This window comes from Eucyclogobius newberryi, unplaced genomic scaffold (assembly GCF_026437365.1).
Source record: "Eucyclogobius newberryi isolate DKJ021-1_F unplaced genomic scaffold, fEucNew1.0.hap1 SCAF_1, whole genome shotgun sequence".
NCBI lineage: Eukaryota > Metazoa > Chordata > Actinopteri > Gobiiformes > Gobiidae > Eucyclogobius > Eucyclogobius newberryi.
The window spans coordinates 15,608,580-15,679,718 of NW_027315723.1; the positions used below are offsets into that span (position 1 = coordinate 15,608,580).

The 71,139-nt window shown below is 40.8% G+C and overlaps 6 protein-coding genes across 6 annotated transcripts in view; 4 read left to right on the plus strand and 2 right to left on the minus strand.

Moving 5' to 3' along the window:
- The window catches only part of LOC140348843 (solute carrier family 22 member 6), a 32,550-nt gene extending 21,539 nt beyond the window's left edge, over positions 1 to 11,011 (plus strand). The window contains 4 exon segments of the mRNA XM_072434993.1: positions 927 to 1,138; positions 5,915 to 6,023; positions 10,652 to 10,864; positions 10,866 to 11,011. Coding sequence (XP_072291094.1) covers positions 927 to 1,138; positions 5,915 to 6,023; positions 10,652 to 10,864; positions 10,866 to 10,920 — 589 coding nt within the window. The 3' untranslated portion in view covers positions 10,921 to 11,011.
- A 4,748-nt stretch (positions 11,012 to 15,759) lies between these two features.
- On the minus strand, positions 15,760 to 21,347 carry sh3yl1 (SH3 and SYLF domain containing 1). Its single transcript, XM_072435118.1, has 11 exons — positions 21,290 to 21,347; positions 20,589 to 20,699; positions 20,349 to 20,462; positions 20,016 to 20,080; positions 19,580 to 19,692; positions 18,787 to 18,915; positions 18,175 to 18,319; positions 17,629 to 17,749; positions 17,495 to 17,548; positions 17,389 to 17,409; positions 15,760 to 16,964 (listed from the first exon to the last, which is right to left on the minus strand). Coding segments are annotated over exons 1-11 (1,110 nt in total). The 5' UTR covers positions 21,291 to 21,347; the 3' UTR covers positions 15,760 to 16,728.
- Positions 21,348 to 33,625: 12,278 nt separating this feature from the next.
- Positions 33,626 to 51,089, plus strand: LOC140349005 (protein Shroom2-like). The gene is made up of 12 exons (XM_072435234.1): positions 33,626 to 33,734; positions 39,389 to 39,492; positions 39,995 to 40,012; positions 40,128 to 40,241; positions 40,805 to 42,716; positions 42,791 to 42,834; positions 44,978 to 45,298; positions 46,670 to 46,888; positions 47,113 to 47,382; positions 48,856 to 49,033; positions 49,527 to 49,799; positions 50,663 to 51,089. The coding sequence occupies exons 2-12, from the start codon at positions 39,398 to 39,400 to the stop codon at positions 50,933 to 50,935; spliced, it is 3,717 nt and encodes a 1,238-aa protein (XP_072291335.1). The 5' UTR covers positions 33,626 to 33,734; positions 39,389 to 39,397; the 3' UTR covers positions 50,936 to 51,089.
- An 894-nt stretch (positions 51,090 to 51,983) lies between these two features.
- On the plus strand, positions 51,984 to 53,586 carry LOC140364731 (claudin-34-like). Its single transcript, XM_072451044.1, has 2 exons — positions 51,984 to 52,070; positions 52,843 to 53,586. The coding sequence occupies exon 2, from the start codon at positions 52,843 to 52,845 to the stop codon at positions 53,509 to 53,511; it is 669 nt and encodes a 222-aa protein (XP_072307145.1). The 5' UTR covers positions 51,984 to 52,070; the 3' UTR covers positions 53,512 to 53,586.
- A 2,897-nt stretch (positions 53,587 to 56,483) lies between these two features.
- sumo1 (small ubiquitin like modifier 1) lies at positions 56,484 to 59,406 on the minus strand. The gene is made up of 5 exons (XM_072435354.1): positions 59,214 to 59,406; positions 58,732 to 58,809; positions 58,545 to 58,622; positions 57,939 to 58,010; positions 56,484 to 57,816 (listed from the first exon to the last, which is right to left on the minus strand). The coding sequence occupies exons 1-5, from the start codon at positions 59,223 to 59,225 to the stop codon at positions 57,748 to 57,750; spliced, it is 309 nt and encodes a 102-aa protein (XP_072291455.1). The 5' UTR covers positions 59,226 to 59,406; the 3' UTR covers positions 56,484 to 57,747.
- A 2,305-nt stretch (positions 59,407 to 61,711) lies between these two features.
- Positions 61,712 to 71,139, plus strand: part of map3k2 (mitogen-activated protein kinase kinase kinase 2) — a 19,959-nt gene continuing 10,531 nt past the window's right edge. The window contains exons 1-12 of the mRNA XM_072435476.1: positions 61,712 to 62,090; positions 63,051 to 63,119; positions 63,407 to 63,525; positions 64,279 to 64,319; positions 64,407 to 64,506; positions 64,768 to 64,881; positions 66,119 to 66,212; positions 66,821 to 66,948; positions 67,186 to 67,265; positions 67,352 to 67,416; positions 70,720 to 70,812; positions 71,093 to 71,139. The exon at positions 71,093 to 71,139 is cut by the window's right edge and continues 181 nt beyond it. Coding sequence (XP_072291577.1) covers positions 63,065 to 63,119; positions 63,407 to 63,525; positions 64,279 to 64,319; positions 64,407 to 64,506; positions 64,768 to 64,881; positions 66,119 to 66,212; positions 66,821 to 66,948; positions 67,186 to 67,265; positions 67,352 to 67,416; positions 70,720 to 70,812; positions 71,093 to 71,139 — 936 coding nt within the window. The 5' untranslated portion in view covers positions 61,712 to 62,090; positions 63,051 to 63,064. The remainder of the gene's footprint in view (positions 62,091 to 63,050; positions 63,120 to 63,406; positions 63,526 to 64,278; positions 64,320 to 64,406; positions 64,507 to 64,767; positions 64,882 to 66,118; positions 66,213 to 66,820; positions 66,949 to 67,185; positions 67,266 to 67,351; positions 67,417 to 70,719; positions 70,813 to 71,092) is intronic.

Consider the following 71,139-nt stretch of genomic DNA (forward strand, 5'->3'; position numbering starts at 1 on the left):
GTGTTGTTGCATGAGCTGTGGAGTTGTTGACGGTATGGCCTTTCATTGTGTAAAATGGCGGATATCGAGAGTGTTGTTTTCGCGTTTTTGGTTTGTTTCTGTCTCTGTATTCCACCGTGAATACATCGTACAGCTCCTTTCTCCCACAAACAGCCACAATCAATCGTTCGTCTGCCATTGTTGACGAGCAAGGAAAAAGTGGCGCTTCTTGGGGAATTCCACGGGGAATACCGGAAATGCGAGGGGCTGGAGCGTCAGCTCTGATTGGCTGCTGCGGCGGCTGCTACGCTTCAGCTGCCAGAGACCTCAACATATCTGCACGCGTCGCGTAAGCCGCTTTCGTCGCCTCGGCCGGCTCATACGCGCGCTCAAAGCAGGCGGTGTGGAACGGCCATAAGGCTTAATTTGCCAGCTGTGTGTCCTTTTTCCACAGTCAAGTGAGAAAACAAGCCAGTCATATGCTAATCGGGTGCTTAACAGGGTCAAAGGAGCTGCAGTTAGATACCAATAGGACAGTGATGACGCATATTGCAGGGCTGACAGGTCACGAAAGAAGGGTTAGTTTCAGGTTAAACCTACGCAGGGTAAACAAACTGATTAACAAAGGCAGGTGCGTTCCCTGAAGGTAAGGCTAAGTCAGTGCAGAGCAGGACCAGTGCCACAGACATTGGTGACATCGGCGTGTTTAGGAACAGGAATGATCGTGGCAGTAGTCAAAATAGATAAACTGTATCCACATTCAACTTGAGTATTACTTGGGGTTCCAGCTACAGAACACATAATAAACAAATATAAAAGAGTTAAATAAAACAGTGCCAACTTGGGCAATAACATACATACATACATTGGTGAGGAAACAACATGATATGATTCAAATCTCATTGAGCCAATTTAATTTTTTAAACTTTGTCCCTCCTCTCCCTCAGCGTGGCGTCAGCACTGACCTACTACGGCATCTGTCTGAACATCGGATCATTTGGCATCGGGGTGTACTCTGCCCAGTTCTTCTCCGGCCTATCAGAAGCACCCTGCCTCCTCGTCCCATTGGTCAGTCTGGGACGGCGACCAATCACAATCCTCGCTCTGTTCCTGAGTGGCACCGCCTGCTTCCTGTCCCTACTCATGTCGAAGTACAATTGTAAGGCCACACAGAAGGGTCAACAGTAGAAAATGGGTGATAGGGAAGAAATAAAATACATGTTGAGCTACTAATGCTGGGCAATATAGATAAATGTAAGGTTTAGTCCTGGTTTTGCCCTGATCTAGTCCAGGTTTAGTCCCAGTTTAGTTCCAAACTTGATAAGCAATTCTGAATGCAGCATTTAAAACATTAAATTGCTCTTCTTCTGTTAAATCTTTTGTCTGCTGAGAATTGACTCACACAGAGCATGGCAGAGGTTGACCGATGGGAGGAGTGGGTTGGTGTGTTTGTGCGCTGAATCACCATATAATAAATATCAAAAGATCAGTCCATGATTAGATTTTTTACCAGCAATGTAGTCTACTTGAAAAGCAGGTATACACTGTATACCCACTAGAGGTGCGGCTGGATTTGCTTATACTCACTACAAATTGATACATAACAGTCATTACACTCGAGGCACTTTTGTGCTTTTTCTCCATTTAGAGACTTTATATTGTTCCTTTTCCCGCAGTCACTTCTCCAATCGCTCCTTCAAGGTGTCAGCCCTCTTACTTTTTTCTCTCTTCGGGTGCAGAGAGCGAGCTGGAGCAGGAGCAGACTCGTTCTGCTGGTGTCAAGCTGCAAAATGTTATTTATTTGATAACAAGTCCACTACTTTTTGTGTATGTGGGACTTTTAGGGCACTGTCTCAGATTCACCTTATTCTGGAAGCCCGTTTGAGTGCCGCCATACGATATAATCCTTCGTCCAGTTGTATCAGTTTGCATAGGGCTGCCTTCCCTGCCACCATCTTACACCTTACAGTTACGTGCTGGATTTTCTCAGGGACCTTTTTGTACAGCCTACACCTTGGGTCTAGTTGATACAGTGGGTACAGTAAAATACCCCTTCAAATGTTTCACTCTTGGTTTCATTGCAGCCATTTTCTAAAATAAGAAACTTTATTAACATAACATTTATCTCTCATTAATGTACACTCAGCACCCCATTTGACAGAAAAAAAAATTGAATATAGAATTGTTTCCAAATTCATCAAAAAAAGGAAAACTGAAATATCACATGGTCATAATCAGAGCCTTTGCTGTGACTCTCATATTTACCTCACATGCTGTTATTTCTCCTGATCCTCTTGAGATGGTTCTACTCCTTCACAGCTGTGGAGGAAAGGCTCACACTTGTGTATATAAGACCTACAGCTCACAGTGTCAGAGCAAATGAGACTCATGAGGTCAAGGAACTGTCCAAGGAGCTCAGAGACAGAAATGTGGCAAGGCACAGATCTGGCCAAGGTTACAAAAGAATTTCTGAAGCACTCAAGGTTCCTAAGAGCACAGTGGCCTCCATAATCCATAAATGGAAGAATTTTGGGACGACCAGAACTCTTCCTAGACCTGGCTGTCCATCCAAACTGAGGAATTGTGGGAGAAAAGCCTTGGTGAGCGGTAAAGAGGAACCCAAAGGTCACTGTGGCTGAGCTCCAGAGATGCAGTGGGGAGAAAGTTTAGTCAACTATCACTGCCTCCACCAGTCAGGGCTTTATGGCAGAGTGGCCTGACGGAAGTCTCTTCTCAGTACAAGACCTATGGAAGCCTGCATAGAGTTTTCCAAAAAACACATGAAGGACTCCCAGACTATGAGAAATAAGATTCTCTGATCTGATGAGACCAAGATTGAACTTTTTGGCGTCTAAGCGGTCTGTGTGGAGAAAACAAGGCACTGCTCATCACCTGCTCAATACAATCCCAACAGTGAAACATGGTGGTGGCAGCATCATGCTATGGAGGTTTTTCAGCTGCAGGGACAAGACGACTTGTTGCAATTGAAAGAAAGATGAACGTGGCCAAGTATTACAGATATCCTGGAAGAAAACCTCTTCCAGACTGGGCCAAAGGTTCACCTTTCAACAAGACAATGACCCTAAGCACACAGCGAAAATTACAAAGGAGTGGATTCAGGAACAACTCTGTGACCATTCTTGACTGACCCAGCCAGAGCCCTGGCCTAAATCCAATTGAGCATCTCTGGAGAGACCTTAAAATGACTGTCCACCAACGTTCACGTTGGGGTTTTTTGTGTGATAAAACATTATATGTATACATGTAAGTTATTACTACCTCATCATACTAAAAAGGTCCACCTTGACACAAAAATAACCCCCCCATAGAAATCCTGGCTACGGCCCTGTGTTGATTCTAAAATGATATCAGCCAGATTGTGAAATATGTGTCATACGACCATATGCAGGAGCTGTGATCCAGAGGAAATGGTCTTCTATGTCCATGTTGAGAGAGGCGATGGATGTCCCAAGGGTTCCGCTCGGGGACAGCCACTCTAGAGCTCTGGCTCTGACAATGTCAGGCTGAAGAAGCACTGGATTAGGTCCTCTTGGCTTGGTTTTACTTGGCTCTGAGGCGTTCCAGTTAACAAAAAGGCCGTCACACTGATTCACTGATGGCTGATTTGGAGAGATTATCCTGGATCCAGGTTTTGTTGAGTAAGTTAGCTTCCATGGGCGTGTTTCTGGAATGTCTTTGTTTCATAGGTTAGCTTAGCATTGCTAGGCCAGAGATGAGCCATTTATCTCCTCAGGATACTTCCTCCTGGAAGACCTCTGATGGGTCTGAGTTTGGTCTTCTCTCTTTCACTCTGACTTACTCCCGGGGGGTTGATTTTTCGCCAGTGTTCAACCAATCAGCAGGCATGCCGTGTGTGAGTGTGTGTGTGTGTGTGTGTTTGTGTTCTGCATAGGTCTGAACCCCCTCAGCCAAATAATCAACAAGAGTGGCCTATGGATACCAACTCAGGAATGGGGCTACCATCAGTCACCTCCTCTACATGGATGACATCCAGCTGTATGCTAAGAGCGAGTGGGACATTGACTCCCTGATTCACACCACAGGATCTACAGCTCAGACATCGGAATGTCATTCGGACTAGAGAAGTGTGGGCGGATGGTGACTAAGAGAGGGAAGGTGGTCCACACAGAGGGGGTCTCACTCCCAGAAGGAGCAATAACAGACATTGAGGACAGTTACAAGTACCTGGAAATCCCACAGGCAAATGGCAACCTCGAAGAGGTCACAAGGAAAACGGCTACGGCCAAATACCTACAACAAGTGAGGCAAGTCCTCAGAAGCAGCTCAATGGCAAGAACAGGTCCCGGCAATAAACAGCTACGCCCTGCCAGTGATCCGATACCTTGCAGGAATAATCAGAGGGCCAACGGAGGAGTTACAGACCACAGATGTTGAGACACGAAAGCTCCTGACCATGACCATGCATGGAGGGTTCCATCCCAAATCCAGCACCCTGAGACTGTACACTAGCTGTAAGGAAGGAGGCCGGGGACTACTGAGTGTGAGAGCCACTATCCAGGACGAAACTCCCAAGATCCACAAGTACATCAAGGACAAGGCTCCTACAGATGACGTGCTCAGTGAATGTCTCAGACAATGGGGAACAGAGGATGAGGTGCTGGAGGGACCATCATGGGAGGACAGGTCCCCACATGGGATGTACCACCGGAACATAACTGAAGTGACTGATATCACAAAATCCTACCAATGGTTAGAAAGAGCCGGTCTGAAGGACAGAGGCCCTGATCATGGCAGCACAGGAGCAGGCCCTGAACACCAGATCAATAGAGGCCCAGATCTACCACACCAGACAAGACCCAAGGTGTAGGCTGTGCAAAGGGGGCCCTGAGACCATCAGGTCCCCGCACATAACTGCAGGGTGTAAGATGCTGCAGGGACAGCATACATGGAGCGCCATAACCAGGTGCTGGCATAGTGTACAGAAACATCTGTGCAGAGTACGGGCTGGAGACCCCAAGGACAAAGTGGGAAACACCTCCAAAGGTGGTGGAGAACGACCGAGCCAAGGTCCTCTGGGACTTCCAGATACAGACAGACTGAATGGTAATGGCGAACCAAGGGTCAGAGGAAAGCCGTGGTGGTGGACATTGCAGTACATGGAATGGTAACATCCGGAAAAAGGAACATGAGAAACTAGAGAAATACCAAGGCCTGAGAGGAGCTGAAGAAGGCCTGGAGCGTGAATGTTGGTGGTGCCCGTAGTGATCGGAGCACTTTGGGCAGTGACCCCCAAACTGGAGGAATGCCTTGAGCAGATCCCAGAAAAAACATCAGATATCTTGGTCCAGAAAAGTGCAGTGCTAGGAACAGCAAAAATACTGAGCAGAACCCTCAAGCTCCCAGGCCTCTAGTAGAGGACCCGAGCTTGAAGGGGGTTAAATAGAGACAGCCCGCGGAGGGTGAGAAAGAGTAAAAAAATATATATATATATACAATACAGACCAAAAGTTTGGACACACACCGCAGAGTGAAGGTAAAAGGGCCAAGAAGTGCTAAGCATCTCTGGGAACTCCTTCAAGACTGATGGAAGACCATTTCAGGTGACTACCTCTTGAAGCTCATCAAGAGAATGCCAAGAGTGTGCGAAGCAGTAATCCAAGCTAAAGGTGGCTACTTTGAAGAACCTAGAATATAAGACATATTTTCAGTTGTTTCATGCTTTTTTTTTAAGTACCGTATAATCCCACATGTGCTAATTCATAGTTTTGATGCCTTCAGTGTGAATCTACCATTTTCATGGTCATGAAAATAAAGAAAACTCTTTGAATGAGAAGGTGTGTCCAAACTTTTGGACTGTACTGTATGTATCCACTTGAAAAATTTAGAATACACTACTGTTGACTGACCCACCCATAATTATTGCAGCTCGTTGATCTCTGCTTCTCTTGTTCAGGTGAAGCTGTGCTGGTCATGTCTTCTGCTCTTCTGGGGAAGCTCTGTATCCTGATGGCCACTTTGATCTCCAGTTTGTTCAGCATAGAGCTCTTCCCCACCATCGTTAGGTAACTACACACATTCTGGGAAATCCTTACAGAAGAAATTAACAAATTAAAAAAAGCTTCATGCGCCATTTTTACTTCAAAATAATATTCAATTATAGTACAGAGTACAAAGAAACTACTAGAAATTGGAGTATTGATCTCGAAGTATCAGGAAATTGATACTGACTGTTGTAATGCTAATTTCAAAGTATAACATTTTGTACATGTTAGGGCTATTTCTTCATTGTTTTGTGTCCACCTTCACCAGCTGGTCATTGGACTGATCCATCTGTGTCAGGTGTTTGTCTTTTAGAAAGTCTTTCAAACCCCTTTTTATATGCTGGGGGCCCCACCCTGCATCCAGCCCTGGCCTGGGATTGGGGCTCATCTGCAATTGCCTGGTGACCGGATCTTTACCCATGTGATCCCAGACAGTTTCATCCCCAAAGGGGTGACATGGGTCCGACCGCCTGTGAGCGTACCACCCGCAGAGGTAACCATAGGAGTCAGGTGCAAAGAGGACTAGGCGGTGGTCGAGGGCAGAAGCTTTGACAACCCAGTCCATGGGCACGTTGTTACATCACCACAATTGGGGAAAGGAAACTAAGCTTGTGCGGGAGGTTAAGAGTTACAGGCAAGAGATAGCTATGCTCACCTCTACACACAGTTTAGGCTCAAGGACCTTACTCCTTCGGAGGGGGTGTATATTCCACTTCTCTGGCGTTATCGCGGGAAGAGGTGGTAGGCTGGTGTGGGATTGCTTATAGCCCCACAACCTAGCTGTCACGTTTGAGCTCACCCCAGTGAATAAGAGGCCAAGGACAGGTCTCTCACTGTTGTGTTGTCCTGCAAGCCAAACTGCAGTGCAGAGTACCCGGCCTTCTTGGTATCCGTTGATCTACAGGAGGACTTCAGTGCTCATGTGGGCAACGCCAGTGGCACCTGGAGAGGGGTGCTCGGGCGGAACGGACTGAACCAGGGCAGTTTTCTGTTATTGGACTTCTGTGCTTCTCAAATCCATAACAAATACCATGTTTGAGCACTAGGTTCCATCAGTCCACAGTGCCAGGAAGTGAAGAGAGGGCCAGAGCTGTTACCACCTGGTGTTGAATTAGATCCATTGCCAGGGGAGGAGGCTGGACAGACTTGGCAGGCCCAATTGTATCATGAGGGTCTTTTGAGAAACGTCTGGCGGAGCTTTCTGTCAGCAGGGTCTTTAACTCACACCTCCGGGGAGAGTGGAAAATGTTCTCAGCCTCCTGTGGTAATAAAAAATAAAAACAAATAACTTTGAAAAAAGAAAGATAAAAAACTCTTATAACTGTATTTCAACATTTGTGCTTGTGATTTTTAACACATATAAAGGGGGGTCTGGTTGTCCTCCACCAGGAAAATAAACAAAAAAAGAGTATTTTTAATTAATAAATGTGACACACAAAGGCCTGATATTTTTCAATATTCTAACTAATAACTCAGGTCTAAAACAGTATTGTCCAAGTGCCTACTGATGAAAGGTGCTGAAGCATAGTTAATGTGAGGTTAATTATAGCCTAATGTACAAGTCTCCATCAATTCTATCATTATAAGCAACATCAGCAAATCATTAATAGAATGCATCTACTAGAAGATTATAAAATCGATGGGCGTACTTTTGTGTATTCAATATTAATATGATTATCATTATTTTTATCTTTTGCTTTAAATTATTCATTCTTTCATTCATTTTCTACCCCTTGTTCCCTTTCGGGGTCGCGGGTGACTGGAGCCTATCCCAGTGACTTTGGCCCTGGACAGAGGCCAGCTCATCGCAGGGTTAACACAGAGACATAGACGTGCAATAATTTGCACGCTTTAAATTATTGACATCTAATAATTTTAATCAGTGGAATCCTGTAATTGCCTATAGGTAGAGATGACATCTGTATGTTGATCAATTTTTAATGTACTATTTTCCCAGACCACATTTTTTGCTTTTAATTTGAGTTTAATTTTTTTTTAATTCTAGTACCCCGACCTCCCTTAATCCTAATTGTATCACGTCTTTCACCCTCTTTCCTTCTGCTGTGGACTCCAGATACTTTTTAGACTAGGATAAAGCCGAGACTCTCATCCATTACCCAAGCTGAAGTCACAGAGGTTGTGGGCAAGCTCCTTGGTGGCAAGACTTTAGCGTGGATGAAGATGGATGGACGGATGGAGATCCGTCCTGAGGATCCAAAGTCTCTGGCTGTTGTGGGGCTGTCTTGGCTGACACGTCTCTACAAAACATGCATGGTGGTCTTGAACAGTACCTATGGATTAGCAGACTGTGGTGGTGGTGGTCCCTCAGTTTAAGAAGAGGGTGTTATCTTTGTACAGATGGATCACTCTCTTAAGCCTTCTCGGTAATGTCTATGTTACTGGAGAGGAGTATCTGACCGATAGTCAAACCTTGGATATAGGAGGAGCATCAGCAGTTATGAATGAAATGATCAAACGTCATAAATTTATATTTTTGAATAATGCGTCAGTAATGCCACTTCATACTTTTAAGTGTATTTTTATGCAATGACACTAAAGGCTTCAGGACAGATTTTGTGGCCTAAAATCATTGCATACATATATACTTGATGATACTTCAATTCGTTCACCTCCTCAATCTGGGCCTTAAGTTCATTAAGTTCACAAAAGTTTAAAGTTAAACAAGTGTCATTGAGCCACTGTGATATGTCGACTTAGGCCTGTTTAGGGGTGTCTGCCTCTACATAAACAATTGTGTTATCAGCATTGGATCTGGTCATTGTTTTTATAGACAGAATTTTGAGGCGCGGAGGTGTCAGGGGTCGGAGGGTGTCTGGTTTGGGGACTGCAGGATCTTATTCCTGCTGTTTGCAGATTATGTTCATCAAACAAGGACATGCAACATGAACTGAGATGGTTTGTAGTTGAGTGTGAAGCTGCCAAGGTGAAAATCAGCATCTCCAAATTCGAGGCCATGGTTTTTATTTTAGTTCTTTCACCGGACTGTCCTCTCTGGCTTTGTCCTCAGCAGCTTGTGATGCCATCTCAAGCTTTAGCATTAGCACTTTCAACTCATCTTTTCTTTTTGCTGAAGCTGGGGTTCACTGACATGCTGTAGTTTAAGGGGCTTCACAGTCAAGCCCAATTGCTGATTTATTGTGAGGGTTATTACTTCGTTGGTAAGATAAGGTATGCCTTTACTTGTCCACACATGGGGAAATGTGTAGATGCAGAAGAAAGGAACAGCTAACACTCTTAATAGAAAAAAACTCTTATAAACAAAACTCCTATGTACAGAACCTCTCATATTCTTAATAGGGAATAGAGAGAAGGCAATAAATAAAATACAAATAAAAAGATAAAAATAAGCTATCACAGGACAAAATAATACTAATCATAGTGGTAAAGTAAACACACTTATTTACAGCAGTTCTATGCACATGAATATGACATTATTGCGTCTTGAGTATTGCACATGAGTATGACATTATAACACTAATGTACCCTTGGTGCCACAAGCAACAGGCTATAAAATAGCAATAGCTCAAATCTTGTGTCAGCTTGTCTTCTGTCCAAATATGTAAGGCATTTTCAAACTGTGAAGTGCGTGGATACCCCCTTGAATAGGTTTTGCTGTGGACCATTCTGATATCCCCTTTATTTGGGTTTCAAGTCTACCTCACACACAAGTATATGATATTGAGCTTATGATTGGATATCATGTATTTATTTAATTTATTTTTTTGGTTTACATATTTCATGAGGAATAACTTTTGAGTTGTGTGCTGTTATCACTACGTGTTGAATACTTTTTGTATGTGAACGCAGATCAATTATTTAAGCAATAAATAAGCACGCAAACAATTTCACAATTGTGGCATGAAAAGCTCAAGTGAAACAGGAAAACCCAAGCTTTGTAATATATCAAATAAATGGACCAAGCATGAGATAAATAAGTCTTCATCCCATTTTCACAATTTCACGTATATATATATACATACATATATATATATATATATATATATTTATAATATAATATGTGTGTGTGTAAAAAAAAAATCCCTTCTCACCCTCTGTGGGTGGTCTCGATCCTTTTTCTAAGGTCGGGTCCTCTACCAGAGGCCTGGGAGCTTGAGGGTTCTGCGCAGTACCTTTACTGTTCCTGCACTGAACTTTTCTGGACTGAGATGTTTGATGTTTTTCCAGGGATCTGCTGTAGCCACTCCTCTAGTTTGGGGGTCACTACCCCGAGTGCTCCGATGACCATGGGCACCACTTTTGCCTTCATCTTCCACGCCTTCTCCAGCTCCTCTCTGAGCCCTTGGTATTTCTCCAGTTTCTCGTGTTCCTTTTTCCTTATTTTGCCATCACTTGGTATTGCCGAGTCAACCTCAACGGCTTTCTTCTGTTGTTTATCCCCCAACACATTTAGGGCTGCAACAATTTAATCGAGTAAATAGAGTAAGTCGATTACGAAAAAGCTTTGATTATTATTTTATGCGTATCTGTTGGTATGTTTTTTGTCCAGGCCGTGGACCATAGCAAAAAATATTTTGCGCATTTCATTATTTTCTAATTAATTGTTGCGATTTATTTTGTGGAAAAGAGAAACAATATTCTGAAAAAAAAACATTTATTTCTCGTTTCAGGCAGCGTTGTGTGTCTCTGGTGAATCTCTGTTTTCGACTCGGATGCCTCGCCAACACTTTGGTCCCGGCCACTTCAGACGGAGCAATCTCATTGGCTGCAATGTTGGTGTACAGCAGCGGCCCAATCGTGGGTTGCGGTTTATGCCTGTTGCTCCCGGAGACGAGCGGATTGCCACTTCCTGACTCTGTTTATGACTGTCAACAACAAGATAAAACAAACAAAAAACAAGATCAACAATTGTAACGGCGTCCTCTGCTGGAGGCGGTGAGGAAGATTATTTTAGACGTCTATTAGTCCATTAGATTTGGTAGACTGGGTTCAGTACTGGATTAGGATTGGTACAGTCCAAGCAAAGATGTTGCTTTTATAGACCTTGATTAGTCTTGCTTTTAATCTAGTTTAGTTCTGGGTTAGTCCTGGTTAAAACCTCTTAGGAATCCAAGTTTTTGTCACTAGTCTGTATTTAGCTGGAGTTTAGACTTAGTTTTGTCAGTTTTATCCTGGTTTAAAGTAGAATAGAGGATTTTTGGCGACCAATCGGAGTCTGATTTCCTCGTGGCGTGGACGGCTGATTAGTTCTCCCACATGTCAGTCATTCCTTGCGTGCTAGTGCACACCTGTAGGCTCGTTCTGGATCGTTCCCAGGATATCAGCACGTTCCCCTAGCTGCGCATGCGTGGTTGATATGCCGGTGTGTGTTGAGCGAAGCTAGCAGCGAGTTCCTTCAGTGTATCTCCACTTTTTGGACCGCGAAGTACGAAAATGCCTGAGGGACGACAGAGAAGGACTGCAATCCGGTCGCGCTAATAAACAAATGCACATGTAGCAGCGTCCCAGAGTCAGCAGTGATCCGACCTGCTCGTCCCAGAGTCCTGGAGACGTACAGGTCCTGCAGAGATGGAAGTCTTCAGCCGATAATCTTCTCAGCAGAGCGCACAATGCGCTTTAGATTCTGTTTGTCCCTGGCTGTGGCTCCAGCGTACCACACGGTGATGGAGGAGGTGAGGATGGACTCAATGATGGCCGTGTAAAACTGGCCCATCATCTGCGCTGGCAACTTGGCTTTCCTCAGCTGCCGCAGGATGTACATCCTCTGCTGGGGCTTCTTGATGAGGGAGTTGATGGTGTGCTCCCACTTGAGGTCCCGGGTGATGGTGGTGCAGAGGAAGCGGAAGGAGTCCACGGTGGTGATGGGGAGTGTGTCTCCACTGTCATCTCCACTGTCTTCTGGCCGTTGAACTCCAGTTTGTTAACTGCTGAACCAGGACACCAGCCGGTCCACCTCCCTCCAGGGCCGGCCCAAGCCTTCAGGGGGCCCTAAGCGAAAAAAAATTTGGGGGCCCCTCACCACGTTATCAGAATCAGTTTTATTGCCATTGTCAGTAAACAATTCACACATGGGAACTTTTTTCAACGCAAACAAAGCGCACCAAAACTCCAGGGCATCCAGTTAGTTTATTCTCAACACCTCACAAGCTCAAATATTGATAACTTAAATCCCACAATGTAACTTGGTATTCCGCTGACATCACCTCTACTCCCTGTACAAATAACACACGTCCCAGATATGTTTTTGGGCGTATTTGTGGGCGTTAAGGGTCTACAGCCATATTAGCACATTAGTTTAAATTAATGAACCTTTTTCGTGTATTCTGGTGCATTTTAATGTGGTCCAGCCGGCTAAAGTAAGAGTAAAATGTTGAGGTTGTAATGCTATAAAATGATGATGTGATGAAACTGTGCCAGGAGAAAATGATTAAAGCCAGTTATTAATACATTAGTGTACTTAATTACTCAATACAATATTGGCTATGAAAAATAATTATGATCAAATTGATTCATTTTAACTGAAAATGTAAAAGTATTAGTTATCCTTACTAATTTATCTTTTACAGCTCCCAACTGTTCCTTCTTGCCAAAGTGACAAAACAAGTTATATTAAATTAAACAAATGGCATAAGCATTGCTTGATTAACAATTAACACTGATAAAACAGTGCAAAAATGTTATTCCCAGAGAATGAACAGAACTAGAAGTGAAGGTCCAAACCTAGCTTTAGTGAAGAGACTGTTTCTGCAACTTTGCCACTTTTGTATAAAAATATATAGTATTATTCTATAACAGACGTAATCATAATATGTCTGGTTATTTTTCACTATCAGTTTATTATAATTTATAACAAATAGTCTAATGATGCTTTTTAAATAAATTGAAAAGTTTTATTGCTCTATCAAAAGTTAATTACAATATAAATGTTTGTTCTGATCAGAACATCACACACTGGACTCCTGCATGAAACAATGCTGCGATGTGATTGGCTGATGGACCTTACACGCATAAACCTTTACGTTCCTCTCATTCCACGTTAAGAAGTCAAACAGACATCACGAGTCACGATTGATCTCACACATGGTGATGTGAGAGAGGGGACGCAAACTCAAACCCGCTCATCTCTGACTGAGGCTGCACAGGGGCCCGGGACAGGGGCCCGGGACAGGGGCCGCACACTGTTCACTCCAAAGTCTCACGTCAGAGGTTCTGGACGAGACGGCGCTCGTCCGGACCGGATCTCCGCCTCTTAGTGACCCGGGCCATAGAGGCCCCTCACCGGCCTCACCTGCAGCTAACACTACCGGGCTGGTGTAAATGTTAAGTTTAATATCTTTCATTCAGACACATTATTATGCGCGGGGCAGAGCTCTCGTCGCCTTCAGCCTGAGCGAACTAATGTGACAGAATCGTGTTCTTTCAAACAGCAGCATTAAGCGTCTCTTTGTAAGAGAAGTTCAATACCTGGAGAGTGTTGTTGAGTTTGCAGTTTCTTTACATCGTCAAGAAGTTTCTTCTTTCGTTTTTCGGCACCAGGAGATATATTCCTCTGGACATGATGACCACGCAGGCACCACGTTCTGTTGTGTTTATGTTTTGCTCTCGAGCTCCTCGCGCACAATGAAGTTGCCCAATCAGCGCAGGTTTGGTGTCTCGGTTGCCAGATTGTCATTACAAATAAATGCGGTTTGTGCGTCATGTTACCGCTGTGTGCGCTGCCGCGCCAGCAGCGCTACTACACTAGTGGCGCACGCTGCGCTTGCACTTCTCATAAGACGGGTTGCCAGATTAGGGGCCCTATTAACGCCTCGGGGCCCTACGCGGCTGCTTAGTTCGCTTATAGGCTGGGCCGGCCCTGCCTCCCTCCTGTAGACAGACTCATCCCCGTCCGAGATCAGCCCAATGAGGGTGGTGTCGTCAGCGATCTTGATCAGTTTTACGGAGTCGTGGCTGGAGGTGCAGCAGTTTGTGTACAGTGAGAAGAGCAGAGGAGAAAGTACACAGCCCTGTGGAGTTCCTGTGCTCATAGTCCGAGTGTCTGAAACATTCTTCCCCAGCCGCACGCACTGCCTCCGATCCGTCAGGAAGTCAGCGATCCACTTGCAGGTGTAGTCAGGCATGTTGAGCTGGGAGAGCTTGTCCTGGAGCAGAGCGGGGAGGATGGTGTTGAATGGAAGGCTTAAGGATCCTGGCGTGGGTTCACGGGGAGTCCAAATGCTGCAAGATGAAGTGGAGTGGAGGTCTACAGACCTGTTGGCTCTGTAGGCGAACAGCAGGGGGAGGTGAAGGACTTGAGGTGGGGGAGGACCAGGCACTCAAATGACTTCATGACCACAGACGTTAGTGCCACTGGCTTGTAATCATTAAGTCCAGTGGTCCGGGGCTACTTGGACACAGGGACAATGATGGACAATTTGAAGCAGGCTGGGGCATGGCATGACTCCAGGGAGGTGTTAAAAATGTCTGTGAAGACGCGGGTCAGTTTTCCTCTACAGTGTCTTAGAGTGGCGGGGGAGACACCGTCTAGTTCAGCAGCTTTTCAGGAGTTGGATTCTCGAAATAGCCTGTTTACATCCTGGCTCTGAACTGAGAGAGTGGTGGAGGAGGAAGGGGGGGGTCCCGAGGTTAGGTTGGCTGAGGTGCCACAGTAGAGGAGGGGGGTGGTCTCGAACCTGGAGTAGAATGTGTTGAGTTCCTCGGCCAGGTTCCGGTCATCTGCAGCGTGGGGGGCTCTGGTCTTGTAGTTGGTGAGAAGCCGGAGCCCACTCCACACATAGGCGAGGTTGTTGTTTGAGAACTGCTGCTTCAGATGCGTATTGTACTGTGATCTAGCTCTTGACACCTCCCTGCTAAATCCATACTTTGCGTCTTTGTAGCGCTCTCTATCACCGGCCTTGTGCGCTACCTCCTTTTGCTGCCTTAACTGCCTGTTTTGGTGTGAACCAGGGTTCGTCATTATTGAAAATGACTCTGGTGTGTGTTGGTATAATGCTGGTATAAACACGCCACTAGTATAACATTTTGGGTTGCACAAAATATCCCCAACTCTGTTTCAATAACTGATATTGAAGACTTATATTTTTGAGAGAAATAACATACAAATAGCTTTACCAACATTGCTTTGCAAATTGCCAATACAATACATAACCAGAATTAAACTAGGACTAGACCAGAACCAACCAGATCTGACTTAGAATAAAACAGGTCTGAAGCAGAATTAAACAAGGACTAAACCAGACCAAACCAAGTCTAAATTAATGATAACCTTAAATTATACTAGAAAACACGATTTTGTTGTTATTTTTTAATACCTGGATGATAGGTCGTGGGCCTGATTAAATCGCTTGGAAGGCCTGATTTGGTCCCTGGGTTGAATAGCCCTGCCTTTGATGGATAAGGCAATTACACGTTGTTTAATGATAAATAATAGCACAGCCTTTCAGATAAACTACACAAGGGCTGAACTAAACTTGCACATCAGGGCCCTTACTTCCAATATCTTGTTATGAATGTGTGCGTTTTATATTTTTAAAAGGGATAAGCCAGCTTTTGTACAGTTTTCCTCAAAAATTGTGTATTCAACTGGAAATGGGAAAACTATTTTTGATATTTTAAAGTAATGTCGTTTAGTAAATAAAATAAATGTTTGTTGGACAATCATTGGCACAAAGTCTGGTATTTTGTACAATAGAAGTACTTTGATGGTATGGTAGTAATATGAAAATAAAATCAACATAAACAAAATTGTGTGTGTATATGTCATGAAAAGCAAAGCCAGTACAACTTAAAACTTTCTTTATTCATTTATACAATATTTTTCCATAGACTGAAGCAAATTGAGAAGTCGCTTTGCTAATTCATAACAATTAGTTATCCTCAAAATCATTAGTTTAAAATAACCTTTCATGCTTAGAAAAAGTGCAATGATTTTAAGAAGTTGTATAGAAAATATAAAACAAGATGGAGAAGAAAGTTTTTGTTTAAGTTTGGACATGTAAAAATCCCTAAAATGCACCAGATTTTTGACCTCTCAAGCTACCGCTGAGAAAAGCAGTTAGATATATTATAGTATACTTTTTTTTGTTTGTTTCCATTACAAAAGCTTCAAAGGGCACTATACTCTATCAAAGCAACATATTTTTTGATATGTTTGTAACTGTACAGTTTGTTCTTGTATCACCTGCTGGTTTAAGCTTGTATTGAATGAATGACCCATTTCTTTTGAAGTCAGCGATACTAATATTCAGATTTAAATTAACAGCAAATTACCCATTCTCAAGAATGCATATAGAGAGACTGACTTATATTCATGATCTATTTTAAACATTGTAATTCGTAATTCTGCCTATTTTCGCTGTAGTTCTTTTGACCCTCTGGGCTTTATAAGGCTAACTTGCTGATCTTCATCAGATTGATGATTTTTGAAAATCATGTAACATTATGATTATGTAACATTTAGACACTTGGTGGAACTAGTCTGCTCAGCCTGGATGACCAAAACGTCTTCCTCAGCAAGCCCAAGTGATCACATTGGGGTTTTTTTGCTTCAGAAACTCAATTCTACATAAGAGATAGCCTTCTGAAGTGTTAATCCTCATTATATTCCCGTTTACTCCTAAGGACATTTTCCAACTTTAAAGATTCCTGAAAATTCTATTCTTGCCGTATGTAGGTGAAGAGAACATCTTAGGTTTTGTTGGGCACTCTGCTGCGGTAATTAACAGAGGTGCACTGAAGTGTAGTTTCTTCAGTATAAAGCGACAAAGTTTGCTGGGAAGATGCCGGTCCTGCCATCGGCCGTCTGCCCCTCCCACCAGTCATACTGAGAGTCAGTTTTAGTGATGACGGTGATGCGGTCGCCGGGGGAAAAGCTCAAGTCACCGGGCTGTTGTCCAGTGAACGGATGTGTCGCTCTGACGACCAGAGTAGCTGAAGAACCACCGCCTCCCCACGCTGGTGCTCCTGAGGCTGGGGCACCACCTGCTGGAGATGCAAAATAACATTAGGCCTCCTCTAATATTATGATCATCTTATGACAGATCAATGACAGATAATGATTATGGTTAATCATCTAAAAATAAACAATGTTAGCATTTTCTTCTAAAGTCGTGGCACAAAAACTGAAATGCTCCACATTGCAATATGGCTTTGAATAAAATATGTTTAAATCTTAATTTTAGTGTCAGCATTTTGTTTATACAGCACCTATACTCGCCATTCATCTGACTTTCTCCAATACTGACCAATCACAATATCACAAAAACATACAATATGTTGCTCGAATAGGTAGCATTTCTAACCATTTTACACTTCTTATTTTTAGTCCCTTGAAATTATAATCAAATTAAGCTTAAACGGCATTAATTTCCCCAAATGCTTTCAGAGAAGTTAATTTTAATTCACTCACCATAATTTGGGGTGTGTCTTGCTGCAAAGAAGGGAGGAAAATGTATTAAATTAAAAAGTTGCAATAGTTGGTATTTTGTTGAATTAAATAATGTCTCTTAACCTACATGAAGTATCAGATTTATAAACGGAGATACTTGGATAGAGCGTGTTTTTACTGCCTGCAAAACAGCAAAATATACTGTAGTAAAAAACATATTTGAATGTGAATCATCTGTATTTTAGCAGTATTTTGAAGTACTGGTGGACTGGACAGGAGGAGGCTGGTTCTGCTGGTAAGTATTGGCAGGTTGAGGTGATGGTTGGTAGACGTTTGTGGGTCTCTTCACTGGAGGAGCAGGTCTGGATGGTGCTATGGCTGACTATAAAGAGCGGAAAACAAGAAAAATAAAGAGAGATTGATAGAAATGAATACCTTTTATACAATATTATGCATAATTTTATTTACCAAACTATAACTCCAATATTTCAATTCAATGTATTTTTGTAACGCCCAAAATCACATCAGCAGTTGACTCGAGGGGCGACAGTGAAAAAGCAGATTAAACAATGTTCATAGGGACTTTCCCAGCATCCTGTGTCCTGAGACAAATGTCCCAAGCTCCCCTGTCCTTAGACCCTCCTTCTCGGTCACAAAAAACTTACAAACCTCTTTGGGAAAAAGTGACCTGGAAACCTGGAGGAGTTCCACAGTGAAGGAGAGAGACACACAGAAATCTCATTTTCAGAGGAGTCCTAGCCCCAGAGGAGGTCTGTGAGTGAATCTTGAAACCTTAACTTTTCTTACCTTGACACTGGGATTCTTGCTGCTCCAGTCGGCCGTGTACGCTTCAGTGTAGGCGTCTAAAATGTGGTACAGGTCGTAGCATTCAGGAGGAGGGTCCACGTCTCCGTTCAAAATGGCAGACGCTCTGATGTCTCGAGCATAAAACCTGAACATCACAATACACATTTTTCACACATAGCAGTAGTAACAGTAGTAGTATGAAGCCATTTGGCTTTCTTAAGGAAAATGGTAGCAGTTGTTGTAGTATTATTAGTCATATCTGTTACAGGAATATGTATTGGGGGCAGTAGCAGGAAAAATAGTAGTGGCAGTCACATTTTGATGCATACTTCTGGTTGGTGTATTTAATAATGCAGTATAGCAATAGGAGTAAATAGTAATAGCCGTAGTAGTCATCGCAGCAATAATTTGTTGTGTAATTGGGCTTGGTATTTTGTGTTTAATAAAGTAAACATTGTACGAGTAGCAGTTATAGTAGTAGTGTTAGTAGAGCTACTATCAATTGTAGTAGTAATTTATAAAATAAGATTGGTCTCTTTTGGTTTAATAGGGTAGTAGTAGCAACATTAGTAGTAAGGGCAGTGGTTGTAGAAGCAGAACTTTGTTGCGTACTTGCGGTTGGTTTCTTTGCGCTCGATGAGGTACGACCCCTCCAATGAGATGCCAGCGAACAGCCCTCTGGATTTACAGTAAGTGAAAACAGCAGCCGGACTCCGCAATGCCACATCGGCCTCCACGTTTCTGATGTAAATTACAAAAACATAGGAATTATTATTTTTTACATTATTGTACTAATTATACATTTCTGGTTTAAAGGGGCACTATGGAACTTTTCAAGTGGAGGGCCAGCTACTCTCATGAAAATGTTATTGCATTGCTTTACAGAATGGTATGAACTGAAGTTTTAGGCCGTTCAGTGGACCATATGACATCACCATGAAGAATAGACGGTTTTGGACCCTCCACATAAAAACATTTAAAACCCTTAGACATAGCTCTATATATAATAATGTAATATAGTGGCAGATACAACCTATATTTTTTATTATTATAAATTCCGCCAAAACCAGAATTCTAGCTGATGTCTGTGGTTGTGTTTTTGAACTGTTGAACATTGTAAATATAGCTCAGATTACGTAACCAAAAATGTAATAGTACCAGCAAAATAATAGAACTACTTTCTCCCCCGAATACAACACAAATTTGCATCCAGTCAAGGGGCAGTATGTCAAGTGTTTTAAGTTGAAAATGACAGGAAATAACTCTGAGTTCTAAAAATGAAATATAATTATGTTAATTACATTTTAGTGAAATAAGTAATGTAACACCTCATAATTAAGCAATTTAAGCCATTACACCACAGCCGCTCCTTGGTATAAATCTTCCAGTAACAGTGAATTCTGACCTGCCCATGGGCCCCACAGCCACAGTACAGTTGCCTCCGAGTGTTAGATTCCCCCCTTTGGAGAAAGCCTCAATGGCGGCGCGTTGGTTCAGAATAATCACCAGATCCGACACCTGCAACAGCACCAATCAATCAATCAATCAATCAATTTACACTTCTACGGAAACATTAAAATAAAATTAAAATAGGGGGGAAACATGCTTCAGACATATTGTAAGCAGCATTCAACAACAATTTATTTTGTTGAATATGCTGCTGCCTCTTGGCCAGGAAAAGCTTTTATTGCATTGGGTGTTTAATAACAGTTACAGTTTTATGTAGTTTACTCTGGGCGCATAGGAGCTGGTGATTCAATTTACTGTTGTGAGACTTTGGATGTTGCGATGTCATTATTTTGGTCACACTCTATATAGAAAAAAAACCTGATAAGTCTCACCTCTACTCCAATCTCAAATCCTCCTCCTAAACCAGCGATCCCGATGGCAGAAGGAGCAGACCATCCTGAAATCACAGACACAAGCTTACTTAAAAAAACAGATCCTATTTTAGTCTCGCACTGAAAATTACATTTCTGAGGAGAGACGTTCAAAGGAGAACTGCAACATGCACCCATCTTACTAATGATGAGTCACGGTGTAGACAACCTTACTTGTCTCCACGGAGATGGACAAGCAAGTTTAATGCAAGGCAGTGGAATATTCCGAGGGAGTAACAATTTCTCCATGGAGACAAGCAGGTGGCAAACCCTCCACCGTAGAGAAATCCTCACGTCTGTCTGCGAGTCGAGCGATGACGATGCCACTTCCTCCTCGAGCCGTGATCATGAAGCCAGCCTTGATCACAGAGATAATGGCCAAACCCTCAGCCTTCGCGATCACATGAGCTACAACATACAACAGCAACTACTATTTGTATATGGAATAGCAGTAATAAAGTCAGAAGAAATATAGTAGTATGTGTAGTAGGTGTAGCAGCAGAAACAGCAAAAGTAGCAGTATTTAATACGTACCTGGGATAAGTTTGTCTGGTCCTGTTCTGTTGCTGAGCTCAGTGAATTCTCTGAGGATTTTTGCAGCTTTTTTAGCCTCTGATTTTAGATTGGAAGGTATGGGGTTGTTCACTGTAAAACAGGATGAAAATAATGTTGACGAATGAGGGATTACACCAACATGTAAAAACCTGCCCATCATTTTTTTTTAAATATATTTCTAAGGCTACTATTTTTTTTTTTCAATTGATTACTTCCATCACAAGATCGAAAAAATACTGTCAATACATTAATATGATCTATTCTCGAGAATCTAATCAATATTTTTCAGAATATGATATACATCTGAAACAGTACTTAAGTGATTTTGAGTTCTGCCGTTTGTTCATGGTGAAAATATTTGGAACCAGTTATTCAGGTTTGTGCAGTGTGGCCACATTTATTGAATTGACAAAATGTATGTTGGCCAACTAACGTATACGTTATATGGCAAGGCCTAAAATAATTTCAATTTCTAGAACATTGGAAGCAAAACATTCTACATCTGTAAGTATACTGATTTTATGGTAACAATTATGCTACAATATTTGTATCAGGTTTGAACTAACTAATGAATACTTTGAGCCCAAATCAGTGGCCTTCCTTGATTTTGGCCCCAATCGCCTCTCGTTAACACTTCTAATTACTATTTCTCTCTTTACAATACAGATAAATCCACTTACTCGTGTTTTCGGTCCCTCTGTCTCGCTGTTTACCTGCGCAAGGTGTTTCTCCTGTGGAGAGCTGCCCTGGAGCTGTCGTCACTTCCGGGTCACCCGGGAGCAGGCTTCCTCCTACGTCACGCCACCTTTTGTTTAGAAAATTGCAGCGAATTTTTTTACGGAAGCAAAATATAATTATAAATGAACATAATGCTAAGACATAAAAAAAAACATGCAACAATTACTTAAGATTAAAATACTAAATAGAAAGTAACGTAAGTAAAATATACGTGATACTTCTTTAAATTTTGAATCCTCTTTATAGATTATTTCAGATCGTTTATAATCTGCTTTTAATTTTCACGTGGCTTGACATCTTACGTGGACAGGCTTACGTCAGACGCACTAAACAGGTTGCCAACACGTTTTGACAGACTACTTGACAAAACCGTGAGGTGGAACAGAATGTGGGAGGGACTGGCTGGTCAGGTAACTAAACAGGCATTTGTTGTCATGTTGTCATGGCAACAAACAAGAAACACAAGCTAAAACATCTTTTAAAAAACAGTATTTATTTTATAATAAATTGAACGTGATCGTTATGTGCAAATGCGATAATTGTACTGTGAGATTAATAATGACAAGCAGCTGTGAATGTTTTAAACACTTTAAATAAATGTATACATAAAAGACACATACATTATTTTAATCCAAAAAGCAGACATTCTAACGAAAACATGATCTTTTTACCAGTATTTCTTTAAACTCATAAAGCTCAATAAGCGGTTACACAATTAGAGCCAACTGTATGGTGACTTCAAATTAAAAATGTGTATTTTCTAAACAATTAGCATATAAATATTTGAGTCAGAAAGGCCATAAAGACTGAGCATGTTAATGAAAACGTCAAGTTACACACAAGGCCATATGAGAAAGTTAAATAAGTAATCGGTCCTATAATAAAGGAGGGTTAGGCTGTATGTCGCACAAGTTGCATGATCATTGTGAAGGACCGTTCAAAGTTGACAGTTTCAGGCGATTACCTCTATCTAGGTGCGGTCAGTGATAGAGTTTTTCTTTCCAAAACACACAAGTCTAGCTTTCTCGGTCAAACAAAAGCTTTATCTGCTCCTGACACGGTCAAACGAAGTGTACAGACTTCCCAACAAGGACAATGTTATACTCTGCTCTTCTCAATACGCCAACAAGCTTGTCTCACATCCCCTTTTAATTCCAAATATAGTCCTGGGATATCATCCGGATTATTGACCCTTAAATGTTTATAACAATACATTCTATCATTCTAAATCCAGCAATGGAGGCAAAATCGAAGTGGAAAATAATGTGGTTTCAAATGAGAAACTGGGACTTAAACTCCAATTCAGAAGCATGCGAGTGGTATTTTACATTATTTATTTAATCACTATGATTGTCAAGACAATTGTTCATCCTTTTTAATGAACCCAATCAATTCAAAATCGTGCTTGCTATTTGTTAAACTTAAAACATTAGTATTTAGAATGAAGTGTGAGAAGGACAAATTCTTTGAAATGTCAACATTGACAGAAGAGTTGCCCTTGTTTCGACTACACGGGAGATGTGTGTTTTAAGTTGATTTGAACCTCAAATGCAAGTTATTTAAAAAAAAAAACTGCAATACTAAATTAATTCATTTCAGTAAATACATTCAAAGCTCGTTCAGGGTTTGTTGTGACAGTGTAGGTGATTTTTCAAATGTGTCAGTTTATAAAACACTTTTTCACACTGTTCACAGGGGATCATAACTTCTTTGGTGTGGCTCACACGATGACTCGCTAAACCTGACGCGGAGGTGTAGCTTTTATCACAATATTCACATTTATACATCTTGAATTTGTAGTGAACTCTTCTATGGTTGTTCAAACATGACGCCCTGAGGAACATCTTACCGCACTCGTCACAAGAATACCTTTTTTCTCCTTCATGAATTTTCTTGTGAATGTTCAACCCTGAACTGTGTCTAAACTTTTTAGGACAATATTCACACGTGTAAGGTTTTTCCCCCGTGTGAATCAGCATATGAGATTTTATATGAAACCTATTCGCAAAAGTCATTCCACATTCGACACAACTAAATGGCTTCTCTTGGGTGTGGATCCGCTTATGTCTGCTGAGATTCCCAGCGTCGGTAAATGTTTTTCCGCAGGATTGGCATTCAAATGGGCGCGCTCCGCTGTGGGATCGGGAATGCCGAGCGAGATCGCCGGAGGAGGTGAAGCCTTTGGGGCACTCGCAGCATTGGAAGGGGCGCTCTCCGGTGTGGATGCGGCGGTGAACCCTAAGGTTGCCGACTGAAGAGTAAAACTTTTTACAAATGTCACAAGGAACCGCCATCTTGTATGCGCTGACGTCTGCGGAATGAAAGCACATATCATTTTTAGAACAGGTTGTGTTTATGGGAGATTCATTTCAAAATATAGAGCAGAAGAAGAAGAATTATCAGGTCGAATCGGCAGCAGCAATAGTAGGACCGAGTTATGCTGTTTTTTTTTCTATCTTGGTTAATCTCTTATTTCAATTTAAGATATGTGCTGTAGTGTGACCGGTGTGTTTCTGCGTTGTGTAATTTAAGGTTGTGGTTCATCAGAGTTCATCTTTTGGAGGCACTCTCCGTTTATTCTGGTTAACGCAAAACACAGCTAAAGTGAACATGTGCCACTACACAAATCCAGCCCAACCTAAAAACGGAGATAACAACAATCAAATCAATATATAACACATAAAGCATGAGGGATGACTGACCTCTTCCCCACACAGAGTTATCAAAAGGGAAGAGGAAGTCACGACCCTCAAATTTATACCTGTGCGCCAAGGGGAACACACGAAGAAGAAGTAGGGACTGGAGGACCAAAACATCACAGCAACACAAATGCCAGGTATATTAAACACAATATTGAGCAAAAAAGAATACTGTTTTTGTGTAATTATAATACAATAACATATGGACTGGTTACAGTAGTACTGGTATGTATTAAATCAATAAGTCAACTAAAAGGTGGTGTAGCAAAAGTTGTTGAAACTATTAAGAGTCTCAATGATCTGACCACATATCTGACCCAAGACCACAAACTCACAGGAATGTATGCAAGAGTAACAAATTGTACAGAAAGTACAAGTAATTGAGGCGATACTGACTATTATAAAGACCACAATATTTTTTAGGGAGTATTGCAATAACAATAGTCTGACAATAATTATGTCAATCCAACAGAAATGGGTTTAAAAAAACAGGTCTTTAAACGTGTTACTAGTTGAGGTTTAATGCAGGCAAAATTGAAATTAATGAATAGTATTAGGATTATTTAGAAATATAATATAGAAAAAGTATTTAAAAGTGCAAATACTCAATACTAATGTGGAAAAAGTTTACAACAAAGATTTTATTTATTTATAGTTATTTTGCATTTATTCAAAACCTTTTTGATACAGCCCAATGCCTCTCTATTCTAATATTACCCTCTATTAAGACATTATTGACCGATTAATTGAGCAAAGACTACTAAGTAATTAAAGTAGAAACTGGGCCTATTCACAAGGTCTTCTCTGTCAGTATAAATTAACAAAAGTAAAATTATTTGCACACCAAACATTCAACAACAGATGTTTGATTTTCTTACATTTTAAAGGCAACTTTTAATAGAGGCAACAAACCACAGTACCACTGTTTCCCTGTAGAGGTCACTAAACTCAGGAGCAATAGTTAAAATGCTTGTCAAATGTTTTACTGCTGCCCTCACTTCCAAACGACGATAAAATCTCTAGAAAAGAGCTTCACAACATCAAGACAACTTATTACTCCACACATACATACTTACGTACCAAGAATGCATGCAAAATCTTCACACAAAACAGGGATTAGTTACCGTAAAATGAAGAAAAGTGGAGTTTTTCGACCAGTGGGTGCGTCCTTCGGAGGTCTGCTTCTGTGCGACGCGTCACCAGTGCGTTCAATGGGATTCAGAACAGAAGAGCGCCCCCCATCGTCCGGAGAACATACTACTACTACTACTGCTGCTGCTGCGCTGCTGCTGCGGGTGGAACTAAGTCATATAGTGAATTGGAAAGGAAGTGCTTCTTCTTCTTGTGTATTTCCGGCAGACTGCACGCCACACATCGCTTTGCTGCCTTTCACTGGCGAGAGTCCGTTACGACACTTCACTAGAGTACTGTGCAGTCCACTGTCGATAATAAACTCCTTCAACACACTTCCTGCTGATGCAAAGAGGGGCTAAGCAAAGGACACAGATTTAAACCCCAGATCAAAAAGTGTGCAAACTACAGGCTGGACTAGCTAATAACAGCAGTAGCGTTCACATCCTGCGAATAAAGAAAACCACAGGCAACATTTGGAGTTACTTATTTGAACCAGGAAAAGCGTAGGATATATACAGTTTCTTATAGTAACTATTTCCCTTATTATCTTACTTAAATTTGTATTTTGATGGATTTATAAATGTTTGAATCCTGCATCCTCCTACATTTGAAGTGTGAGTACTCTGATAAATGCTATTTTCACCCACCCCCCATCCCCACCCACTGCTCTTTACATAGTTATGATTAATTGAACTCAGAGTAATACACATAGGGTTAAATGTTCAGTTTCCCTCTTAAAAATACAACAAATAAAAATAACAAAACGACAACAAATTATAAAAGACATTGCTTGATGAGGTTAAATGTCACTATGAAGAGGTGGAGCTTCTAAGTTGAGCAGTTTTGAACCAAAAGTGAATAGCTTGTTTTCTATTTCTTATCTGTTTAAATCAATACTGCATTCTACAATGAACAAAGTGTCAAATTATCTATTTATGTTGTAGTTTAAGATTAAGTGCCGGATACAACGCATAAAATGTATATTTTTAGTTATAGTTTAAGTCAAGAAAATGTAAAATGTGTAATTATAGACATTGTTTTAGTCATTATGAATAAATAACAAATGGCAAAACAATTTTAGTCAACAAAACTAACATTGGCCGTTGACTACCACATCTGGTTAATTAAAATAGTTTCGATTACAACACAATACCACAATGAGATGAATGTAATTTATATATGTGTAATTCTGATTTAAAGGAGGGCCTGAAAATCTTGACTCCATGTCATGTGTCATGTCTAACACTGCGTGTTTAAAGGAATATCATCACTAAAATGGAAACATCTGACCATGAATGAAAGGCTTAGAACATCAGGTTATCATCTATGTCAGTGGTTCTCAAGCTGTGGTGGTACAGGGGCGGTGTGGTGGTACAGGGGCGGTGTGGTGGTACAGGGGCGGTACAGGGGCGGTACAGGGGCGGTGTGGTGGTACAGGGGCGGTACAGGGGCGGTGTGGTGGTACAGGGGCGGTGTGGTGGTACAGGGGCGGTACAGGGGCGGTGTGGTGGTACAGGGGCGGTGTGGTGGTACAGGGGCGGTACAGGGGCGGTGTGGTGGTACAGGGGCGGTGTGGTGGTACAGGGCGGTACAGGGGCGGTGTGGTGGTACAGGGGCGGTGTGGTGGTACAGGGGCGGTGTGGTGGTACAGGGGCGGTGTGGTGGTACAGGGGCGGTACAGGGGCGGTGTGGTGGTACAGGGGCGGTGTGGTGGTACAGGGGCGGTACAGGGGCGGTGTGGTGGTACAGGGGCGGTGTGGTGGTACAGGGCGGTACAGGGGCGGTGTGGTGGTACAGGGGCGGTGTGGTGGTACAGGGGCGGTGTGGTGGTACAGGGGCGGTGTGGTGGTACAGGGGCGGTGTGGTGGTACAGGGGCGGTGTGGTGGTACAGGGGCGGTGTGGTGGTACAGGGGCGGTACAGGGGCGGTGTGGTGGTACAGGGGCGGTGTGGTGGTACAGGGGCGGTACAGGGGCGGTGTGGTGGTACAGGGGCGGTGTGGTGGTACAGGGGCGGTACAGGGGCGGTGTGGTGGTACAGGGGCGGTGTGGTGGTACAGGGGCGGTGTGGTGGTACAGGGGCGGTGTGGTTGTACACGGGCGGTGTGGTGGTACAGGGGCGGTACAGGGGCGGTGTGGTGGTACAGTGGCGGTGTGGTGGTACAGGGGTGGTGTGGTGGTACAGGGGCGGTACAGGGGCGGTGTGGTGGTACAGTGGCGGTGTGGTGGTACAGGGGTGGTGTGGTGGTACAGTGGCGGTGTGGTGGTACAGGGGTGGTGTGGTGGTACAGGGGCGGTATAGGGGTGGTGTGGTGGTACAGTGGCGGTGTGGTGGTACAGGGGAGGTGTGGTGGAACAGGGGCGGTACAGTGGCGGTGTGGTGGTACAGGGGAGGTGTGGTGGAACAGGGGCGGTACAGGGGCGGTGTGGTGGTACAGTGGCGGTTTGGTGGTACAGGGGTGGTGTGGTGGTACAGGGGAGGTGTGGTGGAACAGGGGCGGTACAGGGGCGGTGTGGTGGTACAGGGTGGTGTGGTGGTACAGGGGTGGTGTGGTGGTACAGTGGCGGTGTGGTGGTACAGGGGAGGTGTGGTGGAACAGGGGCGGTACAGGGGCGGTGTGGTGGTACAGTGGCGGTGTGGTGGTACAGTGGCGGTGTGGTGGTACAGGGGAGGTGTGATGGAACAGGGGAGGTGTGGTGGAACAGGGGCGGTACAGGGGTGGTACTTTGCAGAGGCCAAACCAGCTGTGATTCATAATTGGCGCAGGAGCTGGACTAGCTTGATCCATATTGAACCATATTAATATATTTTGGGGATTGGATCCACAAATTGATTGATGGAACCAATTTCTGAAACTATTGTGGAAATGCAATTTCATATGAACAGGTCCAGTAATTACATTTATATCAACAATATTTTATTGTTGTTTATTGTTGGTAAACAAATCCGCAATTTGACAGTTAAAGGTGGTATGGACGATTTTTTTCAGCAATTTTTTTAATCATATTTCCTCGTGGCGTGGATAAATCATTAGTCCTGCCACGTATCAATCATAAAACGCACCTACCGCTCACCTGCAGCCGCGTCAGGCTCGTCCCCACGTTTCCGCGTGCCTAAGCGCATGGATCTATCATAATATAGTTCCCTCAGTGTACGGGACAAAATGAAGACGGAGAAAGACAGTTCGAGCTGACGCAGAAGTGGACAGAAATCTACGGGAGACGAGCCATGCGATCCGATCCGTTGCGCTAATAAACAAACGCACGTGTGTGTTGTATCAGTCCACACGGGGGAGGGCGCATGCGCACTTCCGCCTGCGTTCTCAAATCGCCGAAAAATCGTCCATACCGCCTTTAACCAGCAAATAAATTCTACCGTACAATTCTGATCATACTTCCTGCTTCTATTCAGGACCCGAGCAGAAATGTTCTGGATAACCTGCAGCTGTCGTTACAGTGGCCCATCCTTCTGGCCCTCCACATCCCACAGGTCAAGACTTGAACCATTTGAGGCCGTACCAGAGATGTCACTCAGACCTCAACTGTATCAAAGCACTCAAAACAGGATCAGCAGAGAAGAAGTAGTTTAGAGTAAAAGCAGTAATAGCACCGCGGCTTGAAAAACAGGTCATTATCCCACAAAAGCATCTGAAACCTCACCTATTTAAACATGAGATGGATTCAAAATAAATAAAAATGGAAACAACAACAAAAATAAAATATCTATATTAATCTCATAGTGAAGATTCTTTAGTTAGTATATATCTGTTTAATATTGTATTGTCTATTCCATTATTATTTGACAAAATATTCTTTAAAAATGAATAAATTCTTTCAGTCATATGCACAGCCACATAATTGTTTTTAGCCTAGATGTGAAAATTAGAATCAGAATCAGAAAAGGTGTATTGCCATTGTCAGTAAACAAAATTCACGGACTAGGAACTTGCTTTGGTGATTTGGTGATACAACAATGAACAATGTTAAAAGCAAGATAGATCAAATAAGGCACGCATTAATGAAAAACAAATGAAATGCACTAATAAGATTACAGGCCTGTCTCACATTTATTCACTTAGATATTTATGTATTTATTTACTTGGTTTGGTTTATTTATACCTACCTCTGAACTCATTTGCACCACTGAGTACCACCACTAGAGAGAGCCGTTGTATGTCGTGACTTGCGCTGGAAATGTATGAAATATTTATCATGTGCATTGGATTTCACCGTCTTTTGAGTACGTTAGGTAAGAAAGAACACGTTTCTGCACAATGAACGCAGGTACTAAAGCAAACAATACATTTAGACCACTTTGAAGCATGTTTGACCGGAGGGCATCAGCATCAACCTGAACCTGCCAAATGATGAGCCGCTTCTGGACTCAAGTTTGTCTGAAGCCTCAAGTTACGCCATTAATAAGAAGTAAGTAACGTTACTCTAGTTAATGCTTAAAACATTCCTTTATAGCTCTATCAAGGCAACTGATTTATTTTTTCCCCTGTGTAACATTGGAGAATTAACGCCATGTTGTGCTGCCTGATCCGTCACCAACGTGTGATAAAGTGTATTTAAAATGCGTTTCAGCTGTTTATTTGACCACATCACGTGCTGTTAATACGCCTTTTTTCTACAGGTAATTGTTCTCCTGTTTTTACATGTTCTGTCATTTTCTTCAATCTTCTATGGAAACACATTAGAATTTGCCTACAGGTTAAAGTGTCATTATATAATAAGCCTGTAGATAATATTTAATTCAAAAGTCAGTCTTTGATATATGAAACTGTACAATGACATATCTTTATTAAGGCAATACTTTACCATTTATTTTCATAGGCCTGTTATCTTTAAAATCGTGTCAACTGATAGATGGTAGGGCTGTAGTCGACAAATGATTCTTGTTCGATTAAAAACATGCCCTATCGATCAATTAGTCGACTAAATGAGGGTGTGGCTCTCAAAACGATGAAGGATCTCCGTGTATCTGACCCAAACTGCACTCAAAAGAGTACAACTCCAAAAGCAACTATTTATACACAGAAGAGTACTATTAAGCAGTGTATTTATATGTTAGAGATATAAAAATTAGATTAAACTCCTGATTCACTCCAAAAAAAATCTCTTTATCGAAATAAAATAAGTTGCATTTGGTTGAGTAAGACAGCATCTGCCGATTAAATAAATGACTAAAGGATTGCAGTGCTAATAGATGGAGGAGAATACAACTAGCTTTACAGTAAATCAAACATTTTTATTTGTGATCTTTAATGGACATTCTCGCACATTTAATAAGCATTATTTACTTACACATTTTGCTCTCTTTCCAGGTTGATTCGGTTGTGCGGTTACCGGGAATGTCAGAGCTGCGTGCAGTGGATGACAGCGCTCCAGGGGGCACGATGGCACAGAGCAGCCCAGGACAGAGCAGCCCAGTCGGGGGAGACCTGCTCGTGGAGGTCCTGCTCAAAGGCAAAGCTCCGTGGGGCTTCACTCTAAGAGGAGGGACGGAGCACAAAGAGCCACTGGTCGTCACCAAGGTCTGAAATGCCCATTAAAAACACCACATTCTTTTTTTCTAAATCTGAAAAATAAAATAAAAAACAACCTATAATTGAATAAATGCAAGATATATTAGTTGAATGTCATACTGTAGAACATTCCAGTCAAAGCAATAACGTCTCCCTGGTGACACGCCTTTAGAAAAGTTACACAGAGCTCATTTAAACTGTACTATAAGTTAATGTCGAATTATGCAGAATTATTTATCAATAATTTAATACAATCTTTATTCTGGATCCCCATTGGGTATTACCGCGACAATGTTTATTCTTCCTGGGGTTTCTTGAGGGTAAATTGTTCAAAATGGTGCAATAATAATTCTCCAACCGAGTAATACTACCTCAAGTATTCTGAGGTATTTACTTAGTTATCTATGTACCATCTTTAATGCAACGTTTAATGACCCAAAACTAGAATTTAATCAGGTCTAATCCAGGACTGTAAACCAGACTTAAACCAGGACTGCACAGAGACTAAGCTTGACGTACGCTGTTTTTTGTATTTGTGCCTGTGTCTTGTCTCAGGTGGAGGAAGGCAGTTGTGCCTCAGCGGTGCGTCTCCAGGTCGGGGATGAGCTCGTGGGGGTGAACTCAGTTATTCTATGTGGGTCCAGACAAGAGGCCATCTGTCTGGTCAAGAGTTCTCACAAGACGTTGTCCCTCGTCGTACGAAGGTAAAAAAAAACAACTAGTCTTTCCCAAAATGCATTTCAATTTTCAAATCATATGAAATTTGAAATATAGAAAAACAAAAGAAAGAACGCTCAGCTCAACCCTTTTAACCTCACCCTCAATTAACTATATTAAGTTGATGTCAAGTTTAAATAAATAATGAATGAAGCTGTAGATGTCACTGTAAATGATGTCGGCTGATGAGTGACAGTGAGTGCTGTGAGCGAAAGTGTTGCACTGGCGACAAAACAAAGGAGCGCTGTTGGCTGGAGTGGAGAAGAGACCTCTCTAGTGGCGGCGGGTCAGTCTTTTATCCACAGCTGGGAATCATGGCCAGGTACAGCCAACAAGATCCAAAACACGAATTAAACACACACACACACACACACACACACACACTGATGAAAATAGAGAATTATTCCATCTGTGGCGTGTTGTATGCCTAAATATTTGTTCCCTTGTTTACATGTTGTATTTTGACAAAACAGTATAGCAAACTATTAAAGTGAAGTTAATGAAGATCGCATTTTCCTCCTATTGTTCAGAACCAAAATAAAAGTAAATTCTGTGGTTTCAATATTATTACAGAGACAAAGGGGAAAACTCTGTCAAACATGTGAAATCTAATCACAGAGGCACAAAGCCTTGTGTTTGTAAAGTCTTATCTGAGTGCGGTTATCAGGCTGTTCAGTGGAGTCTTTCAGACCCACAGCGGGCCCCTCGCTCCCATCGCTCTCAGTCTGAACAAAAGCCGCCTTTGTGCAGGAGCCAAGTGTCAGTACAGCTCAGATAAACCAGACAGCTGCTGTGGACACACTCACAACGATCACTTATGCAGCAATGCTTGTGCTATTTACACTTTCATGTTTGTAAAAAGGTCTGATTTTAAATTTTGAATTATAGTAGTTGTAAGTCTGATGATGTCATGACCTCAGATGGAGACAAGAGCCTCTGCATTGGCACAAAAGATGAACCCGGTGATTAGTGACTAGCCCTAACGACTCACTGTATTACAAACCAACAACAACAGCAAATCTAAATTCAAAAGAGATTCCTTTTAGCTGCCCTCCATCTATATTGAATATTATTTACTGATGGAATGTTGTGATTCTGGATTTGGGGCAAGAACATACATTTTCTTTATTTAGCATTTTCATCATGAAAATAAACTGTAATAGACTTAAAGGTGCTCTGTGTAACCTACTTGTCTCCATGGAGATGTTATTGCTTTGTCCGGAATGTTCCTCCACTCTCTTGCATTTATTATATTCATGAGTTTCAACTTCCTGGTATATGCAACATTCTGAATATTTTATGATAAATTGTTAATTGCTATGACAACAGTCCTAATTCCTCATCATACTGAAACCCATTACTGCTAAAAATGACCTTGAAATCACACCTTACTGTGGGCAGGGTCATCTGCAGCTTGACCTATTTGCCTCCATGGAGATAGAAAGGTTTAATGCTATAATGTGGAACATTCCAAACAAAAACAATTTCATCTCCTTAGAAAAATCAGGTTCCATACCTGCTAAAAAGTTTCACAATGCACCCTAAAAAAAGAGCCTAAAACAGATTAAAGAATTTGGTTTCTAGGGCAGTATTTAAAAAAAATATTTAAGCAATTACATTTTCAATATTGTATCACTTGAATTTTAATCTTTGGCTGAATAAACCCAAATCTCAAAAACTCAAACAAATAGCAGAATGTCTTTCTTTATATTTACAAATGTTTACCCCTTTGAAAATTACATTTCAAACATCAAAACGTCATATTTAAGCGATCCTTTAGATGCTGCTTCCTCCATCTTTGTTTTAGTCCATAGCTCACTGCTCCTTTACTATACTGTAGTTACTATGATCTGAACCTTGCTGCACTTGTTCATCTGCAGCAAATGGCAACACGCTGACTTAAACTCTGAATCCAATTACAAGCTTCACAAGTGCGTGCTCAGCTTTAGCGCCCTCCTCCACTCCACACAGGGGAGCCACTCTCTTCAAACACTATTTCACACTTACTTACTCAAATCTGTAAACATTTGAGCTCACAATATCAACGCTCACACTTCTGCATTTGCCCCAAAATGAGACCAAACCATTTTGAAATGTGACTTTTGAGTTGTTTTGTTATTACAGCCGTGTTGCTCCCCTATATGAGGCCAAACTGGTACGTCCCATGTTGCCTAGGTGAGTTGACAGTGCTTAGTGGGATACCAGAAGGATCCATTGTTTCCTTAAGCTTTGAGTGGTCGCTCCGGGCTCTTTTGACATTCTGTCCCTGTTTTGGACATGTAAGGATCAACACAGAAATTTGTATTATCAGGTATGTTCTGCTTTTGATTTATGACTTTGAATAGATCACTGAATGGATGTATCTGAAGTTTAAGGTTTTTTGGAGTGGCAATAAATCTAAATAGACAATAATTTGAGGTGGGAACATATCATAAAGGACTTTTATAGGTTTTGTTGTGAAAGAAAAGCAGTTGTTTAATTTGTCGCAATAAGGTAACGTCATATGTTGTTTTATTATGTCTCAAATTGAAGTAAAATTGTCAGAAGATATTTTGTGGAGCATGACTAGGTTCATAGGTTCATAAAACGGTTTGCATTTCTACCATTAGTGATGTGTTACAATCAAACCAATGACTGATGGCATCACAATATATTAGTTACCTCTGATTTCAATGGAATAATAATTTAATTTATTTATTGAAAGAACTTAGAAGCAACATATTATAAAATAAATAAATAGACTGAAGTGAAGATGAGAAGATGTTTGTCATAAGTTGTTCTTACTTTATGGTATAAGTTTAAAAACACTTTTATCTTTAAATCTACAACTAGAAATATTTAGTTAAATGTTGTTGTTTTTTGCAGTTCATAGTTCAATATGTTTTTCCTGTGTTAAGAACTGTGATGTTTAATTAAACGTTGCAGTAGCCAAACTGTTTGACGGTATCTAGTATAAAGTGTTTTGCACATTTCGTACATGATACAAGTGCTGACCCCTGTCTCTTTTGGAGACGTGTTAAATGTGTTTACTCAGCAGGTCATTTCAGTTTGTTTTAATTCAATTATCCTCAAAGCTTTTCTTATTAGCATCTGTTGCTTCTGCCTGTGTTTGTCACGGGAGTTCGAAGCTGCAGGAGTGAGTGAGGGGCAGTGGTTTTTCAGAGAGGGAGTATGTTAAGCTCAGAGCTCTGATGACGATCGCACTTTCCTTTGTTTCCTCTGATTTGAGTGTCTGGACTCCAACACTGAGCAAATCATGATGAATCAGCAACAAAACACAGACAGGAATGAGGTGTCCGCGGGAGGGACAGGTGAAAGGGTGAAAGGGTCAACGGGGAAGCAGTTACACTCTAATAAAGAATGTAGACACCAAACAGTTTTAGTTGTTAATAATAACTGGAGCTGGAAGGCAACTATGACATTACTCAGTACTTAGTCATGCAATAAAAGTCAGGAAAATACAGAATGTCTAAACCAAGGTCTAAAAAGAAAAATAGGATGAAACCCATCAAATAACATTAAATTACTACTTTTAAACTAAAGGTATCCTTATTATTTTATTTAACTCTCTAAAAGGTGTATCCAGGTCGAGTGAAATCGCTCAGATTATTTCAAATGTGAGGAGATGCCATATTAACCCAGATACAGATTACACAGAATTTAGTTTAAAAAAATTCAATAAATTGCTAAAGTTCAGTGACTTTAGTGTAGGACCCTGGCCCCACACTCTGATTTGCAGACCCCGTTCCCAGTCTAAATCCCATTGTAATCCTGAGGAGCTACTACTGAGTCACACGTTTGGACCAGGACAATGAGTCCTGACCTTAGGGACAGTGGAGCACCTTCTTACAGGGAGATCCAGGACTGTCGCTGTAGCTCTGATAGAGAAGTGCATTTGAAGAAAAGTATATACAATTATTAACTTGATATGATCCTTTTTGTAGCACAGAGCTGTGGTTCTCGAGGTGTAGTGCAGGTACTTCTGGTGGTTTAGTGTTTGTTCTGGAGATCCAGCTTTAAAGAAATTGGTTCAATGTTATTTATGTTTTTTGGCCTCCTTTAAATCTGGTTCAGCCCTAGTTTGGCCAAAATATAAAACGATAAACAATAATATATCTAATTGTGATGATAGAAGTAGATGTTCATAGAACATTTTGTATAATTGTGAATAAACAAACAAAGCTACTTATCCACGATGTTCTCTTATATGGTTGTTTTCCACTTTTGACGTATAATTCTATAATTATTGTTTAAACACCATATTATTATTAAGAAGAAAGTACTCATATATTTATAACTTAATGTTTAAGCCGTCAGAATTTGTTTATAATTATCATGATATTATTGCTAATCACAATGGTGATATAGTGTCCCGTGCCTAGTTTGTGCCTGGTTCTTTTCTACAGTTTTGAGCTGTAATGGGCCTGATTTTGATGTTGTGGTACATGGCCATAATGTTGCTGAATTAACAGTTGCACCAATGACAAATAACCTTAAATGCAAAGCATAAATGGCAGTGGCGTGCAGTCAGGGCAATCAAGGCAGGCAGTGATGACCAATCAAATCTAAAATTACCGTGTGTCACAACTACATATGAATTGTTCTAAAATATATCCAAATAAGCCCGCACGCTACTGATAAATGGACACAGAAATATTTATTCAGCAGAATAATTGAGAATTCTCCATGTTCTCCTGTTGGCATCAGTCCCTAAGTTCACTGTGAGGTCCCTGTCAGAAAGCTGGGTCAAATGTGTTTAAATTTCTCCTGTTTGTGGTCTCATGAATCGCGCCTGGATTGTGTTTCTCCTGTGGATATCTATAACAGAGCTGCACAAAAGCTAACATTGCCATCTCCTTTGTCCACGTGCCACATCTCTAAAGAATCTTATCTCAAGGTACACACAGGATGACGTCATGGCAAAATACCTCAAGTGACAAGACCAAAAATACCTGAAAAATATTTATATTGATTGATTTAATTCAATAGCCACAATATCATAAGTTTTACTATATTATGGATGTTACTGTAGTTTATCATTTTGCAAGCGCCTTTACCTAGCCTCTCGTTTTAGCACAACCAACATAGAAATAACAGGTGAACAAACTACCGTATTTCCCGGACTATAAGTCACATCGGAGTATAAGTCGCACCAGCCAAAAAATGCATAATAGAGAAGAAAAAAACATATATAAGTTGCACTGGAGTATGAAATGCGGTTGCAAGTGTGAAAATAACAAATAATATCACATATAAGTCGCTCCGGAGTATAAGTATAAGTATAAGTAGTATATAAGTATAAATATAAGTATAAGTTGCACCCGGGTCAAAACTATGAAAAAATACAGCTATTGTAAGGGATCATCTCAAAATGGGTTGAGCGCGTGTTCTGCTTCTGTCACTCTGACATCATGTCTAAAGTCTAAACTCAGGCAATTGACAATTACAGGTTTTGACAAGAAACATTAGTTTCTCACTCTCTCATCCTCTTGAGACTATCTCAATGTGGTCATCTCATAGTTTCGGTGGAATGGGATGTGCCGTAGGGCCCCTAGGGCCCGTGGACCATGTGGATTGAGTATGAGTATGAGATGAGTAAACAAACGTGTGCGACAGGTGACATTTTTTGGAGAGTTCATAACTTCTACTGATAAACTTACTAAAGGATGTTCAGGGATGTTCACTAGAGGTGAGCAGGGTCTATCAATCTACTATCGTTTTATCAACGCGTAAAATTTGAGAGAGACGAAAAAAATTAAGTCTTTTCAGCTTCAACCCATTTTGAGATGATCCCTAATATTGTGATACAGAGATATTGTGGGATGCTGTGATATTGGTGACTGTATCGTATCAATCACAAGGAAGCCTATGTAGACCCTTTAAATGTGTGTAAACAAATGCATTCTAAATTCCAGAATGGAGAAAACTAAATGTAATTTAATAAATGAAGTTTTGGGATTAAGCTCAGGAGATCATAAAATATGGAAAGACCAAGGTGTCAGGTCAGCTACATGTGAGAGATTAGAAAATATAAACAAATACATTTGACCATATTTGTGTATTAAATAGACGATAATTACACACATTTAACATTTTTATTAAGAGCAGAATTTTGATATTGAGGTTCTACTGAACAATCACTTACAATGTTGACCCTACATTAGTTTTTCATTGTGTTTAAGGTTTTATAACATACATTTTGTGAAGTTCAGTTGCCATTTTAAAGCTAAGCTCAGTCTTCTACACTGGAAATTGAAAAACAGTAGCCTCATGTTGTGTGAGAAACAAATAAAATACTTACCATTTAGATTTAATGACGGGTAATCATTTGTTTAATGGTTGTTAGACTTTTTCCTCCAGTCGCCTCTGACTGCTGGAATTTTAAACATTCTGATGACACAATAGGTTTAATGGTCTAGAAAAGCCTTTCCACAGTATTGCATGGGATGTTGTACTATGAGCTATAGATATACAGTTATTTCTCTGTCAATTACCATAGCAACCATTTGAGTCCTAATTTAGCCCTGATAACATTTGTTTTGTTTAAATGATGTGTCGTTCCACATAAGCAGTACATGTTAACCATCACCACTCCCATAATTGTGTTAGCATTTGTAGGCCTACCACATTTGCTTCATTAATATGCTTTCATTCTAAGACAAAAATATAGGAAGGGTTTTCACATTTTCCTGTGTAATAGAGAGACCCGTGGGAGTGTGACTTATGTCCAGTTTGTGTTGAAGGATGAACTGGAGAAAAGCTGCCAAATTCCTTTAGAGAGGAATGAACCCTCTACAGCTCAAGATGCTACCACTACTATTATACTACTATTACTATTACCACTACTATTACTATTACTATTACCACTACTATTACTATTACCATTACTATTACTATTACCACTACTATTACTATTACTATCACCACTACTATTACTATTACCACTACTATTGCTATTACTATTACCACTACTATTACTATTACCACTACTATTACTATTACCACTACTATTACTATTACTATTACCACTACTATTACTATTACCACTACTATTACTATTACTATTACCACTACTATTACTATTACCACTACTATTACTATTGCTATTGCTATTACTATTACTATTACTATTACCACTACTATTGCTATTACTATTACCACTACTATTACTATTACTATTACCACTACTATTACTATTACTATTACTATTACTATTGCTATTGCTATTACTATTACTATTTCTATTTCTATTACTATTACTATTACTATTACCACTACTATTGCTATTACTATTACCACTACTATTACTATTACTATTACCACTACTATTACTATTACTATTACTATTGCTATTGCTATTACTATTACTATTTCTATTTCTATTTCTATTTCTATTTCTATTTCTATTACTATTGCTATTGCTATTGCTATTACTGTCGCTTCTACTACTACTTCTCAGGTTAAAAGAGATCATTCAATGAATCTAAAATCGCTCTGCAATTAATGGAACTTTAGTCATGATTGAGCAACTTGGGTCTTTTTAATGGAGAGGTCCACAGTCTTCTGTCAGTAAATCCTATTGTTTCAGTTAAAACTTTGGAAGAAGACATTTGACTATTTTTTGTTTTATCTTGTTTATGTTCCTTAAAAAAATAAATATTATTAGCTTAAAATAAAATAACATTGAATACATAACAAATCAAATATGTTTTCCTCATCTCACCTTGTAAGTGGTGGTAAATAGTGTCAGTTGTAAAAGTAGCAGCAGCAGTTGCAGTAAATTGTGGACAAAAACCCAGGACTCTGCCGTGTGTTAAAGACTGCACGTAAACAGAACAAAACGTGAAACACATGGCTAACATCAACCTCTAAATCACGCCTTAATATGTAAAGTACATCATTTCTTGTCCCAATCAATCGCCTCTTGTGGTTCCCCTCTCTCCCGCTGCGTGGCGCCCCCTACAGGACTAGATCATGGTCGACGTAGCGACTGGAGCCACAATGCCGTCTGAGTCTGAGGTGCATGTGGCTCGGAGCTTTCTCACCAAGATTTTACGAAGTTCCATGAGGTATTTCCCTCAGTGGTAGATCAGTGTTCCCCCCATCCCGACCTGTGATCGTGAAAACATCTCTGCATTCATTTAATGTTTGATTTAGGGAGTAGATTTTTTTTATTTTTTATGTCATATTGTACTGTACATAGACAGTAGAAGTAGTGCCCAAAACATGAGTAGGCCAATCCTCTAGCTACGTACTACCAGCCAGGAACTAGGGTTAATTTCAGAGATTATAGATGGATGAATCAATGAACAACGAAAATACAGATATTGGACACAAATGAGGAAGATAGTCATTTTTATACAGTATCTTAGAATCATCCAATATCGGCATCAGCACCAAATGTTTCTTGACTATTTCACATCACAACTTAAGCATTATTTCCAACACCATCTTTGGGCTCTACTCTCTGTGCTTCATAATCAATGTAAATGTTATTACAGTGTATTCATGTTCTGTGGGCTGTTTTTATACTAACTAATATATAATGTCTCTGTTTGCCATGCTTTCAAGGAGGAATCGATTCAAAGGGTATGTAAGATCAGAGGAGTTGAGTGCAGAATTACCACGTCATAACATGTTCTAATTGCATTTTATAATATACTAGTTACAGTAACGTGTGAGCGGGTTTGTTTTTCTGTTGCAGGAAGCATGCCTCAGGGTCACGACCTCACTCCTGGCACTCGTCGAAGCTGACAGAAGAGGAGACTTCTGGGAAACAGGCATCCGCTCCGGTGTGGCAGCTCAAACATGACGCCAGGTACAGCACTGGGGCAAACTCTTCAGATCAGTTTCAGAACATTTAGTGTGCTTTTTATACCAGGGAAAGTACTGTTGTTACCAAACACCATGTGGTTTTAGTACTTTAGTCTTGTTCGTATATAATGTGAATGCCCTGTCCTAGTTTAGTTGCTTTGGTTATATTTTTATCCATTTTGTTCATGTACATTATAGGTCAGATTATAGTCAGATTATTTAAATATTGATTTTGAATTTCATGAATGTTGTTTTGAAGATAAACAAAGCTTGAATATTGAGTATATTGTTTAATATTAAAAAAAAAGATGAATATGATACTTAAACTTTAGCAAATACATTTAAAGACACAGTTAAATCATTTTGGTTGGATTGAAAATATATGTTATAATTATCATAATGGCATACTGAAAAAAATAGAGAGATAGTCCCTTTTGGTCCATAAAGCTCAGCCGTATGTGAATATGTAAGTGTGATTAGTGATAGTTGGAGAGTCTGTCTGTCCATTCAAGGCTTTTTGTAGTACACTAGAATTACCATAAACTATAATATGTGTTTTGTGTTTAGGCCCAGAACCCCCTCTCCGTCTCCAGATGAGCCGGTCCAGCATCAGTCTTTATCATCTGCTTTGAGCTCAGTGAAGCCCATGGAGCGACTGGAGCACTCCTCTCACCCTTTTCCTCCAGGACACTTCACTCCAAAGAAATACTCCTCTAACTCTGACTGTCCCACCAACAAAGGAGACACAACCATCAATTCTCTGACAAACTCCAGCCCCAATGTCCACGACCCTCCGTTCAGCACCGAGAACATCTTCTTCAAGGGGCTTTATCAAGAGAGAGGAAGGTTTCTGGGCAACAGTGGCTGGGAGGGGACACAAGACCAGCCCATGTCACGTCTGTCAGTCGGAGGGAGGCCTAATGTTGCTCCCGTTTGGCAAAGTCCGGAAAAGAAGAAGTCGCATTCTCCTCCACCTCCTCCTCCTCCGCTAAGAAGTGATAGTTTCGCCACAACTAAAGTGTTTCCATTTTCAGATGGTCCACAAAAAAATTACAATCGATCTGTGGAGCATTTGCTTGATAATAATCAAAAAAATCAAAAAGATAAGTCAGAGCTAAGAAGAAGTTTGAATCCATTGCCAATCAATAAAGATTTGCTTCATCCAAGTTCTGCTGCAGACCCTAGCTACAAACATTTTCACCCGAGCAAACTATTTTCCCTGTCAAGTATTGACGTCAGACATTTTGGCCCTCAACCAGTTCACCAAAGACAATATAGTGACGAAAGCCCATTGTATTTGAACACAAGAACTGTCCCGAGTGCTAAAAGTCAAAGCGTGGGGAGCTATTACCGCAGCTTACAGGATCTACCCACCAACATTCACAAACATCAAAGAAGAGCAACCCTGAATTCATCAGCGGTTCAAAATGTTGGAAAATGTTATAGACCAGCACAAGAGCACAAGTCGCATTGGTTAAGCAGTAATGAATCAGCATTGCAAATGGGCTTTAAGGCAAAAGCATTGTACAATCTACCTCTGGAAAGAAATGGACAATTACCATTTGACAAACAAGAAGTTGTGAGGAATCAAGAGGAAAATGATTTGAAAAAACAACTTGATCTTAAAAGGCAGCAAGACCCGTGGGTGCCACAAGAGGACCACAGGATAACAGCTCAAAAAACCCCTCTGCTCCACTCTTTAGCGCAGGAAAACCGTGCTTTAGCAGTCGTAGCTAGTCAGGAACCAACTGAGTCTACAGCGAGCGGGAAGATTAGCCGCCGAAGCGACCGTTACGCCACAACTTTACGCAACGAAATCCAACAGAAACGTGCACAGCTGCAAAAAAGTCGGAGCGCTGCAACTTTGTCATGCGAGGTTGAGGAGGACGAGGAGGAGACTGAAGATTGGAAGACCATGGAAATGTCCAATAGCTACAAGGATCATTTAAAAGAAGCACAAGCCCGAGTTTTACAAGCCACATCATTTCAGCGACGAGATTTAGAACCGGCGACTACTGTGAAACCGAACGGGAGAGTGAGAGGCAGGAAGTGCTTACCATTAGCCAAACGAACGCACTCTTTTTCTGAGCCGGATAAGATGGACAAGGTTGGAGTGGAGGGAGCGCTTCAAATAGGCTCTTTCGTAGAACGCAAGAAATGTACTGACACAAAACCAGCCTTTTCTAAACCACAAGCAAAGCCCAGTACGAGCCAGAACAACGTCAGCGCTGAGACAGAGAATCAAACCGGTGATGGGAAATCCAGTCTGGATGTGGGGCAAACGCAGTTGTTGACAGAGCTGCAGAGGTTAGGGACATTCGCAGAGTACCAGGCCACATGGAACAAACAGAAGAAAGAAAGCAAAATTCCAGGCAAATATCACTCAGCGGAGAATATTCTGGACGCAGAGGTTGAGGAGAAATCTGTGTGTGTCCATGAACGATCCAGGTCCTCCCCATCGGCAGACTTTTACTCAACGGTGAGCGGCTCTGGTCTTTGGCTTATGTAATGATGTATGAAGTTTTAAATTCATTTCCCGTTTTGTTTTTTCAGAGCAATGCTTCACCATGGAGGGACCATCAAGTTCAACAAAGCAGGTGTGTAAATAAGACATTGAGGAAAAAGTGAAGTAATTTTGTTGTTGGAGAAGCGTGTTTGGCCCCTGCCCTCTACATATTTGGCCCTGGCCTTTTTGACTTCTCATTCTTGTCACCAAAATGTAGAATGTATTTTGTTGGTGCAATTTTTGAAACACACTCCGCTTTCTGGATTTTATCGTGCCCCTGTTACACCCAAAAGTACAAAAATACGCCCAGTTTTTAAGATTTTCGGCCTGTGTAGAGGGATCGCTTACATTGGATAATGAGCACTTATCTGTGTCCCACTTGAGTTCAGTTTCTGGAGACAAACAGAAATGAATCCTTGGCATTTGCTGTTTTGTGTAAAATAAGGAAAATGCAGATGCACTTCTATCTGTAAATTTAAGGTCAGTTATGTTGACGAATTAACTGTTTAGCATCATATCAGCATAATGTGTTTTTCTTACTAAAACATACCTGGACATCACTTGTGTATGTTTAAAGGTTGCACTAGTGTGGAGGGTTTGGCACCCGCTCGTCTGTATGGACACAATGCTGCTTTGCCTGGAAGGTTCCACGATGGCATTAAAAACGTATCTCTACCGTCTGTATTTCCCTGTGAATAATGGGCACTTTGACATGGTGTGACACATTCTTCTAACAAAACTCTCTCCAAAAAACATCCTCCCACTATTTGTCTGTCAAAACAAGACCACTCTCTCCCTCCCACTTATTATTAATGCATTGATATCATTTAGAATGTGGTGAAACTTTTGCAGTTGTTTACGAAGGAGGGAGGGACTGCATTTCTCCACCTCAGGTTTACTAGCCATGTTAGCCCCGTCTGCTTTGTTAGTTTGTGATGCGGGCTGTTTTCCAATGGGACCTTTGTTTGTTTTGGTCCCTTAGTTTTACCGGATTTGTGTCTTCCATTTTTACGCATCCCTTGTTCTTCCTCTTTGGGATTAGGTGGGTCAAACAATGTGCATATACTCAAAGCGCTACAATAACTCCTTTTTAAATCTTTTTAAACTGATTGCACGTACCTTTACACGTCTAACATGTTGAGTCCAACTCCCTTTTAAATCAATCCAACTGATTGTCTAAACTAATGAAATCACAAACATGAAAGAGAAGAGTGCAAAGAAAAAATCCTTTCAGTCATATGCACAGCTAAACAAAACTGTTTTTAGCTTAGATTTAAACATTGTCAGAGTAGAAGCCTGTCTCACATCTTCAGGAAGACTGTTCCAGATTTTAGCTGCATAAAACTGAAACGCAGATTCCCCATGTTTTGTCCTGACTCTGGCACCAGCAGGAGGCCGGTCCATGTTTAGTCCTGACTCTGGCACCAGCAGGAGGCCGGTCCATGTTTAGTCCTGACTCTGGCACCAGCAGGAGGCCGGTCCATGTTTAGTCCTGACTCTGGCACCAGCAGGAGGCCGGTCCATGTTTAGTCCTGACTCTGGCACCAGCAGGAGGCCGGTCCATGTTTAGTCCTGACTCTGGCACCAGCAGGAGGCCGGTCCCTGAGGTCCTCAGAGTCCGAGATGGTTCATATGGCACTAACATGTCCGAGATGTACTTTGGTGCTAGGCCATGGAGAGACTTGTACACAAGCAGAGCTGCTTTAAAGTCTATTCTCTGAGCCACAGGAGCCAGTGCAGAGACCTGAGAACAGGACTAATGTGATGGTACTTCCTGGTTCTAGTCAGGACCCGAGCAGCAGCGAAGAGGTTTATTCATGTACAACTGCACTTTGAAGAGGTTTATTTTGGTAATAAACCAATTATTACAATTATATTACAGCTATCAACCATTAATTATTGCTTCTGATACAAACATTATTCAACTCTAAGCAGTAGGGTTAGATTGTGCAAGTGTAAGTGTAGGCAATATTTTCAATGTATTTAATCTTAATTTTTAACTCTAATAGTTAAGTGGTGTGTATGGCGGAGGTTGTGCCTTATACATTATTGGAATACATAAAGAGAGAGATAAAAGAACCCTTATTGGAAGCTTGGATTGTCAAAATGCCTTAAACAGGTTAAACCAGCTAAATAGTTCCAAAGCATAATGTCAGTTAATTTTGCTGTTTTCAGGGAAATACTTGAGGTTCCTGTGTCCGATATGTCATTTTATTGTGTTCATATTTCTGCAGAGAAGAGCCTGAGTTTGTGGTTCAACCTCCAGACCACAGCCCACAGCCACCACCCTCTGTACCCAGGAGCGAGTGTCCTGTCCCAGACGACCACAACTCCAGCTTGAACCCTGGAACTCTTGCAAATCCTGCACCTCCTGCAACTCTTTTAGCTCCAGAAACCACGTCCTCTATAGGGACATGTCAAGCAGGGCCTGAGGAAGAGGAAGACATCACTCTGGCTGTCCCATCAGACCCAAACACTCGGTCTCCATCTCCAAAGCTCTGCCCTCTCAGGATCACGGACAGACCTCCAGCCGTTTCCACCGACTGCTCCCCCAGGTAAGAGGCTTATTCTGAGGCCGCGTTACGTAAAGCTGCCCACACAAGAGGCTTTGAGTGAGGCCAGGAGGTAAACAAGGGCAAGAGAGCCTTCTGAACCAGTACAGGGAAAACAAGTCATGCAAAGAATGACAATGCTAAGACCATAATTGGTTAAAGTAAAAAGTTCTGAAATGTTTCTTTTAAGTGTTTCAGGCTGTTTGCATTTTTTATTTAAATGCACATAAAACAGAAAACTTTGATGATTCATAGATGAAGTTAAAAAAGAAAAAGAAAAAGCATAATCATTTTGGGGGGATTAATTATATTCACAATAGAAGAACTGGATCAGAACTGGATCCAGTTTGGATACAGATGGTACAATCATAGATTCTTAATAGTTTTGAGAGCTTTTGCCAGCTCCACACCACGCCCCTTTATTCAAATAATTGTTGTTCAGAGCATGTCTGTTGATTGACCAGATTATATATATATTATGCTGTTTGATTATACAATGACTGACCGCAAGATGGAACTTTGTACAATCATAAAACAGAGCTAAGATAAGATAAGATAAGATATTCCTTTATTGTCGTATTGTGTAGATACAGATAAAAGGACAGATAACTTATAGGAAGTTTCAAAAAAACACTCTTAATAGAAGAACTCTTATGAACAAAAAAAAAACTCTTATTAACAAAACTCCTCTTATATCTTAATAGGAAATTGAGGAAAAAAATAAATAATAAAATAAAAAGATAAAGATAAAGTATATAGTATTGCACGTGTTCAGGACTAGCAGTGTTTGTTATAAAGTCCAGGAAAGATCTGCGAAACCTTTCCTTCGCACATCGAGGGTGGATCAGTCTCTCTCTGAAGCTGCTCTCCAGAGCGGACAGAGTGTCCTGCAGGGGGTGACACTCATGGTCCAGCATAGATGTGAGTTTAGCCAGGACCCTCCTGTCCCCCACCTCCTGCACCGAGTCCAGAGCACAGCCCAGGACGGAGCTGGACTTCTTGATGACTTTGTCCAGCCTCTTCCTCTCCCTCTCTGTGATGCTGCTGCTCCAGCAGGCCACACCGTACAGGAGGGCTGATGCCACCACAGAGTCATAGAAGGTCTTCAGGAGTGGCCCTGTCACTCCAAAAGACCTGAGTCTCCTCAGGAGGTAGAGCCGACTCTGGCTCTTCCTGTACAGCTATTCTTAGGGATAATGATAATGTTTAAGACGTGCTCAATATCTGCTGCTGTCTCTCTGTGAACTGAAAATGGTTAGTTGTGCTTATCTTGCCTGACTTTTCCTGTCCCTTTCTACTCAGGGAAGACCTCTAAGCCCAGTCTACTCTTATTTATCAAAACACAAAATGATATGCATTTGTTTCTCTCCACAGGTCGGAGGGTGAGTCCGCTGTGATAAATTTGAGCCAAGTTAGGAAAGTCCCAGTGAGAATCCTCCACTCAGAGTCGGGCCCCGAGCGCTGCCTCCCGCCCGATATCTGTGCATCGTCCCTGGGCTGCATTGGCTGCTCTGCCCCCTGTCCCACCGGTGCCTTCACCCCACCCTCAAAGCATGACAGCCCACAAACATCACAGAACTCACATGTAACGGGGTAGGTCTGAGCAATTAACAGAATTGAAATGTAAGGTCTTTTGTATGTTAACTGGTTTACATTTAGCTAATTTATAATTGTCAAGTGATATTGTGCTTTTACGTGTGTTTTATTGTGTAATGACTACATACAGTTCTTGATTAAAAACAAATGAAATCATAAAGATGATACATTTCTCTCTGAATAGCATGTCTATAGCATTAAAAGGTTGTAAATTTACCTAGAGCGGACCTGGAGCTGAACCCCCCAGTGCCCGCTCCTTTGTGCCCCTCGGACGCCCATGCAGCGGAGGACATGAAGAGGGAGGAGCTGGCGCGTGATATTATGGATAAAGACCGGTCTCTGGCTGAAGTCCTGGACCAGAGCGGCCGCAGGACCACCATGGACCTGATGGAGGGACTGTACCCAGCCGAGGAGGGGGTTTTGGGAGGGAGCAATCCGAGAAACAGGGCATCCACCTCCAAGCCTTCAGCCTCTCCACGGAACCATGACCGGTTGGACTTGCATTTCTAATTTGAAACATCTCTTTGACAATTTTTTTGCATTTTCATGCATTTCAGCACATTGTAAACTACAGTGTTATCAGTTTTTATACAGATTAAAGGTCCCATAACATGCAAAATCGACTTTTCAGAACTTTTAACCTTCTTACATTGCTATTTGTGCTTCATATATGTACCCAGAGTGTTTTTTTGATTGATTCCCGCAGTTTTTAGCTATAGTACAGACTATCTCCTTTCCTCGAATCTCCAAACTGACGGGGGTGTGTGCAAGACCGCGTCATAAGGGCAAGCACGCGTCACCATCCCCCCTACGCTGTAGAATAACATGTTTTATTCAGGCGTAGAGCCTTTGATCAAAATTGGGACTTGTGAACCATGGGCCCAGTGGGCTTGGAGATATCTGGAAGAGTCGTGATTTAGGCATAAAATATGGATCTGAGTTGATTGATCGCAGCTTTTCTAAATATTGACCTCTGTGTAGCTCATCCAAGGAGTTTGTGGCCTCTGAAAGCTCTGGGGGCTCCATAATGTACGTTTGAGATCACTTTCCACGCTCTATGGGTGCAAAGGAACGCAACAAGTGACGGCCAAGGGGCGGCAACGTATGACAAGGGGACCGGTCCCGTCGTCTTTCACCGCCGCTAGAATCGAAAACGTGATTATTGAGTTAGTTTGTTTACACCCCCACCGTCTCCGGGGTGGGCGGGGCACACACGCGCTCTCTGAGACTACGTCACGGGTGGGCGGGGCGCACACGTGCGCTCTGAGACTACATCACGGGTTGGGCGGGGGAGCCAGATCACTCTTCACAAGGGTGGGGGCGAATATCAAACCAAGCCGTTTGCATTTCCGGGTTGGTGAGGGGGTCCAAGGTCTGGGTGATATTTCTTTACTATTATGTTAAGGGTGTTGCACAACCCTTATTATTATCAATTATACACTTAGGATAGACTACGAAACGTGAAAAAAGCATGTTATGGCACCTTTAAGACCACATGGAGACACAGGGATATTTATATTTGTCACTACACACTGCAAGTTTTTATCAACTTTGAGCAAATTTGTCTGTAAATAAGTGTGTATTAGAAGTTCTATTAAACAGGGACAATTGTGTAAAGTTCCAAATTGGGGCAATATAGTATGTGTCCTCCTCTTCCCACCTAAAAAAGAAAATACATTTTTTGATGCTGCAGGGAGGCAAGCAAGTGCAGTATATAATAAAAAACACCAGAGATTAATCAAAACATATTTTCATCAAAAGCATGAAAGTGTTTTAACATTGCTTCATTTTTTATTTGACAACTATTTTGGATTTTGATAGTGTAGCATATTGTATGCGCAGTTGATGTTTTCATCCCAAATTGTAGTGACAATATTACCAAAAGAACTTGCTAAACAATACTACCATAACTTTTGTTTGTATGCAAATACATATGTATTAAGAGTTCATTTCACTGTTTTTAGGGGGGAGGAGGACAGTGCGTCTCTGTCGGCTGTTGCGTGTCTTGTCCCCAGTTCTTCGTATTACAGTACGTCTGCGCCTAAAGCCGAGCTGCTCATCAAAATGAAGGACATGAGGCAGGAGCTGGAGCTGGAGCAGGACTCAGAGGACGAGCTGGACACAGACCTCGCCAACAAAAAGGTACAAAAAACAGTCACTTCAGGATAGGGGTTAGCAATTTTTTGGACTATTTTCTAGACTTACGATAATTGTACAATAACTAACCAACAATTTAATATGAATCAAACAGAAATGTATTGAAAACTGTCTTTAAAGGTGTTAGTTGAGGTTTAGTTCTGTAAAATTAAACACAAGCATGCAGAATCCCATGTACCCTTATTTGATTACCACATTACTTTTAAGTCAGCACTTTTTGTAGCTTTTTTCCCCCTATAAATTACGACCTTAATATTCAATATGCATATCTTCAAAACAGCATTCATGATATTATCTAAATTTAGATATATTGCCAATAAAACAACATACACTCTAGAGTTGAATGAGTTGAATGTAGAAGCATCCAGCTAGATTCTCCCCTGGATCTCAGCTCAGATCTGGTTCACTGCTCCTGAAGCAAATATCCATATAGAGTTGGATGTACATTTTTAGGAGGAATGTATTGTTTTTTGTGCAGCAAGAGCTGATCTGGAGCCTGGCGCATAAACTGGAGGTCCTACGCGAGGCTCGAGAGTCTCTGCAGGAGGACGTGGAGCAGAACGAGGCACTGGGGCGAGAAGTGGAGGCAACGGTGCAGCGTCTGTGTCGGCCCAATCAGCTTGACAGGTTTAGGATGTTTGTGGGAGACCTGGACAAAGTAGTGAGTTTGCTGCTGTCACTGTCCGGACGACTGGCCCGAGTGGAGAACGCTCTGAACAGCCTGGAAGCAGATGCGCCCAACACCGAGAAGGTACGGGTGCATGAGTAGGGGTTAAGAAAGCTCTATGTGAGGTAAAACTACTGAGGGCTCAGGATGGCAATAGAGCTAAACTGAGCTCGTTCATTATCCGTAACCACAGATACATTTATTTGCCATAGCTAACCTGGGACAGTCAGACAGAAACATGCTTCTCTGGCCAACAGCAATTGTACGCACACACGCACGCACGCACGCACGCACACACGCACACACGCACGCACACACACCACACACACCACACACACCACACACACACACGCGCACACACACCACACACACGCACACACACCACACACATGCACGCACGCACACACACCACACACACCACACACCACACACACCACACACACACGCACACACACCACACACACCACACACACACGCACACACACCACACACACCACACACACACACACCACACACACACACGCACGCACGCACGCACACACGCACACACACACGCACGCACACACGCACACACGCACACACGCACACACACCACACACACACACGCACGCACGCACGCACACACACCACACACACCACACACACACGCACACATGCACACACGCACACACACCACACACACGCACACACGCGCACACGCGCACACACACACACACCTGCACACATGCACACACGCGCACACACACACACACACACACGCACACACGCACACACCTGCACACATGCACACACGCACACACGCACACACACACACACGCACACACGCACACACACACACACGCACACACACGCACACCACACACACACCACACACACACACACACACACACACACTAAATACTGGTCTAAATCTTAACTAATTGTCTTCTCCTCCGTTTTTTTTCCAGCACACTCTGACAGAGAAACGTAAGCTGCTGATGCGGCAGCACGAAGACGCCAAAGAGCTAAAGGAAAACCTGGACCGCAGGGAAAAGCTGGTCTCCGTCGTCATGGAGACACACCTGAATCATGAGAGTCTGGACGACTACCGTCATTTTGTGAAAATGAAGTCTGCGCTGATCATCGAACAGCGCCGCCTAGAGGACAAGATCAAACTGGGAGAGGAGCAGCTCAAGTGCCTGCTGGACAGCCTGCCGCTGGAGCAGAGGCCTCTGCTGTGATGCTCAGGGAGGAAAGACTCAGGGGAGCCAACTGGAACAAGGTTAAAGCTCCTAAGCTCTGAGAAATCAACTAATGGACCATGTCATTATGTTAGTAAGGATATCTGTACCTCAACAACATACCTGGAGTATAGTGGCTTCTGAGAGCTCAAGCAGCTCCGTCTCAACACTGTGGTTGAAAGCAAGAAGTATTTTAGGTCTTTTCACCTTCACTGGTTCTGAGCATTTCAGCTGTCTTCACTACAAAGCAACAAATCAACCTGTTATTTCGCAATTGTTTTGAAGATTTGTGGGCTTGCCCTAACTTACTGTGGATTTATGCTGAATATAAACATAAAAATTAAGTAGTAAATCTATAGTATTCTATAATAAATTGTTTATATTACACTTCTTATTCTCCTCGAGTGAGTGAAGTGAACATTTGTAATATTACTGTTTAAAGCTATTTTATTGTAACTTATTTAAACCTTTGTGAAATATTTAACCATGTTTCTACTGAAATGAGGTAAATGCATATGAACTTTGTTACTGTATAAATGTGTATTATGTGAAATACTATATATTAATTAAATGTAAATTTGGGGATTTTTATGTGACAATCAAACTTCTAAAATGTTATTGGCTGAACAGTTTTTTAAAGTTAAAATATTACTTCCATTAAAATAAATTAATAATATATATTTATTTTCATTTGAATTAATATAGTTTCTAATCCACATGAAATATTTGTAAACAACACACAGAGTTTCCAAAGCTGTGGTCTGCATCCCTCCGTTGACCATTAGTTAATATTAGAGTTTTAGTCCTGTTTTGGTTGGGTTTGATCCTGTTTAGTTCACACTACTTATTTAGTCCCATTTTAGTCCTTTATCTTGGTTAGACCAAATTTAATGTTTTTCTGGTCTCTGAGAACATTTTAGTTTGAACAATATTGGGCATAAAAGTATGACCAAACAACAGTAGCTTCAGCCCTTCGCGATCATAAAACATCAATCATTTACTCCATTTTACGAGGAGGCTGTGGCCACCTCGTAGGTGTAGTCGTAGTGTTCAGTCATTGTGGATTTGATAAAAGAATTTCTCATTTTGGAGAATGATCAAGAATACAACATACGGATACAACCACTGCTAAAAGGTAAGTCAAAGGAAGACTAAATCTGGACTAGGCTTGAACTAAACCAGGTCTAATCAGAACAAAACCTAAACCCAAAAGGGTTAAACAAGGAAGGGCTGAACCACATCCAAGGTGTGTTTAGAAGCCCATTTCTAAACCAAGACTAAACCAGGTTTATAAAGGGTCTAAAACAGGACTTCAATAGTACAAAAAAGGACAAAACCAGAACTAAGGCAGAAGAAACTTAACTAAATTGAAACAAAACCAGGAATAAACCAAAACTAAAGGCCTTTAGACCAGTGGTTCCCAAAGTGGGGGTCGCATAAAGCATGAGCTGGGGGGCGTGGGATGTTAAAATTATTCCACCGTATTTAGTCCCTGTTATAAATTGTTATCTGAGACTGGAGTAGTTTTTATACTTGATTTAACTCTGGGTTTACTTCTAGTTTAGCCACTTAGGCCTTAATGAATTATTGGTAGCTCCTGGCTTAGACCTGATAAAATCCTAGATGGGGAGGGAAGGGCACTTCTTTACATAGGGTCCAGATGAGGGAAGAGACCCGTAAAAACTATGTGATAGTGTAGTGCTGGCCCATCAAGATAATATGTACACAGGGGCCAGAATTTTCCTGTTAGACCCCAGCCTAGTTCAATCTATTACAGACCTGATTTAGGACTTGAATCCATGTCTAGGCTTTGTTTAGTTCAGGTTTAGCCATGGTTCAGTCTTTGTTAAGTTCAGCCCTTGTTTAGTCCCTCTTCAATCTTTGTTTGCCCTCTCCTCCACCTCTAGATGCCGTTCCTCGCTCACTCGGTTCATGGCCAGCTTGGAGTTCTCCCTCTGGGCTTGGTGGGCTGGATTCTGTTGGCTATGTCTGTCGGCCTGGTTCAGTGGCGTGTCTGGATCATCTCGCGTGCCTACTCTGTGTCCTCTGGTTTAGCATGGATCGGCATTTGGAGAACCTGCTTTTACTCCCATGAGGACGCTTCTCCTGGCTTTTTGATCATGCATTGTTCTTCTATCAATTTACAAGACTCATTTACCCCTCCAGAAATTGCTACTGCTCAAATTTGTATCTTTATATCTTTAGGAATTGGACTTTTCGGGTTTACATGTGGACTTTACGCTTTACGAAATGCCTTTTTTGGCATCAAATCACTCACAAGATTTGCATTTCGCCTTGGTGGAGCGTTGACTCTCTTGGCGGCCATTTTAGCTCTAATTCCTCTCTTATGGAATCTAGCTGCAGTATTGACCAATCAGCCGATCGCATTCCCACCTGATTTCAAACTCCCACAATCCCCAAAGGCACAGCAGGTGGGCACTGCAATATATGTGGGGCTGTTGGGAGTGGCTCTCCAAGTCATCGCTGCAACAATAAACATTTCCTACAAACTACCAAAAGAAGAAATGAGAAGTCAAGGCACAGACAACCCAGCGTTTCAAGACATATGGCTTTAAGAAGAGAGACTTGTGAACATTTACCTGTTACTACAGCCCGAATGTTCTGAGCAAATTGAAGCACTCAACACTTTTAAATAGACCTAATTATAATATACTTTTTTTACTGTAAATAAACTGTTTGGATTGTTGAGGGAAGGAATAAAGCAAGATGCACATCATTTGCTGAGCCACGAAAGCAAAGAAACAACAAGTTACTGAGTTCTCCTTTAAAGATTCTTTATTTTTTGCGTACCTATACTTTAGCGCTGTTTTTTTCCACGTCTAAAGAATATTTTTTAAAGTAACTCCTGACACCCACCCTATTGCTGGTCTTAGTAAACTCAAAACCAGGTCCTAACTGTAAAAAGTATCTTAAGAGCAGCCCTAACCTTAACCGCAACCCTACAATGAGGCTTTAGTCTTAACCCTACCACAAAGCACCGATCCAAAACATTATGACCAGGTAATTCACTATTAACACTATTATATCTATTATATTATATCAACAAATAATAAAACATCCCAAAAATATGCATCCTTTTCCAAACTTTCCTGACCCTCAACATAGATTTGACTAATCCCATGTGAAGTTGCAGATTGTGGAGAAAGAAAAATGTTTTAAATTACAGGAAGTAAGTGGAGTTCTAAAACAGAATCCCTCCATCTATGTCATCAATGTGCGACCTGCCATTGAAAATACAGGGACAATTTGAACACAGCTGACACATTTACACAGTTTAAAACCTTATTAACAGGTAAATTATTGTGTAATTTATGTGTATTATGGTTGCTGGGTAACAGTTGTGGAATTATGTCAAATTGCTGGTCATGTCCAACCAGGAAGAACAATTATAAATGTCTCCAAAATGGTAAAATTGGGAAAAATTGTTTAGTAAAATATAATCATGTTCTTCTTCTTCTATGGTGTTTCATGACGGCTGGTATCCAAGTGTTACACTACCAGACTTTATTGTTTACAAGGCTCTGACTCTACATTATAGTGAAATATGTAGTCTAACCTGTCATACTTTAAGGAGCACTTAAACCACCTGATGACATCAAGAGGTGAGAGTGAGTACTGAAGGAGAGGCAAAAAAAAGGTTCTAATGAGAAAGCTAAAAAATAATATAGTCGTTTAATTAAAAAAAAAAAAAAAAAAAAAAGACCAGAAGTAAACCCCCACCCACAAATTACATCTGAATCATGTTGGTCATGAATCATGGTTAAGTTAAAATCCTTTAGTGTATTTATGGTCAAGAACTCTCTAGAAAGGCAATAGAGATCAATTTAAGAATGTTTACAGAAAAGTAATATTTGTACCTAACATGAGAATCTTAACATTAAAACCTACTTAGCCTAGATGTGGAGCTATCTATACAATCAGTCAATGATTACAACATCAAATATTTTTATATTCAAATGTTGCATATGAAAAACGTACAGACTACTTTTTAATTTGATTACTTTTTAATCAAATTTCACACCAGGAGCTGACTGGTCTAGTGAGAAGAACTAAGTCTAAATTGGGACAGACAAATTCTGACGTCTTGAAGGGGAATCTAAATATGTTAACCATTACTATATTGTATAATCAACTATATTAATTTTATGAAACTGTATTAAAAGTATAACTATATTCATTTTAGACTGTGTTACACTTGGGTTAACTCCTTATACACACAACACATAGTCTATTGTCCCATTTGAGACACTCCTGCTCCTTTTGAGACATTGTTGTTGTTGTTTTATGGCGGTTGGCATCCGAGTGTTGTATTACCGCCAGACTTTATTCCTTAGACTGTTCTTTTGAGACATTCTCTGATAAGGACGGACACCTTCCCGGAACAGCTGCAGACTTCAAGGCCACAGACGTGTGCAAGAGCTCATGGAAGAAAACTGGAAGGAGGCGTCAACCGTCATATTCCGCCTAATATCTGAATGTTATAAACATTAGACGCCTCACATTTGATAGGGACATTTTAGGTAAGCGCTCTGTTTATCTGTATTAGTCTTGTAAATGGCAGGGATTAAACATCTGATTGATTTTAACTTTCTGATTCTTGCCCCTTCTTTCATAAACAAGCACACTGACTGTCTTCAATAAAAGGTATAATAAAGAATAATTATAAGGATAGCTATAAGTACACAATAATGCTTCTGCCACTTCGCCATGGTGATATTTCTTTGCCTTGAATGTTCCACTGGGGGCATTAAACTTACCTTGCATGTTCCAGTGGACAAAAATACCTGCTTCCCATGAGCAGGCACGCCTCTCCACAGATCTCTGCAAGTTGCACCTTTTCAATCAGTCTGTACATTTTGAAAATACTTTTGATGATGCTTTTTTTTTAACACATTTTATTCCAAAAGAACAAACAACTCTTTGATTTCAAACCATCTGCAACAACATGCACTTAGTCAGAGTTCAGGTTAACAAGAAAATGATTTAAAGTGATTGTTATCCTCTTTTTTCCGCTGGAGATTTTCAGACCCAAAACAGGTTCTTACTATTCTGACATTTTAGAATATAGTTCTAAATATTTGGAGTTAGTCCAGTAATACCCAAAATGGAACAAAATTGAATTAAATTCATCTACAATGAGTCCAAAAAAAGAATATAACACCTCAACTATATCAAAATGTGTCATCCTTGGGTTTTTGCTTCAATAACCAGCCAGAATATAAACATCTTGTATATTAACAAAGTTAGTTCTCGGCAATATTGCTTTGAAATCCAGAGATAAATACCAAAAAAAGTACAATTGTAAGTAGCCCTCTAAATTAGTCCGTCAGGGTAGAGTTTAAAAAGCGACTAAAATGTGTATACAACATTAGCAAAATAAACAAGAAAGATTAGATCAATTAGTCGTCTGATTGATTTAAAAAGAAAAAAAAAAGTTTAGGATGGTTCTAAACAAATCCACAGAGGGAATGGTTGAGGCGGCCTTTTCTACAAAATACAGATCTAGATTTTTTTAAATGACAACATACAAAGTTACATGAGAAATTTTGTCTAATACTAACACACATATACAAGTAATACAGTTAAAAAGCGACCATAGACTTGAAGACACTATTAATACAACATGGATTTTTACAATTAATTCAATGCAGTGTGTTAAAAATGGCGCTAGATGGCACTAGTCTCCAAATTGGAATTTACAATGTACAAAGTCTCCCAGAAAGCTTTCAAATGGACACAGAAAAACATTGAGAAAAATATATAACTTTAAATGGATTTTGTAATTTTTTTACATCATCACAATTTTCAAAACAAGCTCAACATATAGCTCAACATTGCAAGTCAGGTGAGAAATTGGGTTATGCCTTGAAATATGTAGGTTACACCATAATCTAAACTAAAATCAATGTATAAGAAGAAAGTTGCTTCCAATGCTTCAAAGTGTGTTCCAAAACTTACAAAAAAACAAACCCAAAAAAATCTGGCAACATACCAGAGAATGAATATTATGGGCACAGCTATGGGAAAGATTTACAATGTTATTTTAATAGTTAAAGTTGTTGAAAAGGAAAGCTCAAACATTGTACCAACTATAGCAGCCATTTGACCCGTTTAAAAAAAGAGGACCAGCAAAAGAAACGGGCTTTATGAAACAGGAGCAACCAGGAAGTAAGAATTATTATTTGAATGTTAATTAAAAGCCATGTTTTTTTTTTTAAACGCTACCAAAACAACAACTTGGATTCCCAGAACATGGGCTTTTTGTAATTATGTTCCACCTTGTTTGGGTAAATCCAAGTAAATCATTGGACATACATCTTTCAACTATGTACCCCAGACCTACTTCAACTTATTTCTCTTTTAAAACATGAGAAGCCAACAAAAGCTATAAATCTTGTCCAAATAATCAGCACAGTAAAACAATATGGGGGAAAAAATCTGCCAGTGAAGTGGGCCGACTTTACGGTCTGTAGCAATCCTGATGACTTAACCAGACAATTTCTTCCAGCAAGAAGTTAGGACAAAAAAAGAAGCACCCCAGCAAAGCATTTCTATTCCAGTCCAGGCCTACAGTCCGTTAGGTGAAGAATTGTCCTATAAATATGTTGTTGAGAAAAACAAAATGTATTGCTTGATTTATCCCTTTGACTTCTCTCTCTCTGTCCAAACTCGGAACCCTTGACTGAAGAAGGTTTGATGCAGATGGTTTGAAAATAAAGAAATGTACATCGTAATACATACAAAATAAAATACAAAATTATGAAAAAAATGGGAAAAAGTGATGGGGAAATTTAATCATTCCAGAGTCCACCAGTCTGTTCTTGATAAACCTCGATCACATCTTCGTCCTCCATTCCCAACTGCAACAAGAAGTGCAAGTAGATTAAATGGTGCATCTTTTGCTCTCTCTCCTCTGATATACTTGCTCCCAAAGCTTTACAAACATGAAAAAAAGAAATATATGAATTAAATTACTGCTTACCTCTTTTGGAGTTTGGTTATCTGCAATTCTTTGCCCTTCAAACAAAAATCTTAATGCACTTGCTGCGACACCCTGAGACAAACACACAAGTCAGTTAAGATTTAACTATAACACAGAAAATAATAATCACATGTTAGCAACATTTAATACAGTATGTGTAATTCTTACCAATTAATTTGAATACAAAATGACAAAACTATATTACTCCCATCTGCAATCACTATAATAATATAGACATAATATTTGGCCAAATTACAAAAGCTGAAATGATTAAAATAGAATGTCCTGTGAGAAGAACAAAATATCCAGTCTTTTATTGAAAAACTGTTGCATCTCTAGTTTAGACCGCAACAATCACATTCATAAATGCATGGGATTCTTGTATTAGTTTATCAGTTACTATTTCAGTCGTCAAATGCTCCAGGAGTTTACTGTTTACAATGTGCACTCTGAACAAAACCAGACTTTTTAAACATAAATCACACATCCAAACACAATCGCAATAGTAGTCAGGAAAATCCCAATTCGATTTTTTACTTTATTGTGTAGTCATAATAGTAATAGTACTGTTGTAATATAAATGTTTAAAAAAGAGTCAATCATTACCTGTCTCTGACTATACGACTCCTTCAGCTTCTTTAGATGTGTCGTCATTTTCACCTTAAAGTGGATTTCACTGCTATCCTGTTAGAGGAGCATTACAAATAGAACAGTCTTTGAAGGGCAGATTCAGATGTGACGGAAACAGACCGTGACATTCTGAATATGTAAAGTACACACTATCACCTCGTACCTGACCAATAACTTTTAATTTTATGTACTCTCCATCTTTCTTGTCCCCTCCGTCCTGGCTGGACGGTTTAGTCTCCTCCTGGAGGCAAACAATACGAAATAAATACACAGAAGGGGCATTGTACTAAAGATTATTGCAAAATAGTTGAATCATAGCAATTGCTCTGATGAACGAAAAGAAAGGTTTTCAACAGGAAAATATTTGAGTAGCGATCATAAAATAACAGCCACATTTACAAAAGCTTTTTAAGTATCAATTGATACGGTGTAATAGCTGCTTTCTCAAGTCAATACAACAGTTTGCCATTGTTCAAAACTTACCAGAAGCCACTGAAAACATGTTGCTATGCTAATAATACAACGATAGGCCTAAAGCTAATCGATAGCACAGCACAAGCAACGCAAGCTCACGCGAACTGGAGAGTAATTAAGAGACTTGGACGTGTTGTAAAGCAAACATGGTGCCATAAAAGTGGATCTTACCGTGTCAGACATTGTGTTTCTGTGTAAGTCCGAGGAGAATGTATCCACAAAAGCTGTAGCGTTTCACCTGAACTGCACTGGATGTTATGAAAATTCTACATCAACCGGAAGTGACGCAGCGACGTAAAGGCGCATTTCGTTCCAGACTTAAAGAGCCGTGGTTCCAGTTCCAGGCGCAGAAAGAACAGAACCGCATAAATGGTCGTCAGGAGTGACTTTAGCTGACGTCCCAAGATGGCGGCTGCGCCAGAGAGTCATTAACACTGTGAACAACGGAGGCAAGACAAATAAATCATCTGTTAAGTTCTGTACACTTCCAAATCTGTTAGTTTGGCTAAGATAGCAGACAATGAATCAAAATGTAACAGTGAAAACCCAGTTAAGACGACAAACTAAACATTTACAATAATAATCATATCATGTATTTTAAAAGAAGAAAATAAAAAATACATGGTAGAAAACTATTCTTGACATTGATTTTAGTCCTCTTTATACATTATTTGTTTAAATCACAGACCGTAATTTTTACTGTGTACGGTTTAAATTTTGATGGGCAGAAAACCTGTTAAGTGCAGTTCACGTTAGCGGCCACTTGAGGGCACATTAGATTACAACATAATTGGCCCTCAAGTGCTACTGAATTATAATATGGTGACACTTTTTAACATTAATTGATTATATTGTATAGAATTTAAACAAAGTGTCTGTTAAAACACAATCCAAACTATGTGTAAAAGTTAGTGGAACAGGATTTTTGGAGGAGCTAAAAGTACATTGGTTCCTATGGCAGAACGCTCGTGTCCTGCCCTAACATGGCATGGCATGGAATGGAATTAGGTATGGACCATCGATTATCGGGCTGGACTCGCGTTTCATGATCCATGTTCCACACCTTAAAGCAGGGGTGGACAAATATTCTCCTCCAAGGGCCATATTCGAATCCAGGCAAGGAGCCAGAGAGGGCCAGCCCGCGATCATTGGTGTGAAAATTTAAAAAATAATAATAATAATAATATCAAATTAAATACAACTTTTCTGTCAAATATAGGCTATTGAATATATGTTTTAATTAATGCATAAGGGCAAAAATATATATATATACATTTTTATTTTTTATAAATATTACTTTGCATGTTTGGCGGGCCGGATTATAAAGACAAACGGGCCGTATGTGGCCCGCGGGCTGTAGTTTGCCCACCCCTGCCTTAAAGGAAACATATGCATATTATGCTTTTACAGGTATCGAACCATAAGAGAAGTAGATACTAATTTAACATTTTGTTTATAGCTGCGCCTCCTCTGGATGATCGACGAGAGTTCAGAGTTGACGGCTGCAACCGAGGCGGAGCTAAAGTCTGCGAAATGCACCTTTTCAGTTGGCTGCCAACTATTAAAGGTAACACAACAACAACAACAACAACAACAACTCATCAATAACATCAAACTTGACAAAATAGTCAACTGGAAATTTGAAGATAATCATGAGCAAAGGTAGGTAGGGAAGAAAACAGAGGGTAGTTTCAGATTGTTCAACGCTGAAGCCTAAGTGAAAAAGGATCAAACCATTGCCTGGTAAATAATTAAATAAGCACAGGATTGGCAGCAGCTGCTTCAGCTGGTTGGTACCGTTTGGATTTCACGCTTTCAGCTCGTGACGTCAGAGCAAGCTGGGGTAAAGTGCACCCCGATAATATAATAGATCCATGAGTGCACCACGTTCAGATCACAGTTGATCAACACTGATCGGATATGTGCAGGTCTTGCTTATCCTGATGTCCCTATTGATCTACAACGGCTAAGTAATGGAGATTGACTTCCAGTTCAAAATTGCATTTGATAACATGACATTTTAGAACCCAAAATGTATTACTTGACCGGAAAGTTCACTAATCAACAACAATCAATCTGTCCGAACGCGCCTTTTATTTTTTTTCAAATAATTGCAACAAAGTACAGAGCAATGGGCGGGGATAAGTGGTTGGAGTAAAACAGGGACGTGTGGGCGGAGATAGGACGTAGGTAAAAACAGGGATTTTCTGAGCACTGGAGTCTCAGTTGCAGGGCAATACAGGATTACTAAAATATGCACAAATCAATCAAACGGAGGAAACACCATGGTAACCATGGTTGTTGAAACCTCAAAAAGTTGCTTTAGCATGATATGTCCCCTTTAATTAAATGAACTGTTCCTAAACATAATCTTAAACTGGCTGTAGATAAAATTATAGTTGAAAACAAACATTTGCTAAATCACCAATAAACAAATAAAACATTTTGGGTGCAGATTGGAAAACATCAAAAGAGTTGTTTCCAGGCGACAGGCAGCATAGGCCTTTATGTTGAGTGAGCAAAGTTATTATTAGAAAAAAAAAAGAGTCTTGCCTTAAGGTTTAAAAGTCAAGTTTTAATAGACCTTTAAACAAATCAGCTCACAAATAATGAAAGAGTCATAAAATTGAGTTCCCTGGCCAATTTGCTCTTATTTTGGTGTTACTTGCTCTAGTCGTAAATGTGAATGCAGCTTGACGCATCTGGAAGCTGCGCTCAGCGAAGCTCCACAGTCACAAACAAGGCTGAAAAGTGCATCAAAATGTGCACTTAGGTCGAACTTCAGCCTCGTATGACTGCGCAAACATCCCGACACTCAGCTGGGTTCGTCGGGACCACGCTGTCGCTCTGTCCTGGAGGTCTATAGCAAGGTTTGACTGTCCTCGGCTGGGCCTCTTCGTCGTGGCCCAGCGGGACTCGAGTGAAGTTCGGGGCCAAACTTCTGCTTCTATCTGCGGCTGTCTGCGACTCTGTCCGCGGGGCCCGGGGCCTCTGTCACCGGCCCTGTGGATGAGGAATTAACACGCAAACCTGATAGCACCCAGGTAAGTGCACACAGAGTCCTCAAATGTCACCAAATTATGAAAAACATTCGTTGTGGAGCTTTTACTGCCGTTTGAGTGTCGTTAGCATTAGCTTAGCTTGACAACTTCCCTGTATACGGAACTGAAATTAGCCACTTAGCTCCGCGAATTTGCTGTGTTTGTGGCCATATTTCTAAATTCTACTTAATTTTCTAATGATCTACACGAACACTGAGCGTAAAATACCCTGTTAAGGATTTTGTGATGGTAGGAACGAGTACAAGCCCGTCATTGAGCAGTAATTAATGGCTAATGAGGCCATAACAAGTGTAGTGTTGTGGCTGTCAAACTCCGCTGCCGCTGTTCACACTCTGGGCTTTGAAACGTGCTCATACAACAAAAATAAAACGATTATTACTGTAATCATGGGAAAAAAATACATTAAGATATTTTTTTATATGATTTTCTCAATGGTGTATGTTACAAATCCGCATTTGTGCTTCAGCATTCCACAATTATGAATTGCGCATTAATTATTAACTCTCTGTAATGAACGGTATGCCATGACTGTATGTAAGTCGACAAAAGATAAGTGCTTTGTGCATCGATTAGTCGACTAAAAGGGGGCGTGACATAATCTCTAACTTAGTTGATCTCACGACAAAACTACATACAGACAATAATGTAGATTAAACTGCTCCTGACTCTAGTGGACTAATATCCACCACCTCCAGGCTGTACTATATGTGTCAGGGTTGTGGATGCAATCATGCTTGCAGGTGTTAACAATGTTTATCAGTGCAATAAAAACTGTCAAATTGGTGGCGGAAAAACGCTGAGTTAATTTCTGGCAAAACAGTATTTCAGTGGTACTTTACGTGAGAGTATTAAGTACAGAAGAAAAAGACAGAACAAACCCTACTATGAGTAGTAGTTACTTGCACCGGTGCTGTTGTAGGGTCACTGTATTTGTCTTTTTCAGGAGAAAGAGTCCCGTTGATGGGAGAATCCTCTGTCCTGGAGTCCTGGGTCAACCGCTGTTCCACAATGATGGGTAAGACCACAGGTTTGACATGTCATCAGCCATAATTTATTCTTTATTAAGTGTTAGTTCAAATGTGTATGATTACGGTACATACATTCCTAATTCAAACAATAACCCATTGGAGCTATTTTTCTTTTCTGCCATTTTCAATTTCTTTTAACTTATGGGTCTTATTTACATTATTTTAAATATTCAATAGAAAATTAACAAAACTAATTTGACTGTAGACACTGTATCAAAATTATAACACAAGCTGTCTTTGTTTAAATCTCTGTGGTTGATGTATTTCATTGCAGATGAGCAGGAGGTCCTGAACTCGATCATGCAGGACTTGGCTGAACTGCACCGCTCCAGCCGACCTGCCATGTTCCTGTCTGACCTGGGCAAACCCAAAGCCACGTCGCCAAAAAACCAGGTCAGGAGAAACACATTATCAGTAGTAATGTTTATTGTTCTTCTTTGAATTGACAAAAATGTGTCGAGATTTGAGTAGCTTTGTGAGTTGTGTTCTTGCTTCAAAATATTATCTTTGTGGAAGTAATTCATCTGTGTAGTTGGTCAAGAAAAGGTGACGTATTTGGGTAATTCAAACTCTGAATTCAGGAGCTGTTTGGAGTATAGACATTTAAAGAATGATTAAAAAGGGAGTTTAATAAGATAAGGTATGGAGTATTAATTTTTAGCACATACCATGTATAGATCACATGTTACCTTTTGTTGGTTTGAAAATGCTACATTCGGCAAAAACAATGTATTAAAATGTTCGGTTCCGGTTTTGACGTTAGAATTCTCATACCCATTCTCCTGCCACTCTCCTTCAGAGCATCAGCACAACACATGCACAGCATGCATGTTAATGAAGGTGAAACGGTAAAAAACACAACAAAGAGCCTTTTTAATAATCATTATTTGTGTGCAGTAGCTCACCACTGGTGATGGGAATCACAAACAAATTGAATTAAACTTCTCTTTACTGTTGAGAGGGAATCTTCTTTAGTCAATTATCCATCTAAAATACAAGATGCTGAAGTATAGTTACTCAAGGCAAATAATATGCTTATTATAGCATATAAATGTGCTCGTAGCAAGTATAGTAGCCAAACTCTAGTAATTAATTGCGGCCCTAATCATCTTGTACTCATCGTTTTCTATATGCATGTTTTATCAGAACGATGTCCGGGTAAAGTTTGAGTTCAAAGGAGAGAAGAGGTGAGATTATTTGTTCTTTAAAAAAAATGTTTTTTATTACTCTATGACCTTTTTATTCTTTTTAAATTGTGACCGCTCTTTGTGTAGGATTCTACAGTTTCCTCGACCGGTCACACTGGACGAACTCCGAGACAAAGCGAAAGTGGCTTTTGGTCAAAACATGGACCTTCACTACACCAACAATGAGGTTATATATTATAATATTATTAACTGTTCAAATGTTTTTGAGATGAATATGTAGCAAATGATGAAGAGAAAAGGGGCAGATGGAATGGCAATTTCCAGTGTACAAATAGTAATTACTGAATGTGTTCTTAGCTTTGATTGGACAATTAAAGGATTAAACGGTTTCTTATTATACTGTACATTAAAAGACTTTAGGGGTTCTGTTAGGGTGTTTTGTTGTTTGTCTGGGACAAATATAATATCAATATCACATCCTTTACAGTTGGTTATTCCGTTGGCGACGCAGGACGACCTGGACAAAGCCGTAGAGCTGCTGGACCGAAGTGTTCACATGAAGAGCCTGAAGATCCTCTTGGTGCTGCAGACAAACTCCCAGGTCTGAACCACCACAAGCTAACGTCTTTTAAAGTGGGATATATCATAGAAAATATATTACATAAACGATGATATTGAAGACCACTTTATGCCACTGATTCTATAAACCTACAGTAATGCCTGATATTCCAATTAAACATGTGTAATTGACACCTGAACTCTTCTATAAAAGGAACACCACTTAACTATACTTGTCTTTACACCTGTAAGTTTTCCTCAGTCTTAGTATATGGACAGACCATGTCTCATATTCAGCTCACAACCTACAGAATTCCTTGAATACAAGCAAAATGGCACTGATTCAGGACTGGCTGCAGGGGCTAAGGCTCAGGCCTTAGCCACAGGAATTGCACAAACATGGCAGTGGCTCAGTAAATGTGTGCATTTACACGGGTCACTCAAAACAAAAGAGATTACGTGGGGCATTCTTACAAAAGTTCTAAAATTGTTCCACAAAAGTGTTGCACCTATATGGAAACGCTTTGGCCGATAACCAATATTAGGCCGATATTTTCTATACTTTGTTTGTTTGTTGTCATTTTAACACTATATATATTTTTAATAAATAAATAAATATTGTATTTTAAAATAAGGATTAAATCTATATGTATAATATATAAAATGACCCTTCACATGTTTCCATTCTGTGAATTTGTTTTATTTAGATTATTTCTCAGACTCGAGTGTCTCTGAACCTCTCCAGTCCACGTGTCATCATTGCTGTCACTGTTACAGCAGCTCCTCCTACGTTTCTCCTCAGTTTCTGTGTCTGATCAGACACTCTGGCTCTTCTTCTTAAAACCTCTTACACAAAAGCATGTCTAAACTGATCGTTTAGGAAACCTAGTCATATAATGTCGGAAAAAAAACATAACATTTATTGTGGGTTGCGAGTGAATTCGTCGTGCAAATATTTAATCATGTAACTCTGTCATTTCTGGGTCTTTTGGCTCAGAATAAAGACTGGCGTAACATTTACAGTCTGTCCGGTAAAATATAGCAGCAAAGCCTCTGTTCACTGAACGGTTGTTTTCTTCCTCGTTTTCCTCCTTGTTTCTGAAGGATGGCAGAGTTAACTCTTTCATTACCAGGCGGTGGTTTTGGACTGAAACCGATATTACTCGATGACATGAATATCGGCTTATACGTATACCAGGCCGATATATATTGGTGCACCCCTACTTTTAATTCATTACACAACTATAAAGTCAATTTAAAATGTATTATTTTATTTCCAGAATTCATTGTCGAACATGGAGCTGCTACCTTCTCATGAGGAGCTGGACAACACTGGCTTTAGGGTCACAGACAAAAGCATGCTCGCTCTGATCGGTGAGAAGTAACTTTTAAACAATCACTTTGTATAATATTCCAGTCTTTTAAACAATCTGTTTAATTATATAGTTGATGTCATCATGCCAAAACATATTATATTGTGAGAAGATGGATTGCAATTTTAGTCATCTTACTATTATTGTTTAATTTGTGTAAATTGTCATTATCATTAGTTCAGTTACTAATTATTTCCATATAGGGTTACAGTGAACCGTCGTTTATCGCGCGCGTGTGTGTGTGTGTGTGTGTGTGTGTGTGTGTGTGTGTGTGTGTGTGTGTGTGTGTGTGTGTGTGTGTGTGTGTGTGTGTGTGTGTGTGTGTGTGTGTGTGTGTGTGTGTGTGTGTGTGTGTGTGTGTGTGTGTGTGTGTGTGTGTGTGTGTGTGTGTGTGTGTGTGTGTGTGTGTGTGTGTGTGTGTGTGTGTGTGTGTGTGTGTGTGTGTGTGTGTGTGTGTGTGTGTGTGTGTGTGTGTGTGTGTGTGTGTGTGTGTGTGTGTGTGTGTGTGTGTGTGTGTGTCACAATCATCAAATATTATACTGTTAAATATTAAATAGGACTTGCATTACAAATAATAATTTCAACTATTTTAATGTTATGTTCCTTTAGCTTCCCAGTCGGACCGCAGCTCTCCTCCTCCTGGTTACATTCCCGACGCTCTCCAGCAGGTGGCGAGAAACGGCTCCTTCACCAGCATCAACAGTGAAGGAGAGTTCATCCCTGAGAGCATGGACCAGGTAAATGTACACTTTTTGGTGACTTTATTGTATTATGCTGGTTGGTTTAGTTCTGGTTCTGTAGTTTGGTTGTGATTATTAGATGGGCCTGGTTTAGTCTTTATCTTGGTTATGACTTTATTTATTGCCCAAATTACTTTGAAACTTACCATGTGCAACATTAAAATTGTATACAGATTTCTTGAGCAAATACATCATTGTCAAATATTTAGTAAAGTTTAATTACTTTTGTTTCAGATGTTAGACCCTCTTTCAATGAGCAGTCCAGAAAATTCAGCATCTGGAAGCTGTCCGTCACTAGACAGCCCTCTCGATAGGTCAGGCCAGTTTATGATTTACAGGATTAAAGATTGGACTTAATGTTGTTCTGTTACTATACTATTAAACGTGTCCTCTTTCACAGTGATTACCCAAAGTCAAGGATGCCACGAGCACAGAGTTACCCGGACAACCACCAGGACTTTCCAGGTATATTATCTGTTTTTCTGAGATTTAAAATGATAAATGAATTCCACGTTGCCGCCATGTTGCCGCCCCCTTGTCATACGTTGCCGCCCCTTGGCCGTCACTTGTTGCGTTCCTTTGCACCCATAGAGCGTGGAAAGTGATCTCAAACGTACATTATGGAGCCCCCAGAGCTTTCAGAGTCCACAAACTCCTTGGATGAGCTACACAGAGGTCAATATTTAGAAAAGCTGCGATCAATCAACTCAGATCCATATGTTATGCCTAAATCACGACTCTTCCAGATATCTCCAAGCCCACTGGTCCCATGGTTCACAAGTCCCAATTTTGATCAAACGCTCTACGGCTGAATAAAACATGTTATTCTACAGCGTTTATGCTCCGGAGCTCCAGCGCAGGCAGGCGGTGCGTGAGGCTGCATGCCCGGGGTTCAGTCACCTGCCCCGGGCTGATCAGCTGTCGGCTCCGCCGCGAGCCGCTCCGTCCGCGCGCGAGTGAGTGACAACCGATAAAACTTCAGATTAACTTCAGATCTACTTTGAGCCTAAATAAAACTGAAGTTAATTCTACAGCGTGCGCAGAACAGATAGATCGGTCTGTCTGTCTGTCTGTATTTTCCCGGTTGCTGCATCAACTGCCACATAAACCTTCACCATTGTGATAATGGTAAAGAGTGCGATATCATTAATGAAGTTTTGGGCCTCTTTGAACTGTGTTTCGTCGTAAATCGAAGCAGACAGACTGCGGTTTAGAATGGGCTTGTATAGGGGGACACGCATTGAGGACGGCCAAGAGCCTGGAGGAGCGTGGAGGAGCGTGGGGGGCGGCCGTGTGACGTCACGTGAGTGCTCTCTATACAGTGCACTCAATCACAGAGCGATTCGGACATTGAGCTCACTACTTTCTCCTTGCCGTGTGTCACATGACTCGAAAAAAAGTAAGCAAAACTCTTACTAAAAAATATTTGTAAAATCGGTCTGATGCGCACAAATTTATGGACTAATAATCACCATACAAGTTATGGATCTCAAATTAAACAAACAACCGGACTGGATCATTCAACTTTATGTAATTTTAAAGCTAAGGTAAGTAGTGTTAGTAACTTTGAGCCATAATGGTTTATTTAAGTGTGTTTTGTTCATATTAAAGTGTGTTGTGTCCAGTTAAAGACCTGCCACTCGCAGTCCATTGACCGATCTAGTGACCATCGTTGGATACTACTTTTCATGGTGCATTTGGGGAAATTTTGAGCACTAAAAATGGCGTGAGCCCTAAATAGTGCCCTTTGTAGGGAATAGTGTGGACATTCGGACGTAGCCCTTGTGTTTTAGTTGTTACTCATTTTGCAACATTAGCTTTGTGCTGTTATTTTAGCCGTTTCTTCGCCCCATTATCTTTGATTTTCTGTTTCAAAACTCTGCTTCCCAGTCGCACTCATAATACGCTGCTCTTCTTTGTTGTGCTTTAGTTGCCGCAGGTCTGCACAGAACAAACTCTGTGTGAAACGAAAGCTGTTCTGTGCGCACTGCACACCACAAATTCATGCAGTTTAAATTAAAGGAATGATGGAGGACTTTTTGGCGCCAAATCTGAGTCTCATTTCCTCATGACGTGGACAGTCTATTAGTTCTCCCACATATCAATCATCTCTTTCATCCTACTGCACACCTGCAGCCTCGTTCTGGCTCATTCCCAGGATAGCAGCACGTTTCCCTGGCTGTGCATGCGTGGTTGATATGCCGGTGTATGTTTAGCGAGTTCCTGTAGTGTACATTTGCGGAGACGAGAGATGCAATCAGTTGCGCTAATAAACAAACGCACGTGTAGCAGCTGTAGCTGTTGCGTGCTTCCACGTGGGGATGAGTGTGCGCATGCGCACTTTTCAAACATTGACACAGTCGCTTGAGTTCTCAAATTGGCGAAAAATACTCCTAATAATCCTTTTAAGGTGAGAGTTTTTTAATTAGTTGTTTCACGGATTTTCCTTGACATTTTTAAAAGGGGAGGACGGAATAAAAATAAAATTTCCATTCCCATTATCAATTCACATTTCTACCATCCAAAAGTCGGAGTTGAATTTTTAAAAATAAAATTTTATTCTAAATAAATTTCTTGGATTCTTAGAATATAGGCCCTACAACCACCTCTCTACATTATCTACATAATTATAGTTATCAATGCAAGACATTGAAAATAACTCTTATTATACTGCGGTGTACAAAAATACCTTCTCAGAAAATGAATCATCCCGTAATCAAACAAATCGGTTTGATAAACTTTATTGAGTCTTGACAGGAACACAAAGTGTGCAATGAATGAAAATGTCTTAATTGAGCTAGCTTAAATTTGGCCACAGTGATTTGATCCAACGGCGCAGTAATCAAGCGTGGGAAAGTAGCGTCCTTACAATGCGATCAGAAGAGAACGTGTGACTCCAGACGAGCTGGACATGTCCACATGAGGAGGACTTGTGCTACTTAAATGGCAGCGACAAAATTATTCTGATATAATCGGTCGAGACGCGTAGTCTTTATTTCCTCGTTCGAACATGAGTTCAATGAATGGGGAGCGCGAGCCAAAGCCACGCCCACCCCGCATCCTTCATGTTAATCTACCGGTTGATCTATGGTCAAGCCGTGAGTGTCGAGAGTTTTAAAGCTCTGACGTTCGGACGAACTCGGGGTACTGCAGAAATGGTCGGAGGTCGGAAATGCTGGTGCAGAATACATTATTATTTTTATTTTTCTTGAGGTTTTGGCCAAAAAAACTGCGGAAAATCCGCGAAAACAGGAAATACATTTTTTTCGAATCTCCATTTTTGACGTCGGCGGGCTTATTAAAAACCTCTCGCCTAAATATGTAAATTGAACGAATAATCGAGGTGATACATTAATAATCAAAGCTTTTTTGTAATCAAATTACTCAATTTACTCAATTAATTGTTTAATGCTGACTTTTAACCCCTCTTGGTTTGGGGTCAATTTTTTCAAAAACGGCTGAAAAAATTACCCCCATTTAAAACTAAACCGTTTAGACCATGACTTGACGTATTTTTGAGTAAAACAAATCTAAATAAATGCCAGATATATACATTTGAATCCATACAGTTATACAGTTCCATACAGTTGTACAGTTTCATACAGTTGAACTGTCTAGGCAAAAGAAATTGCATCTCCATGGAGGAAAGAAGGTGGCGGAACCTCCACTCCAATTGTCCTAGGGATTATACTGGTCATAATCTTAATATGCAACCCAAAATTTTCAAACCTTATTTTGACCTGTTTTCTGGTCATTTGTCTGCTTCAGAGTACGACATCCCAGTGTTTGAGAAATCGGGGAAAGGAGGAACGTATCCTCGGCGCTATGGCGTGCCCTTCAGCCCTCAAGACTACAGCGATGGTAAGTGTAATCTGGTATTGTGAGGTAAAGCTAGTTTTATCTGTTTACAATATTTGACTAATGTTAAAACATGAGTAGACTAAAATGTTACCGGCGTTTTATAAAAAAAAATGTATAACTACTGTTGGAGAGCAATTTGCCCCAGAGCGACCTCCTAATGGGACTTCACTGTATTCCAATTCCTGCATCCAAAACATTCAGAATGGTGACCGCCTCAGAAATTGTCATGAAATGTAATGTTTTTGTGAAGGTACCTTTACCCATGTATTTCCTGTTTCAGGGAGGAAGACGTTTCCTCGTGCACGAAGAACTCAGGTGCATGGCTTC

What these genes read in the sequence shown, in the direction of transcription:
- sh3yl1 (XM_072435118.1), bottom strand. An exon ending in GATTTGAGATTGGAGTAGAG is followed by an intron (nt 19,693 to 20,015) that starts GTGAGACTTATC and finishes GTGCTGTTGCAG; the next exon opens with GTGTCGGATCTGGTGATTAT. An exon ending in CGCAAAGAAACCAACCGCAA is followed by an intron (nt 18,320 to 18,786) that starts GTACGCAACAAA and finishes TGTGATGTTCAG; the next exon opens with GTTTTATGCTCGAGACATCA.
- LOC140349005 (XM_072435234.1), top strand. Translation starts at nt 39,398, where the DNA reads ATGGTCGACGTAGCGACTGGAGCCACAATGCCGTCTGAGTCTGAGGTG. An exon ending in CAGAACTCACATGTAACGGG is followed by an intron (nt 46,889 to 47,112) that starts GTAGGTCTGAGC and finishes AAATTTACCTAG; the next exon opens with AGCGGACCTGGAGCTGAACC. An exon ending in ATGCGCCCAACACCGAGAAG is followed by an intron (nt 49,800 to 50,662) that starts GTACGGGTGCAT and finishes TTTTTTTTCCAG; the next exon opens with CACACTCTGACAGAGAAACG.
- LOC140364731 (XM_072451044.1), top strand. Translation starts at nt 52,843, where the DNA reads ATGCCGTTCCTCGCTCACTCGGTTCATGGCCAGCTTGGAGTTCTCCCT.
- sumo1 (XM_072435354.1), bottom strand. An exon ending in AATTAAAAGTTATTGGTCAG is followed by an intron (nt 58,623 to 58,731) that starts GTACGAGGTGAT and finishes CTCCTCTAACAG; the next exon opens with GATAGCAGTGAAATCCACTT. An exon ending in ATAACCAAACTCCAAAAGAG is followed by an intron (nt 57,817 to 57,938) that starts GTAAGCAGTAAT and finishes TTCTTGTTGCAG; the next exon opens with TTGGGAATGGAGGACGAAGA.